This window comes from Pongo abelii, chromosome 1 (assembly GCF_028885655.2).
Source record: "Pongo abelii isolate AG06213 chromosome 1, NHGRI_mPonAbe1-v2.0_pri, whole genome shotgun sequence".
Classification (NCBI taxonomy): Eukaryota; Metazoa; Chordata; class Mammalia; order Primates; family Hominidae; genus Pongo; species Pongo abelii.
This window is the reverse complement of record NC_071985.2, coordinates 34,774,243-34,846,331: the sequence shown is the minus strand read 5'-3', so window position 1 is coordinate 34,846,331 and position 72,089 is coordinate 34,774,243. Positions and strand designations below refer to the sequence as shown.

The following is a 72,089-nucleotide window of genomic DNA, read 5'->3' as shown; positions in this document are numbered from 1 at the left end:
GGAGACAACTGGGGGAGGTGGAAGTGGGGGCAGTAGAGAAGTTAGGAAAGTGATCATGCAAGGATATGCCTTAGGTGGACCCATTGACATATCCTCACCTCAGATCTCACGATTCTATCCCATCCATATCAAGGCCCATAGCAAGGAAAACTCTGCCATGAGACCACCCAGAAGGCTGTTGAGTAATAAAGGCAAGAATTGACAGTAGTCAGGACAAGGTACTGGGCAGTGAGAATGGAGAGCATGGGACAGACGCGGAATATTCGTGGGAGATATAATTGATAGGAGTAGGCGGTGATTCTAAAGTTTCAAACTTAGTTAACTAAGTGAATGGGGATATTATTTACGGAGATGGGGAAGTAGTAAAAAGAGCAGGTGTCGAGGAATTTCTTTTTTTTTTTTTTTTTGAAGACAGTCTTACTCTGTCGCCCAGGCTGGAGTGCAGTGGTGTGATCCCAGCTTACTGCAGCTTTGACCTCCTAGGCTCAGGTAATCCTCCCACCTGGCGACTGTCCAGTGAATTTTTAATTCGGCCATCGTATGTTTCATCTTTAACAATTTTGCTTCTCTTTTATATTTTTTCACCTCTCTTCTCAAAATGTCATGTTTTCTGTTAAATTTTCAGCATGTTGAATAGTATTTATAAAAGCTGTTTTAAGATCTGTGTCTGCTAAATTCATCATTACTCTCATTTCACTGGACAGGATTAATAGCAGATTAGATATTACAGAAGAGAGAATCAGTAAACTTGAAGACGAAGCAATAGGTTCAATCCAAAATGAAATACAGAGAGAAAAAAGGCTGGGAAAATGGCCTCTAAACCCACATTAAATCATCTTAAGGCCGGGCGTGGTGGCTCACGCCTGTAATCTCAGCACTTTGGAAGGCCGAGGCTGGTGGATCACCTGAGGTCAGGAGTTCGAGACCAGCCTAGCCAACACGGTGAAACCCCGTCTCTACTAAAAACACAAAAATTAGCTGGGTGTGGTGGCGCATGCCTATAATCCCAGCTAATAGGGAGGCTGAGGCAGGAGAATCGCTTGAACCCTGGAGGCAAAGTTTGCAGTGAGTCAAGATTGTGCCATTGCACTCCAGCCTGGGTGACAGAGCAAGACTGTCTTAAAAAAAAAAAATCTTTTAAAAAAACATGTAATTGAGTACCAGAAGCAGAAGAGAGTGTAGGAGACAACAAATATGTGAACAAATAATGTTAAAAATTTTTACAAATTTGACAAAAACTAAAAATGTATAGCTTCAAGGAGCTCAACTAACTTCAAGCAGAATAAATACAAATAAAATCATATCAAGTCATAACACTAGAAAACCAAAAGGATGAAGAGAAAATCTTATTGTAGCCACAGTAAAAGGATATGTAGGGAAGAATAAAAATAAGGAAAATACGGACCTCTTATCAGGAACTACACAAACCAGAAGACAATGGATGACTCCTGGAAAGCACTTTAAGAACAGAACAGGCTGGACACAGTGGCTCACATCTGTAATACCAGCACTTAGGGAGACCGAGGTGGATGGATCACTTGAGGTCAGGAATTTGAGACCTGCCTGGCCATCATGGTGAAACCCTGTCTCTACTAAAACTACAAAAATTAGCTGGGCATGGTGGCGTGTGCCTGTAATCCCAGCTACTCGAGGTGGAGGCAGGAAAATCGCTTGAACCCGGGAGGCGGAGGTTGCAGTGAAGATTGTGTCACTGTACTTCAGCCTTGGTGACAGAGCGAGAGTCAAAAAAAAAAAAGAAAAAAAAAACTGAACAAAACAAACCACCCAACAACAAAGAATTCCTAGCAAAAATATCTTCCAAAAATAAGGATAAATCAAAAATGTTCAGACACGTAAAAGCTGAGGAAATTTACTGCCACAAAAAAAGAATTTCTTCAGGCAAAAGGAAAATGATAATAGAAACTTGGAACGAAGTTCATCAGAAATTATAAATAGTTGGGTTAATATAACAGTAATTTCCTGTAGTTTTAAAGGTTTCTTTATAAGATAATTAATGGTTTAAATAAAAAATAATAATATGATAGGATTTACAATATATGAAGTAAAATGTATAACAACAATAGTCTAAAAGTTGAGAAGGGGAAAATAAAACATATGGTAACATTATATATAAAGTGGTATAATTTTATTTGAAGGTAGACTCTGATAAGTTAAGGATATATATGATCAACCTTAGAGCTACCACTGCAAATAAAAACAAAACCAAAAAGCTATAGCTATAAGCCAATATTGTAGAGAAAAATAAATCATAAAAATTCTCATTACTGTATTCCATAAGAAATGTAGAAAAAAACCTTGAGACCAGCCTGGTGAAAAGGGTGAAACCCTGCCTCTACTAAAAATACAAAAATTAGCTGGGCATGGTGGCACACGCCTGTAATCCCAGCTACTTGGGAGGCTGAGGCAGGAGAATCACTTGAATCTGGGAGGTGGAGGTTGCAGTGAGTCGAGATGGTGCCATTGCACTCCAGCCTGGGTGACAGAGCAAGACTCTGTCTCAAAAAAAAAAGAAAAAGAAAAAGAAACCTAGAAAAAACCCCAAATAATAGGTAGGAAAACAAAAACAAATAGCACGATTTAAAAGAACCATATCAAACATTGCTTTAAATATAAATATTCTAAACAGCTCAACTAATATAGCAGAGATCACAAGACTAAATAAAAAAGAACTCAACTATGCTGCCTACAAAAACCATACTTCAAATATAGACACAATGGGTGGCCTCTTCATCTTTGATAAAGCACTGACATCTCCATCCTAGTAAGCAGCACTTGAGTTCTAAAAACAAATAAGTATATAAATAAAAGTAAAGGGATGAAATAAGATACATTATATAAACAATAAACAAAAGAAAGCTGGAGTAGCTATGTCAGTATCAGAGAAAGTAAATTTCACAACAAGGAATATACCTAGAGATCAAAAGGGTATTGCATAATAATAAAAGTATAATTCAGTAAGAATAACAATTTGTGTACACTTCTAATAACAGCTCCAAATTATATGAAGCAAAATCTGAATTGGCAGGAATAAATAGATAAACTCACAATTATAGTTGGAAATTTCAATACTCCTCTTTCAGTAATTGATAGAGTAAGTAGATGGAAAATCTTAATGATAGAGAATACAAGATTGACGTAATTGATATTTATAGAACACTTCATACACAAAATGTAAAATACACATTTTCCCAAGGGCATCGGGAATACCCAGTAAGCTTGACAACATACTGAGACTTGGTTAGGTCTCATTAAATTTAAAATGACTGGGACCATGCAGAGTATGTTCTCTAATTGCAACAGAATTAAATTAAGATTTACAATAGAAAAATGTCTAGAAAATTTACAAATATTTGGTAATTAAGCATTATACTTTTAAACAGGTCAAATAAGAAATCATAAGAGAAGACAGAAAATATTTAAAAAGGAATACAAATGAAAATACAGGGGAGTTGTGGCTGACGCCTATAATCCCAGCACTTTTGGGAGGTTGAGGCATGATGCCAGCTTGAGGCCTAGAGTTTGAGACCTGCCTGAGCAACACAGTGAGATCCCATCTCAACAAAAAGCAAAAATCTTAGCTGTGCATGGTGGCATGTGCCTGTAGTCCTAGCTACTCAGGAGGCTGAGGTGGAAGGATTGCTTGTGCCAAGAGTTCGAGGCTGTCATGAGCTATGATCACATCACTACCCAGCGAGACCCTGTTTCTAAGGGGGGAAAAGGGGAAAAGACAACAAACAAATTTTGGGGGTCAGGTAAAGCTAAAATATTTATATTAGAAAAAAAAGAAAGGTCTAAAATCAATTATTTAAGCTTCCAGTTTAAGTAGCTAGTAAAAAAAGAAAAACTTAAAGTATTAAGATGAGCACAGAAATCAATACAATAGAAAATGGACAATCTTATATGCATAAATCAATAAAATTAAAAGTTGGTTCTTTGAAAAGATCAATAAAGTTGGTAAAATTTTAGCTGAATGATGAGAGGGAAGTGGGTGGAGAGAACACAAATTACCAGCGTCAGGGATGAAACAGAGAACATTACATATTACAAGGCCATTAAAAGGATGATAGAATAATCTAAAAAACAATGTACCAATAATTTTGACAACATAGATAAAATAGAAAAAATCTTCGAAGGACAGAACCTACTAAAACCATGTAAAATAAAATAGAACATTCAAAAAACCCTTTTTCAATGACAAAATTTAATTTATCTGCCTTTCTTTTTGAGACAGGATCTTTCGCTGTTGCCCCAGCTGGAGTGTTGTGGCATGACCACAGCTCACTGCAGCCTTCACCTCTTGGGCCCAAGTGATCATCCTGCCTCAGCCTCCCAAGTAGCTGCATTTGCCACCATGCCCATTTAAGTGATTTTGATTTTGTAGAGATGGGGTCTTGCTATGTTGCACAGGCTGGTCTTAAACTCCTGGTCCTAAGCTATCCTCATGCCTCGGCCTCCTAAAGTATTGGCATTACAGGCATGAGCCACTGTTCCTAGCAAAAAGTTTAATTTCCAATTAAGACCCCCCACAGAGAAAATTCTAGGCTCAAGCACTAAAGAATAAATGATACCAATTCTATACAAACTCTTTCAGAAAAGGCATGAGGAGGAAACACTTCTCAACTAATTTTATGAGATCAGATTATACACGAGGCTGGGTGTGGTGGCTCATGCCTGTAATCCCAGTACTTTGGGAGGTCAAGGCAGGTGGACCATTTGAGGTCAGGAGTTTGAGACCAGCCTGGCCAAAATAGTGAAACCCTGTCTCTACTAAAAATACAAAAATTAGCCAGGCGCACACCTGTAATCCTGGCTACTCGGGAGGCTGAGGCAGGAGAATCGCTTGATCCTGGGAGGCAGAGGTTGCAGTGAGCCAAGATGGTGCCACTGCACTCCAGCCTGGGTGACAGAGCCAGACTCCATCTCAAAAAAAAAAAAAAAAAAAAAAAAAAATATATATATATATATATATATATATATATCTGATACCTAAACCAGAGCAGTTTGTAATTATGCTTGATGACATAATTAGAAGGAAAAATATGAACCAATATCTTACCTGTACATAGTTACAAAAATCATCAGCAAATATTACCAAATCAAATCCGTCAATACATAAGAAGGATAATATACTATGACCAAGTCAGACATATGACAGAAATACAAGGTTATTTTAACGTTTGAAAATCAAACAATGAAATCTTCATATTAATCAAATAAAAAAGAACTTCTCTATGATTATCTAAATAGATGCAGAAAAGTCATTTGATAAAATCCAACATCTAATCATGATAAGAATTCAACAAACTGGAATAGAAGGAAACTTCCACAGTCTGATAAAGGGCATCTACAAAAACCTACAGCTATTAGTGCTGAAAGACCAAATGCTTTTCTTTAATATCAGGAGGACAAAAAAGATGGGGACTCTCATGACATTTATTCAACATTGTGCTTGAGGTCCTACCCTGTGAAAATAGGGAAGAAAAATAAATAGGAAGCACACAGGTTGGAAAGAAAGAAGTAAAACTGTGTTGATTCACAGATAACATGTAGAAAATACTAATCAATCTACAAAAAAGCTACTAGAACTATAAAGAGATGTTACAGGTTCAGTTGTGCTCCCTCCATTCCCCTAATGTATATATTGAACTCCTAGTCCCTAGTATTTCAGAATGTGACTTTATTTGGGGATAGGGTCTTTACAGAGTTAAAATGAGGTCACTAGGTTGGGCCCTAATCCACTATTTCTGGAGTCCTTATAAAAAGGGGACATTATGAAATAGACATGCATACAGGGAGAATGCCATGTGAATGTGAAGATGGCCATCTGCAAGTCAGGGAGAGAGGCCTAGAGCAGATCTTTCCCTCATAGCCCTGATAGGGAACCAGTCCTCCCAAAACCTAGATTCTTCCCCTCCCCCCGCCCCGGAGATGAAGTCTCACTGTTAGCCAGGCTGGAGTGCGGCGGCATGATCTCGGCTCACTGCAACCTCCACCTCCTGGGTTCAAGTGATTCTCATGCCTCAGCCTCCTGAGTAGCTGGGATTACAGGTGCCTGCCACCACAACTGGCTGATTTTTGTATTTTTAATATAGATGGGGTTTCACCATGTTGGCCAGGCTGGTCTCGAACTCCTGACCTCAGGTGATCTGCCTGCCTTGGCCTCCCAAAGTGCTGGGATTACAGGAGTGAGCCATTGTGCCCAGCCTCAGAACCTAGATTCTGCACTTTTAGTCTCCAGAACTGTGAGACAAGACATTTCTGTTGTTTATACAACAACCCTATCAATGAATACAAGAGAGTTTGGCAAGCTTAAAAGATACAAGGTCATTTTACAAAAATAGATTTCTATTTAAAAGCCACAAAATGCTGAAAAGTGAAATTAGAAAACCCACTTACAATGGCAAGCAAAAACATGAAATACTTAGGGATAAATATAACAAAATATATACGTACACTGAAAATTACAAAACAATGCTAAGAGAAGTGTTATTCAGAAGACTTAAATAATGGAAGAGATGTATGATGTCTGGGTCAGAAGGCACAATATTCTCAGGTTCTCCAAATTGATCCATAGATTCAAAGTAATCCCTGTCAAAATCCCAGGAGGCTTTTGGGAAAATTAATATTCTCATTTTATTCCGAATTTTTATGAAAAGTAAGGGCTCTAGAATAGACAATACAATTTTGAAAAAGATCATCATTGGAAAGACTTACATTACCCAATTTCTTGACTTATCATTAAGCTACAGTGATGAACACAGTGTGATACAGATGTAAAGATGTGACATATAGATCAGTGGAACAGAATACAAAGGCAAAGTAGATCTATATTTATGTGGTCAATTAATTTTCAACAAAGATGCTAAGGTAATTCAGTGGGGAAAGGATAATTTTTGTAATAAATGGTGTCAGAACAACTAGATCTCTGTATGGGAAAATATATAAACTTTACCTCTTATTTCACACCATACACAACAATTTACTCAAATAGATCATAGACTTAAATGTAAAAGTTCAAGTTATAAAACTTCTGGGAGAAAATACGAGAGACAGTCTTTCCAAACTAGGTAAAAGTGAAGATTCGTTTCTTAGATAAGACACACAAAAAGCATGACGCATGACAGAGAAAAGTGAATCATTAGAGTCCATCAGAATTAAGTTTGTGTTTTATGAAAGACATCACTGAGAAATTGAAAAGACAAGCAATAGACTGGGAGAAAATTTTTATAAAACATATATGTGATATAGGCCTTGTATCCAGATATATGAGAAATCATAGAAGATAACAACTCAGTAAAAATATAGGAAAAGATTTTAAGACACTTTACAAAAGAAAATCTATAACCAGCCAATAAGCACATCAGAAGATGTTCAACATCATTAGTCATCAGACAAATAAAACTAAGTTCACTGTGAGATAACATTCACATCAATTAGATTGGCATAAATTGAAAAGACAGACACATCATGTGTTGGCGGGGATGTGGATCAGCTAGAACACTCATACATCATGGGAATGTAAGATATTGAAAAGGATTTTGGACATTTCTTAAAAAGTTAAATATCCACTTACTATTTGTTTTTTTTTTTGTTTTGTTTTGTTTTTGAGATGGAGTCTCATTCTTTTTTGCACAGGCTGGGGTGCAGTGGCGCAATCTTGGCTCACTGCAACCTCCGCCTACCAGGTTCAAGCGATTCTCCTGCCTCAGACTACGGAGTAGCTGGGATTACAGGTGTGCCCTACCATGCAGGGCTAATATTTGTATTTTTAGTAGAGACGGGGTTTCACCATGTTGGCCAGGCTGGTCTTGAACTCCTGACCTCAAGTGATCTGCCCGCCTCGGCCTCCCAAAGTGTTGGGATTACATGTGTGAGCCACCACACCTGGCCCCCACTTACTTATTTGACTCAGCAATTTCACTTTATGTGTTTCCCAGGATAAATGAAACCTATGTCAATGCAAAGACTTGTACATAGAAGTCCATAGAAGCTTTATTCATAAAAGCTTCAAGCTGGAAACAACATGAATACAAATCAACAGGTAAACGGATAAACCAATTGTATATCCATGCAAAGAAATACTACTAAGAAATTAAAAAAACATAGTTATGTGCAACAACAAGGATGTGTCTCTAAAACATTATGCTGAATAAAAGAAACAGACATAAGGCCAGGCGTGGTGGCTCACGCCTGTAATTCCAGCACTTTGGGAGGCCGAGGCGGGTGGATCACGAGGTCAGGAGATGGAGACCATCCTGGCTAACACGGTGAAACCCCGTCTCTACTAAAAATACAAAAAAATTAGCCAGGCGTGGTGGCGGGCGCCTGTAGTCCCAGCTACTAGGGAGGCCGAGGCAGGAGAATGGCGTGAACCCAGGAGGCGGAGCTTGCAGGGAGCCTAGATCGCACCACTGCACTCCAGCCTGGGCACCAGAGCAAGACTCTGTCTCAAAAAAAAAGAAAAAAAGAAACAGACACAAAAGAGTACACACTGTAATTCCACTTCTATGAAACTCTAGGAAAATATGAATTTAATGTATTAGTGACAGAAAATAGATCAATGGTTGCTTGTGTCTGGGAGTTTTTGGGGTGCATAACTGGGAAGGGGTATAAAGATACTTGCAATGTCAAGAAATGTTTATATTCTTACTTTGGTGGTATTAATAGAGGTGAATATATTTGTCAAAATGTATTGCACTGTACACTTAAAATGAGTGTATTTTATTTTATGTAACATCTATCTTTTTAAAGTTTTTTTTTTTTTTTGAGACTAGTCTCGCTCTGTTGCCCAAGCTGGAGTGCAGTGGTGCTATCTTGGCTCACTGCAACCTCCGCCTCCCAGGTTCAAGCGATTCTCCTATCTCGCCCTCCCGAGCAGCTGGGACTACAGGCGCGTGCCACCACACCAGGCTGATTTTTTTTATTTTTAGTAGAGACGGGGTTTCACCATGTTAGCCAGGATGGTCTCGATCTCCTGACCTCGTGATCCGCCCGCCTCGGCCTCCCAAAGTGCTGGGATTACAGGCGTGAGCCACCGCGCCCGGCCCTAAAGTTTTTTGTTTTTTTTTTTTTAAAAAGATACAGATTTTCGACCAGGTGCGGTGGCTCACATCTGTAATCTCAGCACTTTGAGAGGCCGAGGCCGGCAGATCATGAAGTCAAGAGATCGAGACGATCCTGGCCAACACGGTGAAACCCTGTCTCTACTAAAAATACAAAAATTAGCTGGGCGTGGTGGTGTGCGCCTGAAGTCCCGGCTACTCAGGAGGCTGAGGCAGGAGAATCGCTTGAACCCGGGAGGTGGAGGTTGCAGTGAGCCGAGATTTGCCACTGCACTCCAGCCTGGCGACAGAGCAAGACTCTGTCTCAAAAAAAAAAAAAAAAAAAAAGGATACAGATTTTCAGGCCAGGCACAGTGGCTCACACCTGTAATCCCAGCACTTTGGGGGCTGAGGCAGGTGGATCACTTGAGGTGAGGAGTTCCAGACCAGCCTGACCAACATGGTGAAACCTCGTTTCTACCAAAAATACAAAAATTAGCTGGGCGTGGTGGTGCGTGCCTGTAATCTCAGCTACTGGGGTGGCTGAGGCAGGAGAATCGCTTGAACCGGGGAGACAGAGGTTGCAGTGAGCCGAGATTGCACACCAGCCTGGCTGACAGAGCCAGACTCCATCTCAAGAAAAAAAAAGAAAATTTCAGAATAGATAAAAAAAAAAATCATGTAATTATAAAATATTTACAGTTCTAATAAGATGAAAAATAATATGAAATGAAAAGTAAACTGCTGCTTAAAATAATAGATTATGTTGTCTTCATGATGTAGCTCTCATTTATTGAAAGTACTCGCGGGGTTTTTTTGGAGAAAAATAATTGATGAAAAGTAGTATCGCAACTTATTTAATCAAATCTGAAAAGGAAATGGAATGTGAGGAGAGATACGATAATTCCTTCAGGGGATCATGAGATTGAGAAAATATTTTTTTAAAGAGAAATATTTGAGCAGTTTAAATGCTACTAGGAAGACTTAGGAAGGTAGAAGCAGTTAAAGATTCTTGTTTACAAGTGCATAACTGGGAGAGTGAAGTTCCTGAGAAGCAAGTTGCCTCAAAACACAGTACGATTGTTCAGTTTTAGGAGTAGTCAGAAAGACATTTCCCACGGTTGTAACAGGAAGAAAGGAGGTAAGAATGGGTGTAGATTTTAGCACATTTGTAGATTTGGGTCTCAGAAAGTTGAAGGTGTTCCTGTCAGAAATCTTACGTTTTCTGTGAACTAGAAAATAAAGTCATCTTCTGAGAGTAAGAATGGAGATGGTTGTTGCAGGAGATTAGAGAAATCCTGAAACTGGGAGAAAGGGCTATGGAGCAGCATTGAGGTCCAGTTAGACGTCCTACATTTGAAGTATTTGCACAGCGCTGGGATTTTTTTCCAGCCCCATTCTGCAGCAATAGTACACCAAGGGATGATATGGACATTTGCACACATACAAGTTTGGGAGACAGAACAAGAGGCAAGGGAGTTGAGGACACTGGGAAAAGAGTGATTTCAGTGATGAACCTGCAGTCTAATCTGTAGAAAAGATGGGAAGACTCAAAGACACTGGTCCACAGGCAGAATATCGAGGTAGTGGATGAACAGTCCAGAGAGAGTAGACTGGCTAACTGAGGGAAGGGACTTAAAAAGAGAAGAGCAGAGAGCCAAAAATGGACTCTTAGAGAACATCTGTGTTTGGCTGGACGGGATCCTCCCCCTACAAAACAAAAAGCGAACCGGGGGAAAAATAAAGGGAGGGGACGGGAAGCATAAAATTAAAGTCAGAGAAATATCACAGGAGTTACTAGAATGGTATCCATCCTACTTCCCTTGTTCAAGAAGTGAATGTATTTCTTTATTGTTCATTGTAGAAAAACGAAGCACAAGGCTTGACTATACAGTGGCCACTCAATAGGTATCTGCTGAAGAATGAATGAATGAATAGTAAATGCAAATTTCTTATTAAAACCTTAAAAAATCCTCTATTATCTGTCTTTCTAGCTGTTTATTTTTCCTTAAGCAGCCTATACATAGTTGAATAATTACTCTGGGAAGCAATGGAATTGTAATTTGTGTTGAAGCCAGACACAATTTGGTTCAAATTCTAAAACTACCAGACACTAGACTGATCATGGCAATGTCTGACAAAAGTTTTCCTCCCCTACCTGCTCTCTCCCCTCCCTTTGGGGATTCGAAGGTAGAAGGTAGTAAGAACAAGGCCTTTCCCCAAATAGCAGTTTTATCTCCCAAGATGATCTGGATTTTAAATTACTATGTGCAAAGTTACTAGGGATGCAAAAATGAATTAAAACAGATTTTACCATAAAGGAATTTTTGAGTCTGATGGGGGAGTCAGACGTAGACATAAATACAAGACAAGACATGGCGAAAATCCTAAACATGAAGTTTGCAAGTTCTAGGAAAGGTCTAGGAAATAATTATCTGTAAGGAGTGGGTGGGATTAGGGAGGTTTTATTAAAAAAGTGACACTTGAATTGGGTACTGCAGGAACAGTCTAATGAAAGGTAAAGGCAGGGGGCTGGAAAGTTTGGTACCTATTGCGGAAGACAACAGCATTAGAGATCTATTCCTTTAACAATTAATTGTTTTGCTTCTGCCTTTAGAAGCTTATTTATAGTTTAATAGGGAAATAAAACGAGTATATAACATACATAGAAAACTAGTTGGCTTCACGAAAAGCATTACACCCCATTTTGAAGATTCTTCTGAATTTTAAATTCTGATGCAGTGCCCTCCCCCCACACCTTAATCCCGGAAAATAAGTGTTCAGAATCACCTCTTAGAAATATGATCCATAGAGGACAGCATTTAAGAGCGACATCCTGCATTGCCTAGATTCAATTTCAAATTACTATACTTAGCTTCTATAAGCCTGTTAACTTTTTAATAAAATGAGGATAATACTTTCCTCAAAGAATTGTTAAGAACGACACCGGATAAAGAATGCATGACAAACACAGCACCTAGTATCTATGTCCTAAATTTACGTTTAATAAATAAATAGATTGGTACGTGCAGCTTAAAAGAGGTTTCACCAGGCAGCACAGTTCCCCTGGCTGTAGGCGACAGACCACGCCTTCCTAATCGGCGGGCGCATTCCCTGACTTTTGGGGAAATAGCGGTCCAAAACCGCGTCTGGCATTAGCAAAAGCACGTGGTCTCCGTCTCCCCGCCACAACAAAAAAGAACAGTAACTCCGGCGCAGGCACCTCCAGTAGAGGGTTTGTTTTTAAAATCCATCCGAAAGGGCCAATCAGAGGCGGCAGTCTGAGTGCGCAGGCGCGGATTGGTCCGCAGCTACTTACAGTGACCAATAGGCGTGGAGGTAAGTTTGGTTGAGACCAGAAGCGGGCGAATTGGGCACCGGTGGCGGCTGCGGGCAGTTTGAAATAGACTCTGGGCTCCAGCCCGCGGAAGCCGCGCCAGAACTGTACTCTCGGAGAGGTTGTTTTCCCGTCCCCGATAGCAAGGTGAGCGTCCTGACTGGGTCCGGATCCTGGCCCTGGCGGCGGGCGGTAGGCGGCGGGCGGCGTGAGGGTGCCGCTGGCTTTTTGCCGGCGGGTACTGGGCGGGGAGGCCTCTGGGATCACTCTCCGGGCCCTGTAGGTGCCGGGGACCGCCCCCTCCCACCCGACGGAACTGGAGAATCGGCCCCGGGATATGGTTCGTAGGGGTGTCGGCGCCCCTCTGCTCGGGTTCAAACTGGTCTCGGATTAGTGTCCCAGACCCTACTCTGTCACGGACTCACACTTTAGGGGATCATTTTCTTCCTCCGTAAAAGAATTGGAGATGAGTAGGTATTTCCAAGCCGCCTTCCCAGTCCCGTAACCAACCTTATTGAAATTCGGGCCCTGGTCCTTTGTTTTATTGAGTAGATGTAAGCTTGGGTTTTGATCTGGTTGGCGACGTGGGGTGCCTATGGTTAGTTACGCGAGCATTTCTCTTTCCCCTCTTCTTCCTCCCGTCCACATTTTTTTTTTTTTTTAAATAGAGATAGGCCTCCCTATGTTGCCTAGGCTGGTCTGGAACCCCTGGGCTCAAGGGATCCTCCCGCCTTGGCCTCTGTAAGTGCCAGGATTACAAGCGTGAGCCACTACTCCCGGCCCTCCCTTCCACATTTATTTGGACGCGCTTGTGTGACCAGCTCTGCTGTGTAATGAGGACCCAGAAATAAAAGGCATAGGTCGTGTCCTTGAGGAGCCTGATCTAGAGGAGAAGGCAGGGTTATCATTCTCAGACCCAGCCTTGATACAGTGCACGGGGACTCTGGCTTTTTCGAGGAGGTTGGGAATTCTGACAACGGGAAAGCGGTGGTGGAGGTGGGGCAGGAGGAGGTCATACAAGAGCTTCCTTGGGGACTAAGGGACTGGGTAGTTTGGGCATGAAGAGTGCCCTCCACGTATTTAAGATAGAAAGATACAGCATTTTCTGGAAAGGACAATAGTCCTGCAAGTCCTCCACGCAGGAACCTTCATCCAGGGCTTTTCTTCACTCCCCACCTCGATTCCCTGTTCCTCAAAAGTAAACTTCTGAGGTTTATTTTTTTGTTGTTCTTTTGCCCCAATGGCCCAATACAGGTGGCTGATAGCTGATGCCTTAATGGGCCAAAATCTGCTCTAATCACAGTTAGCTTGGTCTACCTCTATATTGTTCTCTATCTTAGACTTTGGAATGGAAAAGCATTCAGCTTGCCAGTCTTCTTTTTGTTTATTCCCCTCATTTTCTAATCATCTTTCTGAATTGCTCCTTTTTATATTCTGTTGGCTATAGCATCTTTATGTAATGATTTCAGTGGCTGACTGAATTGTTTAGGGCAATTACAGTTGTGTGTCTCTGGGTACAGTTCTCTGACTCCTGACAAACTAGATTGGAATGGAGGATATTGAGACAGGGTCAGTTGTCCTTTGTTGGCTGAGAGGCATGTGACTCCTTTCAGTAGTTTTGGGATAAATGGGAGTGGAATACAAGATGCTGTGTTCCAAGAACTGAGAGCTAGAAAAAAAAAACAAAACTGGTAGCAAAACACAGCTTTCCAAGGCTTTGATATCCAACTTATATGTTGTCCAAGACCTTTGCTTCTCCCTCTTAATTTTTTTGATCTTAGTATTTTCATCAACTGCTTATTGTTTTGAAAAAAGTTTCATTGATAAAATCGTTTGGAAAAAAACCATTAAAATGGCCGTTAACTTTATTTAGTAAAAAAACAAATTCTCAAATTCTTGCCTAGGTAACTGGAAAATGAATGATTTTTCTTTTATTTATGTTCTGAAGGCTAAAATAAAGGACAGTTGCCGTACTTTTCTTCCAGCTGATTTCTATTTTCTAAGATGTGGCTGGGAAGGAGGTAGGCCACTTCACCCTTTGTACCATAGGCTGAAATATACAAGTGAAAAAGTGTTTTTAAAAAGTACGTAATAGCTAACATATATGGAAAGCTTACCAGGAGATACTGTTTCTAAGGCCTTAGGAAGTCACCATCATTATCCTTATTTTGGAAACAAGGCATAGAGCAGCTAGATAACTTGCCCAAGGTCATACATCTTGTAAGTGGCTAAGCTGGAATTGAATCCGCTTTGAATCACTAAGGTTGTACTGTATATGTCTTTCCTGGTCAGTGTCTGTCTGGAGCATGACTTTACCACCTTTTGCAATGATTCTAGTACTAATATGGCATTCACTCTTCATGCATGCATTCATTATTAAAAAATGATAACTGCTTGGAAGGAGATGGGCTACCTGTGCTGTGAGTAACTATGATGGGAAACTATGGTCGGGTCAGGAATCTCAGAAAAGTTTCCCAGAGGAAGAGGAACAAAGTGTGAGTGGTAATTAACGATGTGAAGAGGGAAAGAGGAGCATTTGCAGAATATCTTGTCATGCATTTTCTTTGTTTATAGGACCTATTTCACCTGAAAACCTTATGGCAAAATATTATTTTTTTCTTAGCTTTTATTTTTGGTTCAGGGGTACACATGCAGGTTTGTTATCTTTTGAAATGTGGTCTTGAAACTTGATTCTTAGGGGTGGTTAGATAGATTCATTAATTTGAGACTTTGTTTCCTTTTACTATGGTAAGACCAACAGTCTGGTTATTCTTTTCAGTTTATTTACAAATGTTGGAGTAATAAAGAAGGCAGAACAAAATGAGCTGGGCTTTGGAAGAATGGAAAGAAGGCCTGCCTACAAGAGCTCTTCAGAAAATTCAAGAGCTTGAAGGACAGCTTGACAAACTGAAGAAGGAAAAGCAGCAAAGGCAGTTTCAGCTTGACAGTCTCGAGGCTGCACTGCAGAAGCAAAAACAGAAGGTACCCCTGAAGCTGTGGTATTTGTAGCTGTTCACTCATTATTGCCACAGAAATGCTGGTATTTAAAACTGTGCACTCATTTTTGGATTAATTATTTCATCTTCTTTACATTTAGAGAAAAATGATTTTGCTATCTTAAGGAGTAATTCCTCTCCCCTCCCCCACCCCCACCCCAGGCCCCAATCCCCTTCTTTTTTTTTTGAGTCATTTTTATTTTAATTGCTTTTAATTTTCTCCATTTCTCTCCTCATTTCTGCTTACCTGCTAATATTTAGGGCTACTGAGTTCCATTTCAGCTTCCGTGTGGGACCATGAATTGGGGATTGCTTTTGCACTGCATAGCAACAAGGCAAAAGGTGTCTGCTCCTAATCTGGGGACAGTATTAGAGCATTTTGCGGTTAAATGGATGTGGCTTTCTTAGACTGGGCTTTTAAACTTGGTATTCCTCAACCTTTTCAGGTCTAGTAAATGAAAACTAAACAGTACTTTTTAAAAATTACCTCTCTAATTAGCCAACTAAATAGTGATACAGTCATTGCTTCTAAAAGGATTTTGCTTGTGGGAGAATTTTCTGGTTTCTAACACTAACTGGTTTTAGCAGCCAAACTTGAAAATGAATTGTTAAGGGAGATTTATAGGATTTATTTCCTTTTTTTTAATTTTTGAAAGGAGAGTAAAGACTCCCTTTCTAGGATGGGTATGTCTGGCCAAAGATGATATACTACATGGCTTCAAAGAAGTTTCCTATCTATTGGCTTTGAAGTGTGATCATCTAAAATTTCTGTGTTCATATGGCTTATTGCAGCTGTATCTCAGGAATTTAGTAGTCAATGTTAGACTCAGGTTTACCAATAATACTTGGTAAATTCACGAAATAAGGGAGTTATTGTCTTCTGAACAATTCTCATTAGGTTGAAAATGAAAAAACTGAGGGTACAAACCTGAAAAGGGAGAATCAAAGATTGATGGAAATATGTGAAAGTCTGGAGAAAACTAAGCAGAAGATTTCTCACGAACTTCAAGTCAAGGAGTCACAAGTGAATTTCCAGGAAGGACAACTGAATTCAGGCAAAAAACAAATAGAAAAACTGGAACAGGAACTTAAAAGGTAATATTTTGGGATGGTATTTATAGGGATGATGTTTGTATGTATTAATCAGATGCATTTGTCTTTTCCTTTAACAATATAATTATTATACTTTGCAATTTTTTTTCCCGGTGGAATAAGTAATGATTCGGTCTCTGTACCGTAACTTGAAAGAGTGGAAGATTAAAAACAAACAAACAGTGATTTGGTTTTATCATTGCATAGCTCAGTACGATATAAATTTATCAAATATTTGCTCTGTTTTCATTCAGTATATGTTTATTAAGCTGTACCATGATTCAGACACTGTTGGTCACTGGGTAATACAATAATAAATAGTACTATCATACTATCAAATTATTTGATAGTATGATAATACTAGTTACATAGCATTATTTGATAGTATGATAGTACTTGTTAAAATAAAACTATCGACAGTTGTTACTGAAAAGATGAAAATTAATTGAAGCATACTGATGGCTCGTGTTTTCTCTGGGTGGAAAAGCTGCTGTAGAGAATGAGAGGGAGAATAGGGAATTATAAAAGGATGGAATAGCATGGAGGGCTCAGTTGAGATTGGAGACAGAATATAAGCAGGCCCAATCTGCAAGGTTGTGTGATAATTTAAAAAATGTTTCCTTTTGGCTGGGCGAGGTGGCTCATATCTGTAATCCCAGCACTTTAGGAGGCCGAGGCAAGTGGATTACCTGAGGTCAGGAGTTTGAGACCAGCATGGCCAACATGGTGAAACCCCCTCTCTACTAAAAATACAAAAATTAGCCAGGTGTAGTGGCGGGCGCCTCTAATCTCAGCTACTCAGGAGGTTGAGGCAGGAGAATCGCTTGAACCTGGGAGGTGGAAGTTGCAGTGAGCCAAGTTCGTGCCATATCCTCATAGCACATTTGGTTTTAAAATATTCTTATTATCTAATAGACTACAAAAACTATTGAATATGTTTTTAAAATGTTCACTGCTAACTTTCAAATGCATTGCAGAAACTTATTTTTTCCATTAGTTGCCACTGATTAGGTTTCTGGAAGGTCTCCAACAAGTGAGGTTGAACCATTTGGAATGTTTGTTAAAACTGTAGAGATTTGCAGTCTCATATAGTTCAACCTAGTAGAAAATGCTTTTAGCTTTGTAGTGCTTTTTTGGTGATGGTGTTTGTGTTTTTCTTCTTAGGGGGAAGGAGAAAAAATGGTTTATGAAAATAATAGCAGGGTATACTTTTGTTTAAGTAATAAATAACTTTGTTTAAAATGAAAGGATAGGGAAAAGAGAATAAGATACGAATTTAAAGTGGAAAAGAAACACTGGTTTTGCAAGATTCTTCAAAATTCATCTCGAATCAGCAGATTTGTGACACCTTTGCTAATCTGTAGACCTGCAATGTCCAATATGGTACTCACTGGCTACATGTGGCAATTATGACGTACTTGAAATGTGTCTGGTGCAGATTGAGATGAGCTGTAAGTATACGATGGATGCCAAATTCTGAAAATTTAGTATGAAAAAATGTAAAATATTTTATTAGTAACTTTACTATTAATTACAAGTTGAAATGAGGGTATCTTGAATATAGCAAGTTAAATTAAATATTAATTTTACTTATTTCTTGGTGCTTTTTAAATACTAATGGCACATTTCCATTGGACCTTGCTGTTTCCTACTGTAAGCTCAGATGTGGTGGTTTGATTTGCTGAGAAGTCATTTTTAGCTCATACATTCATTGCCTTTTCTCAGATTGAATTTGGAGCTAGATGGAGCTAAGGGCTGGCTGGCTGGCTGGCTGGCTGGCTTGCTTGCTTGCTTCCTTCCTTCCTTCCTTCCTTCCTTCCTTCCTTTCTCTGTCTGCCTTCCTTCCTTCCTTCCTTTCTTTCTTTTCTTTCTTTTCTTTCCTTTTTCTTTTTCTTTTTTGCTTTTTGACAAAGTCTTGCTCTGTTGCCCAGGCTGGAGTGCAGTGCTGTGGTACAATTTCAGCTCACTGCGACTTCCGCCTCCTGGGTTCAAGCGATTCTCCTGCCTCAGACTCCCAAGTAGCTGGGACTACAGGTGCACACCACCATGCCTGGCTAATTTTTGTATTTTTAGTAGAGAGGGGTTTTCGCCAAGTTGGCCAGGCTGATCTCGAATTCCTGACCTCAGGTTATCTGCCCGCCTTGGTCTCCCAAAGTGCTGGGATTACAGGCATGAGCCACTGGGCCTGGCATTACTTTCTTTACTTCCTTTTTTAAGTAATATGTCATGGCAAAGAGACTGGTGCACACCATTAGCCATTCTAAAAGAGTGTTCATTTTATTTTTTATGTTAAACTAAAGTCAGAGGCATTTGAGAGTTGGAAGAATTGAGCCTTCTTTTAATGTGGGTTTTTTGGTTTTGAAAGGTGTTCAGAGCTTACTTGCATGATAGTTCTGAATACCTTTATACAGAGCATACATATATACAATATATAACTTATGTTTCCCATTTCTTCTATTTCCAGCCATATCTTTTCTAGACGCATTATATTGATTTAATTTTTATATCTGTGTTTTAAAAATGTCATATATAATATGTGATCTGTGTTTTTGAAATAACTGACTATCCTAAGTAATGTCATCTGTTCTCATGATTTGAGCCCATGCTTCAATGACACCACTTTCTTCCCGTGTTTCTGAAGTTCTAGATTCTTTTATGTCCCTGTCTTTGGCTTAGAATATGAAATTTGCTTGGAATATATTCCAATCCTACAACTCTTTTTTGCTGTCTGTATTAGTCTGTTCTCACACTGCTATAAAGAACTGCCTGAGACTGGGTAAATTATAAAGGAAAGAGGTTTAATTGACTCACAGTTCCACAGGGCTTTTCTTTTCCGCTGGGAAACTTACAATCATAGCGGAAGGGGAAGCAAACACACCCTTCTTCACATGGTGGCAGGAAGGAGAAGAATGAGAACCAAGCACAGGAGGAAGCCCCTTATAAAACCATCAGATCTTGTGAGAACTCGCTATCACGAGAATAGCATGGGAAAACTGCCCCCATGATTCAATCACCTCTCACCGGGTCCCCGCCGCCCCACCACACATGGGGATTATGGGAACTATAATTCAAGATGAGATTTCGGTGGAAACACAGCCAAACCATATCACTATCATAGTGTTTATTATAGATCTTCCTTATAGCCTTTATAAAGTTGTACTTATTGGTTTATATTTCTGTTTCTTTTACTAGACTGAGTTCCTTTGAAGACACAGGACTGTGTTTATGTCTGGCACATAAGTTAGACCTTATTAAATGCCTGTTGGATAAATGAAATGGTTAAGAATTCTTAGTGGATGGGTTTCTTTGTAAGTTTATTACTCTCTGGGAATGTAAGGCATTGGTATTCTGTAGCCTTTGCTCTAACTGATTTGTCTGCCTCTTGGGTCCTTTTCAAACAGGTGTAAATCTGAGCTTGAAAGAAGCCAACAAGCTGCACAGTCTGCAGATGTCTCTCTGAATCCATGCAATACACCACAAAAAATTTTTACAACTCCACTAACACCAAGTCAATATTATAGTGGTAATGCATTTTTTTCCTTGGTATAGACAGCTTTTTGTTTAGCTCGAGATTTTAATTCTGCAAAATAAATGAATTAATTCAACTTTGAATTAAACTTTTAATGTATATATTTAAAAACTGCAGCCACTTGTTACATACCCATTTACATATCTGTTGAATTATGTTGAGCTACTGGATTGAGCTTTTAAGCTTTTTACTTTATCCTTCTGTGGTATATTTTCAAAGAAATTCAATTTCAGAATATTTAAAGCACTTATGTTTTTATGTGTTTTGATATTTGAGTAATTTGATCAATAGTTTGATGTATTTCCCTAACCAAAATGTTGTTTCTACTAAGATACTCATTTCTAGACTATCAAAATCATTGTTGATCTGTGAATTCCTTCATGGAATCAATGATTGAAAGAAAACTGTATTTGATTGTCTGTTTCTAGGTTCCAAGTATGAAGATCTAAAAGAAAAATATAATAAAGAGGTTGAAGAACGAAAAAGATTAGAGGCAGAGGTTAAAGCCTTGCAGGCTAAAGTAAGTTAATTATGGGCCCTATAATAGAACAAGGTTAGAGAAAAATCTGTTTTACATAGAGTTGGTCTTTTTTTTTTGTGTGTGCTGAGAAAAGGTTTTGGGCTCAGTGGAGGTGATTATTTTTTAGTTTTAAAAATAGGGTGGAGTGAGTAAAATATAGTGGGGAGATTAGTTTATCCCTAAATATTAAATGTTCATGTAATGTCCACTTAATTATTTCCCTATTAAGACCTAGTGATCAGGGCTATTCTTGGAGACAGTGGGGCCCGAGAATTAGTCGTGATGCTCCCTGCCTGGCTTTATCATCTAGAGGCAATTGCTTCCTATATAGTCCTTTTGATCTATTGAATTTTGCCTCTACCATTTTTGTTCACATGTTATTTGCTGAAAACAATTTCCAGTTTGGCACTTACTGGTGGCTTTCCACTAAACATAAGGACTTGACGAGATGGCACAATTCAGCAAGCCCTTTAATAAAGGCTGAATTTATAAGTAGGTACCTTAAATACTGAGAATGCAGAAGTACCTCTGGCTTAGAGCTTTAACAGTTTTTATTCTTTTCATGACTTTAACCCTCATTTTGATGTCATTAGGATTCTAATATGTAGCAAAGGCATTGCTTATCAAGATGAATAAAAATTAAGTACTCATTCTCTAGTTTGTCCTAGAAATATCATGTGCTTTGTCATCCAGTTCAGTCATTTGTAGCAATTCTTCCCTTGACATTGATTCCTAGAGATATTTTATGGAAAAATTGAGTCTCTAGTAAACATTAACCCTCTTCCTATGGCAAAAAAAGTGCTTGCTGTATTAAAAATCTAATGCTGCATTCACCTCCATGTCTTGATATTTGTCAGAATGGAGGCAGAGAGAAGCATAGAAAGAACAATGCAAAGCGGTAGATCATCCACAAATGTATATTATATAACATTAAACACTCGATGTGACTTTTTTGGGATAGTAATATGGTGGAATGTGAGATTTTTGAAAGAGTTCTTTAGTCTGATGTTTAACTTTCATTCTCTTGGGCAAAGCTATAGGGGGAGGTAACCAAGGACAGGCAAAGAAAAGCCAGTTTTGGAATTCAGAATGAAAGTGAATACTCACATATGTTTAATGGGTTCTAAGAAGGATGCGGAATAAATACTAAGACTTAGCCTAGTTTGAATAGGTTGGGCATAAGATGGTAGTAGCTTATTCCTTCAATGCTAAGAAGTCGAGCATTAGAACATTCCATCACTGGGTATTAGACTTATGGTTTACTTGACTTGAATGTTCTTTCTTGGTATGCAGTGCAACTGTTAACTTCTTGGGATTATGGCTTTATATTCTATCTGAAAATAAATAGCCTTGAGTATATAAGATCTTTAAAGGGCTCTAAAGAGATTCTGTTTCTACAGAAAGCAAGCCAGACTCTTCCACAAACCACCATGAATCACCGCGACATTGCCCGGCATCAGGCTTCATCATCTGTGTTCTCATGGCAGCAAGAGAAGACCCCAAGTCATCTTTCATCTAATTCTCAAAAAACTCCAGTTAGGAGAGATTTCTCTGCATCTTACTTTTCTGGGGAACAAGAGGTGACTCCAAGTCGATCAACTTTGCAAATAGGGAAAAGAGATGCTAATAGCAGTTTCTTTGACAATTCTAGCAGTCCTCATCTTTTGGATCAATTAAAAGCGCAGAATCAAGGTAACGTTGAGCTAAATTAAGTTTAAATTCACTTTGCTTGAGGTAATTTCACAGGTGATTCCAGATATTTTCAATCCCATAAAGTGCTTATGTGTTTTGTTAGGCACGTCGGTGTTCAGCATCCTAGACTGTTTTTGTGAAATATACTGTCTTTTCAATAATGATAAAAGGCATCATAGTGTTGGAATGTACTTTTATTTGTATTGAAACGCTGGTGCCTGGAAGCCTCTAAAGTAGGTTGAGAGGCTTTGACTTATCTTTCCAGAAGCAGGGCGAGTGGGTTGGTTACAGTTTATACTCCCCACGCTTCTCATCTGGCTCCTTTTGTGACCCACAGAACCAGGCTGTGGTCTGACCAGCTTTGGCCAGAGGTTGTGTGTGTGTCTGCAGAACAGCTTTGCTGTGCCCTGCCAGGTTGTCCATATGGGAGCAAACCTGTAACCTTGGCTGCTGTGCCACGCTGCAGCTGACAGCCAAGGGTACCAGGTGGTGTTTTGGAATCTACTCTGTAGAAGGTGATAATTTCCAGTGCTGTGATATATTGAAAATCACTGTCAGTGTTCACTGGTGACAGCTGTCACCTAGCCAATGCCATTGGAACCAATGTTGTGCGTATGTGGGAAAAAAGTGGAAAAAAAAATCATTGTTAATTTTGGCAGTATGGGAGGTTCATACTGTCTTGATGTTTACTGGAGGTAGAACTACCAGAGAATATAGGAGGGTGAACTTTTCACTGCTTAGCACTGATTTGCATTGATATGGGCACAAAACAAATATAGTTTGCTGTTGTGTAAAACCAAATGGTAGTTTTAACAAAGGGTGTCATATGTGGTGTACTTTTCACAGTCTCAGTAAGAAGATAGCGTTCCTGATTTTAGAAAAGCATTCCCCCCACCAAGTGTCTTTGTTAAAATGTAAGAAAATCTGTTTCTCCTGCCTTCTATAGAGTATTTGAATGCAAATGACAATAGAAACTAACTATTGAAATTAAATCCAATTAAAGTAGCTTCTATGTTTAGTGTAAATATTTGTTTCGTCAAAGATTTTAGAAAAGAATAAAACAAATGATAAGTTATGAACATTTTGGGAAAGATATATATGAATTGGAGTGTGATTTTTGTTTGTGGTTTAAGAGCTAAGAAACAAGATTAATGAGTTGGAACTACGCCTGCAAGGACAAGAAAAAGAAATGAAAGGCCAAGTGAATAAGTTTCAAGAACTCCAACTCCAACTGGAGAAAGCAAAAGTGGAGTTAATTGAAAAAGAGAAAGTTTTGAACAAATGTAGGGATGAACTAGTGAGAACAACAGCACAATACGACCAGGCGTCAACCAAGGTACTTGACTTTTCGTGAATTACTGGAGAAATCTTCATCTTTTCATATAATTATTTAGAAAGAGTATTTTATACATAAGTTTATGAAATGTCATTAATGTTCTTTGTTAATATATATTAGGTACTCTTGATGCAATTGAACTAGAAAGCTGTTTTAAGTTGGGCAGATCCAGGATCAAGCCTGGTGCTGCACTTTCCCAGCTGAGTGACGTTGGGCTAGTCACTGATCTCTTTTATGTTGCAGGGGGTAATAGAGAATAAAGAAAATGTATATACAGCATCTAGCGTGATGTGTGCCACGTTAGAATAGGCACTTAATGGCACTTTAAAGGAGTTTTAGGACATTTGATAGGATTTAATCTGCTCTTGGGATCATATATATAGTTGGTCCATTGTACCCGTGAGTTCTGCATTCATGGATTCAACCAACTATGGATCGTAAGTATTTAGGGGGAAAAAAAAAAGGCCAGGCACCCATGGTTTATACCCAAATCCCCGCACTTTGGGAGGTTGAGACACGCGGATTACTTGAGGCTAGGAAATCAAGACCAGCTAGCCCACATGACAAAACCTTGTCTCTACTACAAATACAAAAATTAGCCAGATGTGGTGGTGCGCACCTGTAATCCCAGCTACTCGGGAGTCTGAGGCACAAGAATTGTTTGAACCTGGGAGGCAAAGGTTGCAGTGAGCAGAGATTGTGCCACTGCACTCCAGCCTGGGTGACAGGGTGAGATTCTTTCTCAAAGAATGGCTTTGTCCGTACTGATCATATACAGACCTTCTTTTCCTTGTCATTATTTCCTAAACAAATACATTATTACAAATATTTTACATAGCATATACATAGTATTAGGTATTATAAGTAATCTAGAGATGATTGAAAGTGTGTGGGAGGATGTGCATAGATTATATGCAAACACTATACCATTTTATATCAGGGACTTGAGCATCCTCAGATTTTGGTATCTGCAGGGAGTCCTGGAACCAGTCCTTCATGGATACTGAGGGATGACTGTACACCCACCATTGAATCTTAAGACTCCAACGGAGGCCAAGCTACTTAGCCTGTTATTTTGTTGTTGTTGTTGTTCTTGTTGTTGCTTTGGTCCCAGCCTACCTCTCTAGCCAGTCTTTTCTTCTCTTTTTTCTATTACTCATTCATTTACTGACTCATTTCACAAGCATGTATTGATATTTGTGCCTGCTATATATTAGGCACTGTTCCAGACCTGGGGCTGGAACAGTGATAAATAGACAAAGTCTCCAGACCTGGGGCTGGAACAGTGATAAATCAACAAAAATCATTGCCTTGTGGAGCTTCATCTTAATAGAGGGAGGCAGAAAATAACAAAAATAAAGTAACATAGACAGTATGGTATGTGGTAATAAGTATTGTAGAGAAAAATGAATTATTTGACTTTTAATAAACTCTTTAGATATTTCTGAGGCTTTAGGTAAAAACCATTGTAGTAGACATACTTTTATTATTTGCTTTCTTGGGGCAGGTTCTTTCATTTGTTTACTTAAAACTTTTATTTTGAGATAATTGTAGATTCATATGCAGTTGTACAAAATAGTAGCTTGTTAATGTGGTGGGTTGCACTGATTTTCACACATTTGAATGAGCCTTGCATATTTGGAATAAACCCTAATTTCTTACTGTGTATAATTTAAAAACTATATTTCTGAATTTTTTTTTGCTAATAACTTATTAAGGATTTTTTGTGTCTGTATTCATAAAGGATATTGGTTGGCTTTCTTTTTTTCCCCTGCCATCTTTGTTTGATATTTGTATCAGGGTATCCTAGTTTCAGAAATTAGAGAGTGTTCCTTCCTCTTCAGTTGTCTGAAAGAGATTGTGTAGGATTTTTTTTTCTTTCTTTATATATTCAGTAGAATTCTCTAGTGAAATCATTTGAATCTGGAGATTTCTTTTCTGGGAGTTTTAAAATTACAAATTCAGTTTTTAAAATAGTTATAGAACTATTAAAATTATCCATTTCATATTGGGGGAATTAGAATAGTTTGTATTTTCATCTAAGTTGTCAACTTTATGTATATAGAGTTATTCCCTGTATTCTCTTATTTTGATATTTGTAGTGATATTCCTTGTTCATTTCTGATGTTGGTAATTTGTGCCTTCTCTCTATCTCTGTGTCAGTCTTGCTAGAGATTTGTCAGTTTCGTTGACCTTTACTGATCTTTCCAAATAATCAGCCCATTGGTTCATTGATTTTTTTTTTCTCTGTTTTCAGTTTCATTGATTGCTGCTTGCTTTAGGTTTATATTGCTTAAAAAATGTCATTAGAACCTGTTGGTTGATGATGTTGAGTTTGTTAATATACTTGCTGATTTTCTGTTTAGTTGTTAAATTCATTGTTGAGAGAAGATGTTGAAGTCCCCACCCATAACTGTGATTTGTCTGTTTCTCCTTTGATTTCTTCCAGTTTTTGCTTCACATATTTTGCAGCTCTGTTGGTGAATGCATATACATTTGGGATTGCTATGTCTTGATGGATTGACCCTTTATCACTATTTAGTGTCCCTGGTAATTTTCTTTATTCTGAAGTTTACTTTGTCTGTTATTAATATAGCCACTCCAGCTTTCCTTTGATTGTTAGCATGATGTATTTCTTCCTCTTTATTTTCAACCTATTTTGTTATATTGAAGTGACTTTCATGTAGACAACACATAATTGGGCCATGTTTTTCAATATACTCTTTCACTGTCTGTCTTTTTTTTTTTTTGAGACGGTGTCTGGCTCTGTCACCCAGGCTGGGGTGCAGAGGCGTGATCTCAGCTCACTGCAATCTCTGCCTCCCAGGTTCAAGTGATTCTCCTGCCTCAGCCTCCTGAGTAGGAGTAGCTGGGACTACAGGCACCCACCACCACGCCCGGCTAATTTTTGTATTTTTACTAGAGACGGAGTTTCACCGTGTTGGCCAGGCTGGTCTTGAACTCCTGACCTCAGGTGATCCACCAGCCTTGGCATCCCAAAGTGTTGGGATTACAGGCGTGAGCCACTGCACCCGTCCTCCACTGTCTATCTTTTAATGGGTATATTTAGGCCATTTATACTTAATGTGATTATTCATATATTATGACCCAAGTCTGCCATTTTATTTTTTGTTTTCCATTTCTTTCTGCTTTTTCATTTGTTTTCCTTTTTTTCCCCTGCCTTTGTGGGTTGCTTGAACATTTTTTAAAAATCCGTTTTGATTTGTCTATATATTTTGCAGTGAATCTCTTTGTAGAGCTTATAGTGATTGTTCTAGATATTACATTATTTATACACATTTTATCACAGTCTGTTGGTATCTTCATTTCACTAGTTCTAGTGAATTTTACAGACTGTTTTCTCCCTTTTCGTCCTTTTACCCTCCCTCATTTATGATAGAATTGTCTTAAATGTTTTCTGTACATACATTTAGAACTACATTTTGCTTCAACTCTTTAACATATTTTAAAAAGCTGAGGAAGAGAAGGAAAGTCTATTATATTTGTGTGTGTGTGTGTGTGTGTATATATATATGTGTGTGTATATATATATAAAATCATTGCTAAGCTTGTTCTTCCTTCCCTGCTAGATTTCCTTCCAGTTTCCTTTATTTCCTTTCTGTTTAGAGAACTTCCTTTAGCCCTTCTTTTAGGGTAAGTCTGTTGGCCACAAATCCTTAGTTTTCCTTTATTTGAGAATGTCTTGATTTTCTTTTCATTCCTGAAGGATATTCTGTTGGGTATAGGATTCTGTGTTGACAGTCCTTTTTTCCCAGTGCCATAGTGTTTTTCTTCAGGTCCTGAGCTCCTTAGTCAGTCTGCCTTCTTCTCTCCACCTTTCAAACTTGTTTGTTTTACTGTAATGTCCAGGTTTTTTATTTGTTCTAGTTAGGAGGAATAGGGAAAAGTGTGATTATTCCATCTTCCTGGAAGTAAAAATCAGGTTCATTTTTATATATTCTCCTAGTGCAGTGCCTTATACAGAGAAATTCTGGAAAAAGATTGATTAGATATATAAAGGAACAATGGCGCTTCAGTGGAACTATGACCTCCTTTGATCCATATCTTTAATACCTTCCTACAGTCTCACTATGTAATAGTAATTTGGTCTTTTAAGTTAGAAGGACTTGGATTTGAACCTGGCTCTGCCACATCTCAGTTTTATTGCTTTTTGAGTTATTTAATGAACTTCTGAGCCCCAGTTGTCTAATCAATAAAATTGTATTAATAATTCCTGTGTCATAGGGTTGTTGTAAAGATTGAGATAATTTTTGTAAAGGCTTTAGCATAGTACCTGGCACATGGTGAACTTATAATAATATTAGCTGTTATTATCATGGCTTATTTTCAAGTTCCTAGTTAATGAAGCCAATTTTCAGTTTCATTTCTGCCAAGCTAGGCCTTCCTGTGTGTAAGAATTACATTTCTCCTTTTACACTTTACTTCTTTGGTTTTGGAGTGACAAGTTCACCAAATTCTTGTTCTGTCTGACACATATAATGAAGTTTCTTTGCATAAAATCATGAATTAATATTTTTGACTAGGATAGTGCTGAGAATACAGCTCTGGCTTTCTATTAGAATCTTCCCTCCAGGTTCTTGTTTTTGTTTTGAGACAGGGTCTCACTCGGTCATCCAGGCTGGAGTGCAGTGGTGTGATCCTGGCTCACTGCAACCTCCGCTTCTGGGCTCCTTCCACCTCAGCCTCCCTAGTAGCTGGGGCTATAGGCGCCTGCCACCACACCTGGCTAATTTTTGTATTTTTAGTAGAGATGGGCTTCACCATGTTGCCCAAGTTGGTATTGAACTCCTGGGCTCGAGCAATTTGCCCCCTTCAGCCTCCCAAAATGCTGGGATTACAGGTGTGAGACATCGCACCCAACCCCCTCAGGCTCTTTTTTTTTTTTTTTTTTTGAGATGGAGTTTCGCTCTTGTTGCCCAGGCTGGAGTGCAATGGTGGGATCTCGGCTCACTGCAACCTCTGCCTCCTGGGTTCAAGTGATTCTCCTGTCTCAGCCTCCTGGGTAGCTGGGATTACAGGCGCATGCCACCACGCCCAGCTAATTTTTTTGTATTTTTAGTAGAAACAGGGTTTCACCATGTTGGCCAGGCTGGTCTCAAACACCTGACCTCAGGTTATCCGCCCGACTTGGCCTCCCAAAGTGCTGGGATTACAGGTGTGAGCTACTGCGCCCGGCCCCTCCAGGTTCTTAATACTTGTTTGTTCTGTGTTTTTGGGTTCCTTTTTTCCATTGAGCTAGAAATCCATTTAACTGAAAATTCAGTCTTACTCTTTTCTGTCTTGTCCCTAAGGATAGTATGTCCTTGTCAAATGTGTAACTGAAATAAAATTATGCTATGTTTATGCTGGTTCCAGATCTAACATTAGACTTATCTATTAAATAAAATGGAATTACTGTAACAAAAATCAATACCGTGTTCTTAAGTGAACATATGCTGTTTGTAGAGTGTCTTTTCCAAGTATTTACAAATTGTGAGATACAAGGCTTGAATTCATGGAGAAACAGAGTGTTGAGCTGGCAGCAGACCTGGAGTTCAGCACCCACAGTTCACAGATAAAAAGGTCCGGAGTGCCCAGGGTCATGTGCTACATATTTTCAAGGACTTGAGCTCTGAACACTGTTTTAGAGTATTATGGAGCATTCATGACACCTAGTGGTCAGATACTCTTATACGAATTCGGTATCACTGATAATAGAATGTTGTTTAAAAATTTTTAAATACAATGTAAGTACCTTCTAAAGACTCTTTTAACCTGCTGTGTTTAGTAGAAAAGGATTCTTGATTCCAGGACCCTTTTAGTGGACTGTATTGCAGTTTGAAGGAGTGCCAGTAGAGGGCGCCACGGGTTCATTTCATTTACTCTGTGGTACAAGGTTGTTTTTTTTTTTCCTGAGATTTGTTAAACTTTGAACCATCATTTGAGCAGTGACTTTTTGTTTTGTTTTGTTTTGAGACAGAATCTTGCTCTAATTGCCCAGGCTGGAGTGCAGTGGCACGATCTTGGCTCACTGCAACCCCCACCTCCTGGGTTTAAGCAATTCTCCTGCCTCAGTCTCCTGAGTAACTGGGATTACAGGCATGCGCCACCACACCCGGCTAATTTTTGTATTTTAGTAGAGACGGGGTTTCACTATGTTGCCTCGGCATTTGGAACATTGTGGAAAGAAGCATTTTAATATTTAAAATTTCCCACAAAATCCATTATGCTTGAAACAGACTATCATGTGAGGGTAATGGGCACTCTCTGATGATTTTACAGCTTTTAAATTACATAGGCTAACACCATTGCATTTTAACATCTCATTTCCATGCAACAAAATGTTAGATGAATCGTTAGACATGCTGATCTTTTTTTTCATGGCACCAATTAGGAAGTATTTATTTAAGTGGGCTAATGCTTTACATCCTTGCTAATAGTTCCTAAACATAAATTGTGTGCTAAAATAATTATAGCAGTTTTTCTAAAACACAAAATATTTGTTCATTTACGTGAGTAATATTTATTTTGTCTTGAACATTTTTATTCATTATTAGTATACTGCATTGGAACAAAAACTGAAAAAATTGACGGAAGATTTGAGTTGTCAGCGACAAAATGCAGAAAGTGCCAGATGTTCTCTGGAACAGAAAATCAAGGAAAAAGAAAAGGAGTTTCAAGAGGTAAGGTAAATGGATTCATGAGGTGTTTGTCTGAAAGTCTTTTTATGGGCTTTTCATAGTTTGATCACTTGGAAAGGGGAGTTGTTATCACAATTTGGGAAATTCTTTTAGAGGGGAAATGCTTTGTGAGCTAAAGGTCACCTTATTTTCTTTCACATCTTCACTTTTGTGCTTCTTTTTAATCTTTCAGTTTTTGATTAGAGAAGGGAATTCGTATTCAGAATTCATCCATGTTTTCTGATTTGTTTGAGATTTGATATTCAGTAGGAAAGGATCACTTTCTTCTTTTGGACATTTTCTCTGATGTGAAGGAAATTGTATTATATTTTCCAGTAGGCTTAAAAAAATTTTTTTTCTTTTACTCTATTTCCTTTATAACTCCAGTTTTTTTTGTTTGTTTTTTTTTTTGAGACGGAGTCTCACAGTGTTACCCAGGCTGGAGTGCAATGGCACAATCTTGGCTCCCTGCAACCTCCGCCTCCCGAGTTCCAGCAATTCTCCTGCCTCAGCCTCCCGAGGAGCTGGGATTACAGGCATGCACCATCACACCTGGCTAATTTTTGTATTTTTAGTAGAGACGGGGTTTCGCCATGTTGGCTAGGCTGGTCTTGAACTCTTGACCTCAGGTGATCCACCCACCTCGGCCTCCCAAAGTGCTGGGATTACAGGCGTGAGCCACCATGCCTGGCCAACTCCAGTTGTTTTTAAACCTCTGGGTTGGCAAATAAATTAGGAGGGTAGTTGATGTGGTGGGGAAAGTGGTTGGCAGAAGAGTGAGGGTGGAAGGTGCCCTTCCATAAGTATCTGCCAATTTGGTTCTTTCAGGTGATTTAGCCTGAAAAAGTACCATACGGATTAAGAGTCTATAGATTTTAAATAAGAATGCCTGGAAATGTTAGCTGGTATCTTTCTGTGGTTATTAAAGTTAATGGGTAGCATGTATTTCCTGTCCTTCTACATTTAAGCCCATTTAAAGTGGTATACAGTTTTTTGTGTTTTAAACGCCGTTTTTGAGTATGTTTGGCTTCTTAGTTGAGCTTTGACTGTTGTAGCTCAGTTCTTCTCTCTTGCCCTGATCCTTCAAAGTAGAGGTAATTAATTTAAGACTGAAGATGAGGTGGAAACAGGCTAGTTTCCACGTGGTCAACCGATAGAGTCCTTCCCCTTTCCCTCAGAGACCTGGATTTGATGCCTGGGCCCAGCATGGAGCACCGAGGCTGACTATGTTCATCGTTAAGCAGACAGTTGGCTCAGCTCCCTGCTGTCTCCTGTGCTCTTTGTGCAGTCGCCCGTTAGGATGCTCGTGCCTCACCCTGGAGTCTCCCTAGCGAACCATCATCAGGCTGATGCACCTGCCCTTTGTTTTTCAGGAGCTCTCCCGTCAACAGCGTTCTTTCCAAACACTGGACCAGGAGTGCATCCAGATGAAGGCCAGACTCACCCAGGAGTTACAGCAAGCCAAGAATATGCACAATGTCCTGCAGGCTGAACTGGATAAAGTAGGGGCCGTGTCTTTCTCTCTCTCCTCAATCATCCCCTCTTGTTCCTTGTACCTGTTACTTCTCTACCATAACTGACATATGATACTTTCAAAGAAAAAGCGCTCCACCTTCACTTTCCCTATCAAAGTGGAGAATGTACAGAACCATTCTGGCTCTAGGTTTCCTCATCTAGAGAAACAGTGGGGGTGAGTTAGGATTTCAGATCTGAAAGTCTGTGGAGGTCTCTTATAATCTGTTGGTTCTTGGTTCCATGACCAGGTGGGAGCTGTCCCAAGTCATATAGGCCCCCAAGTAGTTAAAGCACTGAAAGTTATAATCACTTTACTTAAGACTCACTCCCAAAGTGGTCTCATCCAGTTTTGTGGCTTTACATATCATCTATGTGATGATGACTCTGCCCAGCCTGGATGTCTATTCTAGACTCAGATGTGTGGGTGTGTGCTTGACAGTCCACTCGCATGTCTCAAGGCACTTCATAGTAACATGCTAAGAATTGAACTCTAGGTATTTTTCTTTTTCAAAACTGCTCCTCCCTTAGTCTTCTTTACCCTGCTAACTTGCACTTCCATTCCCCACATTGCTGGGACCAAAACCTCCATGTCACTTCTATTCTTCTTTTTCTCTTACACTTGAAACTGCTGACTCTACTGATGGATACTTAGGTTATCAACATTTTCTTGTTCCCTGTGGCACTGTTTGTAATATCACGGGGCAGGTATCTTTGTGTATGTGTGCTGATGTTTCTGTAGGGCAGATTTCTGCATGTGAAATTGATAGCCTAAAGAACATATGCATCCCAATATTTGTGTGTTTTTTTGTTTGTTTGTTTTGTTTTTTGAGACGGAGTCTCCATCTGTCACCCAGGCTGGAGTGCAGTGGCACGATCTCAGCTCACTGCAACCTCATCCTCCTGGGTTTGAGCGATTCTCCTGCCTCAGCCTCCCGAGTGGCTGGGATTACAGGTGCCTGCCACCATGCCTGGCTGATTTTTGTATTTTTAGTAGAGACGAGGTTTCACCAGGTTGGCCAGGCTGGCCCCAAACTCCTAACCTCAGGTGATCTGCCCACCTTGACCTCCCAAAGTGCTGGGGTTACAGGCGTGAGCCGCCCTGCCTGGCCAGCATCCTAACATTTGACAGTTACTGCCAAATTGCCCTCCATAAAAGCTGTAGCAGTTACTCTCCTACCAGGTACAAGAGAAGGCCTGTTTCCTCTCATCCTCGCTAATTGGAGGTAGTCTCGGTTTTTAAAATTTTTGGCAATCAAGGAGTGAAAAATACTGTCATATCATTGTTTTAGTTCATACTTCCTTGATTACCATTGAAGCTATCTGTTCCAATAGCCATTTGTATTTTTTGTATAAAGTTTTCTGTTTCTACCCGTTGCCCTTTTGTTCAATCATAGAGCGCTGTATATGTTGTATGACAGATATACTGTCTTTTATTGTGTTATATATATTGAAAGTATGTTCTCTTAGCCTGTTTCTTATCTCAACTTTTTTTCCTTTTGGTTATTTATTAATACCTAGCTGTTTTATTTTTTGTGGTTAAATCTTTTTCCTTTGTGGTCTCCTTGCCACACCCAGCCTCTTTCATCTCCTATATGCTGGTGCTGAGTGACGTTGCAAGGTCACATGATGGTATTTTAAGACATATTTAGCTGTGACGTATACTGTATCTCAGCCAAAATAGATGGCATCCATTTTTATATTCCATGACCATTTTATTGTTTAAGAATACATGATTAATGAAAAAGTAAAGAATATAAAAATGAAACTTGGTCTCTTTTTCTTTTTGTAGGTCACATCAGTAAAGCAACAGCTAGAAAAAAATTTGGAAGAGTTTAAGCAGAAGTTGTGCAGAGCTGAACAGGCGTTCGAGGCGAGTCAGATCAAGGAGAATGAGCTGAGGAGAAGCATGGAGGTAAGGGAGGAGGATGCCGAATTTTCTCCACTTGTGTACAGGACCAAGTGCAAGGAGAAAATAACATTCCTATTCCGTTTGTCAGTTGCTTGTCATGACTATGTGCCTTTTTCTTTTCAATTCACCAGAAGTAAGTATTACAGAATGTTCTGTATATAACCCATGACAGAATATGATTGCTTATTTTTCTACTCTCTCTTCTGTATATAATTACTAAAATGCATCTAGCAATTATAGCATATCCAGCAATATGTGTCTACAACATGACTTGTATTAAGAATATGTACTCGTTCCTTAAAGATTGTTTTAGACCCCCGGGGAGGTGGAAAGATGGGAAAGGAAGGAAGGGATTTTTTAAATGGAAAGAAACAAAATTGGAAGTATCATCTAAATCCCTTTTCTAAGTGTTGGCATTTGTGTCTTTCAATATTAAAAACACCTGGAAAATCATAGATTTAAATAAACAAAAGTGGTGACAGATAAAGAGTTTCTAGATTAAAAATTCTTACAAAAACATCAAGCAAATTGTCAATTATATGACTCTGGCTTCAAAAGTGGACACTGACCTTAATGTTGAGCCTGTGCATGGCCTGGTTGACGGTGTCTTTGGAGACTTTGTTTCGTCCACAAAGTGGTGGATGAGGGTTCCTGAATGGCATGGATACCCTGATGGGATTTTATGCATACGTACTTCAATTTGGCTTCTCTCTGAATTCATTTAGTGGCCTGGATTTTATTTTAAAGGGCTTAATTAAGAACCATTCAGTAACAGTTCATAGACTGAAACAGTTTGAAGACGGCCATAAATCAACATTGTAATTTTAAGAAGAGGAACAACACAAGAATCGTAGAAATTTCTTCTCCATCAAACCCCACAGGAAAGAATGTTTTTCTGTTTATTCTTTAAATGTTCTATGATCACTTTTCAGTCTGTAAAGATTAACAAAACTTTCTCCATAAAGAACAGGTATTTGTTCAGGTGAGGAAAGTCTAAATGTATTTATCCCCACCACTTTGCAGAGTGTATCATGACGGTAAAATCAGAACATCTGTCAGTAGCAGACAGGCGATTGTTAAATCAGCTAACCCCAAAGGGGCAATACTGCTGGAGATAGGGGGCTGCAGCTCCAGCCACCAAAGTGGAAGAAAACTTCAAATCAGATGATAGTTTCATCAGCAAACATTTTCAAATGGAAGTGTTTGTTTCAGCAAAACAAATGTTTGCCTTTTGGCCAGTGGGGACCAACCAACAGATGCTTCTGCTAACATTTCCACAGGCAGACTGGCATCGAACTCTTCCCTCTGTGAGCTTCCCTTTCAGCCAGGAACTCTCCCGCGACTCCACTGGCTGCCTGGTGGAAACATTTTGTAAAAGCAATCATCTGGTTAAGAGAGTCCAAACACTTTAAAAACTGCTTGCTTGGCCAAGTCACAGTAGTGGGCTGGACATTGTCTTGCAGGTGTTTCTGAAGACTCGTTCATCCCCACAAGGTCTGGTCTGGTCTGTGAGCTGTAGCGCTGTCCTCAGTTAACCCTAGCCTGTATTGAGGTGCGTGCATCATATTTCACTGGTATTTCATTGATGTCTGTGTCAAATGAGGGCATCTATGTGCAAGTGTCTAGCACAGGGCCTGGGGATGAAGTTAATATTTGTCTTAATTTATGGTTATGTTTATGTATGTGTCATCTTTTGAGGGTGATAGCAAGATTTCAAAGAGTTTGGCTGGCTCTTGTGTTTTGCATTGGGATTGGGACCAGATAACTGATGAACCCAGTTAGAGTGGTGGTGTAACTTACTGGGAAAATGGTAGTGGCTTTAGAGTGAGCGAGATCTGAAATTGCGTTGCTTTTCTGCGACCTACCGCGATGTGACCTTGAGACAATGGCTTACCCTTTCTCAGTCTGACTTTCCTCATCTGCATATAGGGACAAATCATTCTCCTCCCTTTTCAAGGCTGTATTCTTGGTTAAGTTAAATACTATATGTAAAGTGCTTAGCCCAGTGCCCAGCACATAAGTGCTCAGTCAGTTATTGCAGTCCACCACCTGCCCATTGCCTTGGTCTTCATCACTGCCATGACCTTTTGATGTTAGCATTGTTTGCTGTCACCTACAGGCACAGAAAGTGTGATCAGAGGACAGTGCACTTGAGATTTCTCATATTTATAATTTTGCCTGTTCTATTATTGTGTCACTCTGGGTATCTTTCTGTGTCTAATTATAAGTAAGCACTAACAAATTTAGGATGCTTATAGGTTTTGGATGCCGAAATAATGTGACAGTTGTACTGAAATTTTCCTTGTCCATGTTTCGTAAACATGCTGCTCACAATGAGAAATTATCAGTACTGGAAATGTGATTTAATGGCCCAATCAAGGGTAAAGTTAGCATTTAGTATCAAAGTGAATGGAGGGTTTAGATAAGCTGCTCATCCACTATCCAGTGCCAGCCCCATAGCATTGGGGTTAGGCAATAAAATACCATCGTTTGACAGTCAAGATGAGGGAACACTTGCCTGGGGACCTTTCCAAGCATAGGGATCTGTATTACACTAGGTCCTCTAAGGAGCTGGCTCTGGCAAGCAAGAGAGATGAGGAGGAAAGGGAAAAACACATTCTTTGCATCCATCCCTTATCCAAGTATATAGGCTTCGCCCAGCAGGGGACGTATTAAGCTATATTCATGGATGGGATCATGAAATGCCACACAGTAGCTGAAATTTGTTTTGTCTGGTCCTAGGAAATGATGCCTCCCTTGCTGCTCCTAAAGCGAAGTTGATCTGGGTGGAATTGCTTGCTAAGCTCTAATGCTGGCTTGTGGTTATAGGGATTTTCGTTGTGTTTTCCAGCATAGTACCCAATTTTGCAAATCATGTGAGGATGCAAGAGATGCCTAGGAAAATATATCTTTGTATGCTTAACTCATTGTTGATAATGAGATACCCAATCAAGTCTTAAGTGGCTGTAGCCTCGTGGAAAACTAATTGCTGATGGATGGCAGTTTGCACATCCATTTTCAGATGTTCATTTTTTAAATTCTGGCCTTTTAAAATTCTTGGGTTGGTCATACCCATAGCATTATAAGCCTGCTGGGTCCCAGGATTGGCTGAACATTTCTTCGTTAGAAACAAATATTTACGGAGCTAGTGCCAGAATAGAGAAAGTCATGTTAATCTTTCCATTGAGCTTACTATTCATTTAAATGTCTCCAGTTATGGAAAGACATGGATCGAGACCAACAAACACATAAACATAAAATTCCCCCTCTTTCCCTGGTGCCCTCTCTCTCTTCTTTTTTCCTTCCTTCCTATTGGGACGCACCTAGTTTTGCACAGTGTCTTTCCAGCTTTCTTGTCAAGCCTCCAGATGCAGGTGTCATTTGATTTGATTAAAAAAATTTTTTTTAGAGTAAGAAAATATTTTTTCATTTGCAAAATAAAAATGCTAAGTCGACCCAGGTAATTACATTCTAGTTCCTCTTCTATGTTGACTTTATTCAGCTGATCCTAGCATTGATTACAGAGATCTGGCTACTGTTAAATTTTGGGAAGAAATACTACTAATAATGCTACATTGCCCCTGTCAAAGTGCTTTAAGATGTTTGTCCTTTCACATCTGTGAGCTCATTTGAGGGGTGATTATTCTGAGTCTGAAGAACAAACCAGTCATTATAGGTTCCACAGTTTAATGATGCTAATTTAAATCAATAACATTGTTGCACCTTAATGATCGTGCTTTGCAAAATTTAACACTGACTAGTGTGAATGTTAGCCTGTCAATCTTGAGATCGGTTGGAGCTGCCCTTTAGTTCTGATTGATATCTTAATTCGATAGAGTGTCAGTTTAGCGGCAGGGAAGCAGGATCAGGACACGGTAGATGGGAGTATAATAACTACAACAGGTTCTGTCTTATTTTAATGATGAAATGAACGCAAATACATGAACAGAGCAGCTGCCAGCAAGTTTTCAAGTACTTTCTACTAGCCAGATTCTCCCTCTTCTTGAATTTGGCTTTGCTACGTCGGTACCCATCTGCTGGTAGTAACCAGAATGATAATTGAAGGCAGCCTTCCAACACAGTATTGCCACGGCCATCTGTTTTCTAACAGTGCAGTAGGGTTTTGGAGGATGGGTCTTAATTGTTTCTTTAAGATTCAGAATTTTTCCTCTACTTCACAAAGGGGTAATTTTAGTAGGTTTGAAATGCAGTTTAGAAAAAAGTTAGCTTTATATGACTTTTCCCTGCGTAAGGATGTGAGGTGCTTGGTTCTCTCAGTTTGTAATGATGTATGCCAATTCCCTGTGGTCCAAAGGGTGGCATACAGTATAGGTTGAGATACTTGTTTGTTATGTGAGTCTTACGTGGTTAATAAGCAATAAAGTTTTTCTTTGGCACGTAAATACTGCTTGCTTTTAAGATTCAGAACATATAGGCCTCCCTAGGTAGTAGAATGGAACTACACATGTACCTATGTTACTTTATTGCATGCTGTTGCGTGGATATATCTTCAATCAGATGCCCAAAGAACCTGTTTTCACTGTGAAAGCTCAGAAGCTAGAATTAATTCTTCCTGTGTGTTCCAGCCCTCTGATTTCCCATAGCACACTCAATGTCTCTTTAGTATTTAGCACATCCTATTGTGTATTAAATGATTAGTATCACATCTTCCCCCACTGGAGGATGTCTGCCCCAAGGGCAGAGACTCTGTCTTATTTATATTTGCATTTTTTGTAATTCACATTCCAGCATCTTGAATATTGTTGGTTTTCTTGATAAGCATTTATTGAAGGTAATTTTTCCCACAAAATCATTCCTGTAACAGCAAACCTTAAGATGGTTTTGCAATGAAAAGTAAACATATGTGCTGAGATTTTTTTTTTTTTTTTTTTTTTTTTTGGTTTATTAACAAATCAAATGTTTGCAAAGGTATATTTGGCCATTCAGGTGTGATAGGAACTTGGAGGTTTTGTCTTGAGGATCTTGTAGATAGGATTTTCCTTTTGAGCTTACTCTTTAATAGGCATATGAACAATGAGAAAGTTCAATGAAACTTCTTGAAAGAAAAAATTGTCTTCAGATTTGGGTTTGATGCTGTCGTCTTCTGTTCATAACATTATTTAAGTAAGAATGTCTGACTTCATTAGATACTCAAACGGGGAAATTGTGATTCTTTCCCTAGTGAGATACACAAACAATTCTGTTAGGGACCTTTATTAAGGCAGAAGTCATAACTTACTTGAGCATTCGTTTTGGCTATAACCAATTAAATGTGTGTTTTAGGAAATGAAGAAGGAAAACAACCTCCTTAAGAGTCAGTCTGAGCAAAAGGCCAGAGAAGTCTGCCACCTGGAGGCAGAACTCAAGAACATCAAACAGTGTTTAAATCAGAGCCAGAATTTTGCAGAAGAAATGAAAGGTAAGTAAACTTAGTGTTTTAGAGTTAACTTTCTAAGCTACTATTCCCGTGAGAGGGGATGGATGGCATTAACATATTAGAGAAACTCTTTGGATTTTTTTTTCATATAGTCCCTCAAAAAGATGTGTGCGGTTGATGTGGAAGAGTTTTCCCTCTTCTAGTTTTTAGTTTCCAGAGTGAGAGTGGGACTTTTTTTAATTGGAACATATTGAGTCCCAAATGCCTGATGCTCAGCACTTTGAAACCAGAAGGGTAAATATTTTCCACACAAAGCTAAATTGTCAGTGCTGTCTCTCACCCCCGAGTGCTATTCTCTGTGTCTCAAGTGTGCTTGTTAGTTACATCCAGACAGCTCATCTCCTGACTCATTACCATTTCCCTTATAATGGAGAAACCCTATATTAAATGCGTGTTTTCCAAGCTCCTAATGACCATTGTTTTTTGATGACTTACTTGACTGAATGATTTTATTTTCTTATTTTAAAGCCAAAGAATTCTGCTCTACATATCAAATGAATCCACTCTTGGTTTCATATTTGTATGTTTGTGCCGGATGTCTTCTACATACCCTTATTTTCTCACCTGGGGTGTTTGCATATCTAGGATTTCTTTGAACTCTGTCCTGTGGAATGTGTGTCACACTTCTCTATGACTATTTTCTTTTTAAAACCCCAATCTTGGTGTGGTGGCGGGCGCCTGTAGTCCCAGCTACTCGGGAGGCCGAGGCAGGAGAATGGCATGAACCCAGGAGGCGGAGATTGTGCCACTGCACTCCAGCTGGGGCGACAGAGCGAGACTCCGTCTCAAAAAAACAAAACAAAACAAAAACCCAATCTCCCCAAGACAGCTTTTAGTTTTTCCAAAGCAGCAGGTAGAAATTTCAGTCTTCAGCTTTCTTGAAGGGAAACTGTAAGAAAAGGAACAGTTGGGGCATTTTTCAATGTTGATCACCCAGGTGATTGTTTGAGTTGCTCACAGCAAAGTGGGATGAAGCCCTTGTGGTGCTGTCTACCTAATCCCTCAACTATAAGTAGGTAGATTGAGATTGGCAGCTTAGAAGTTCTTACTGCTTTCCACTTGATATGATGTCTGAGATTGTAATACATGTTACCTTTATCATCTACTGTGGAGGTTCTCAACTTTCAATCTCCCCCAACATACTTGAGCAACATGAAGCCTTCTCATCACTGTTTAATGAAAACATCGTGGTTATTCCCAACCAGGAGGGGCCAGTATGTATAGATGAGTCATTGGGCAGAAGACAGGGGGGTAACAGAGTTTGAAGAAGCTTCCAAATGACTGTCACATTCATAGACACTGCCACCCTTACTCTGAGGGGCTGGGATGGGGGTGATAATGTTCCTCAGGAATATTCACATATAGGCCTTGAGAATTACTGATATATGGCATCATTTACTCTTTTCTACTTAAGTCTAATCCTGTGGATGTTTTAGCTAAAATGGTGGAGTACTTATTTACTTTTCTGAGTCATCAGAATTACTCTACAATAAAGTGAGATGTTCCCATTTCAGTGCTGTTCTTGTCCCAGTTTTCTCTCTTGGAATAAATATTTGAAAAGATGGTAAAAATATACACATATATAAACACATACAAAGAAAAGAAACAGTGCTTAGGAAAATCATCCCTTGGTATTTTATTCAATAACATGTTCTTAAGCTGCTAGAAAGAAGATGAACAAATGTGTTACTCTCCTTAAGATGACCATTTTTCTCGTTTTTATATAAGATAATTACCAAGTGATCCACTTTCTAAGAGGTACCCAGGCAATAATGCCAGTTTTTCCAGGGCTTGAGTAGTTGTTAGTTTGTTTGGATTTTGCCGGGGGCGGGGGGAGGGGTTAGCATTTCTGTAGAATAAACATTTATTACAAAAATTGACAACTTTTATTTATTTTTAAATAGCGAAGAATACCTCTCAGGAAACCACGTTAAGAGATCTTCAAGAAAAAATAAATCAGCAAGAAAACTCCTTGACTTTAGAGAAACTGAAGCTTGCTGTGGCTGATCTGGAAAAGCAGCGAGATTGTTCTCAAGACCTTTTGAAGAAAAGAGAACATCACATTGAACAACTTAATGATAAGTTAAGCAAGACAGAGAAAGAGTCCAAAGCCTTGCTGAGTGCTTTGGAGTTAAAAAAGAAAGAATATGAAGAATTGAAAGAGGAGAAAACTCTGTTTTCTTGTTGGAAAAGTGAAAACGAAAAACTTTTAACTCAGATGGAATCAGAAAAGGAAAACTTGCAGAGTAAAATTAATCACTTGGAAACTTGTCTGAAGACACAGCAAATAAAAAGTCATGAATACAACGAGAGAGTAAGAACGCTGGAGATGGACAGAGAAAACCTAAGTGTTGAGATCAGAAACCTTCACAACGTGTTAGACAGTAAGTCAGTGGAGGTAGAGACCCAGAAACTAGCTTATGTGGAGCTACAGCAGAAAGCTGAGTTCTCAGATCAGAAACATCAGAAGGAAATAGAAAATATGTGTTTGAAGACTTCTAAGCTTACTGGGCAAGTTGAAGATCTAGAACACAAGCTTCAGTTACTGTCAAATGAAATAGTGGACAAAGACCGGTGTTACCAAGACTTGCATGCCGAATATGAGAGCCTCAGGGATCTGCTAAAATCCAAAGATGCTTCTCTGGTGACAAATGAAGATCATCAGAGAAGTCTTTTGGCTTTTGATCAGCAGCCTGCCATGCATAATTCCTTTGCAAATATAATTGGAGAACAAGGAAGCATGCCTCCAGAGAGGAGTGAATGTCATTTAGAAGCAGACCAAAGTCCAAAAAATTCTGCCATCCTACAAAATAGAGTTGATTCACTTGAATTTTCATTAGAGTCTCAAAAACAGATGAACTCAGACCTGCAAAAGCAGTGTGAAGAGTTGGTGCAAATCAAAGGAGAAATAGAAGTAAATCTCATGAAAGCAGAACAGATGCATCAAAGTTTTGTGGCTGAAACAAGTCAGCGCATTAGTAAGTTACAGGAAGACACTTCTGCTCACCAGAATGTTGTTGCTGAAACCTTAAGTGCCCTTGAGAACAAGGAAAAAGAGCTGCAACTTTTAAATGATAAGTTAGAAACTGAGCAGGCAGAGATTCAAGAATTAAAAAAGAGCAACCATCTACTTGAAGACTCTCTAAAGGAGCTACAACTTTTATCTGAAACCCTAAGCTTGGAGAAGAAAGAAATGAGTTCCATCATTTCTCTAAATAAAAGAGAAATTGAAGAGCTGACCCAAGAGAATGGGACTCTTAAGGAAATTAATGCATCCTTAAATCAAGAGAAGATGAGCTTAATCCAGAAAAGTGAGAGTTTTGCAAACTATATAGATGAAAGGGAGAAAAGCATTTCAGAGTTATCTGATCAGTACAAGCAAGAAAAACTTATTTTACTACAAAGATGTGAAGAAACCGGAAATGCATATGAGGATCTTAGTCAAAAATACAAAGCAGCACAAGAAAAGAATTCTAAATTAGAATGCTTGCTAAATGAATGCACTAGTCTTTGTGAAAATAGAAAAAATGAGTTGGAACAGCTAAAGGAAGCATTTGCAAAGGAACACCAAGAATTCTTAACAAAATTAGCATTTGCTGAAGAAAGAAATCAGAATCTGCTGCTAGAGTTGGAGACAGTGCAGCAAGCTCTGAGATCTGAGATGACAGATAACCAAAACAATTCTAAGAGTGAGGCTGATGGTTTAAAGCAAGAAATCATGACTTTAAAGGAAGAACAAAACAAAATGCAAAAGGAAGTTAATGACTTATTACAAGAGAATGAACAGCTGATGAAGTTAATGAAGACGAAACATGAATGTCAAAATCTAGAATCGGAACCAATTAGGAACTCTGTGAAAGAAAGAGAGAGTGAGAGAAATCAATGTAATTTTAAACCTCAGATGGATCTTGAAGTTAAAGAAATTTCTCTAGATAGTTATAATGCGCAGTTGGTGCAATTAGAAGCTATGCTAAGAAATAAGGAATTAAAACTTCAGGAAAGTGAGAAGGAGAAGGAGTGCCTGCAGCATGAATTACAGACAATTAGAGGAGATCTTGAAACCAGCAATTTGCAAGACATGCAGTCACAAGAAATTAGTGGCCTTAAAGACTGTGAAATAGATGCAGAAGAAAAGTATATTTCAGTGCTTCATGAGTTGTCAACAAGTCAAAACGACAATGCACCCCTTCAGTGCTCTCTGCAAACAGCGATGAACAAGCTGAATGAGCTAGAGAAAATATGTGAAATACTGCAGGCTGAAAAGTATGAACTAGTAACTGAGCTGAATGATTCAAGGTCAGAATGTATCACAGCAACTAGGAAAATGGCGGAAGAGGTAGGGAAACTAGTAAATGAAGTTAAAATATTAAATGATGACAGTGGTCTTCTCCATGGTGAGTTAGTGGAAGACATACCAGGAGGTGAATTTGAACAACCAAATGAACAGCACCCTGTGTCTTTGGCTCCATTGGACGAGAGTAATTCCTACGAGCGCTTGACATTGTCAAACAAAGAAGTTCAAATGCACTTTGCCGAATTGCAAGAGAAATTCTCATCTTTACAAAGTGAACACAAAATTTTACATGATCAGCATTGTCAGATGAACTCTAAAATGTCAGAGCTGCAGACCTACGTTGACTCATTAAAGGCCGAAAATTTGGTCTTGTCAACAAATCTGAGAAACTTTCAAGGTGACTTGGTGAAGGAGATGCAGCTGGGCTTGGAGGAGGGGCTCGTTCCATCCCTGTCATCCTCTTGTGTGCCTGACAGCTCTAGTCTTAGCAGTTTGGGAGACTCCTCCTTTTACAGAGCTCTTTTAGAACAGACAGGAGATATGTCTCTTTTGAGTAATTTAGAAGGGACTGTTTCAGCAAACCAGTGCAGTGTAGATGAAGTATTTTGCAGCAGTCTGCAGGAGGAGAATCTGACCAGGAAAGAAACCCCTTCAGCCCCAGCGAAGGGTGTTGAAGAGCTTGAGTGCCTCTGTGAGGTGTACCGGCAGTCCCTCGAGAAGCTAGAAGAGAAAATGGAAAGTCAAGGGATTATGAAAAATAAGGAAATTCAAGAGCTCGAGCAGTTATTAAGTTCTGAAAGGCAAGAGCTTGACTGCCTTAGGAAGCAGTATTTGTCAGAAAATGAACAGTGGCAACAGAAGCTGACAAGCGTGACTCTGGAGATGGAGTCCAAGCTGGCGGCAGAAAAGAAACAGACGGAACAACTGTCACTTGAGCTGGAAGTAGCACGACTCCAGCTACAAGGTCTGGACTTAAGTTCTCGGTCTTTGCTTGGCATCGACGCAGAAGATGTAAGTACCTGGGATTTAAATGCCATTTCTCGGTTTACATGACTAGTAGACGCTCAGTAAATGTTTGTCTAATTGAAATGTACATTAAACCTAAGTTAAAATATTTTTAGGGTTCAAGGAATTAAAATACACCAAAATGTTTTCAAAACAAACCAGAACTTGAGGAAAATGAGTAAACTTTATTTGAGGAATAAATTTCTATAGGGATTAGATTTACATAGCATTATATAGAATATTACTAAAGATGTTTTTAAAGTCTGGAGAAAATTATATTATGGAGTCAGAAAGTCTTTAGAGTGTGTTTTTCCACCCTTTGTACATTAATAAAGTATACTTAAATAATTAAGAACTTACAAATGGTAATATGATGTAAATTTTTAATCTCTCGCACTTTTCAGACTATTTTTGATGTTATGGCATTATCGTCATGAAACTAAATACAGGAGATTCTTTATGTATTACTAAACAGTTTTCTCTCTAACAATTTACTGTGGTACAAAAATATGATTTGGTATAAGTCATTTAAAAGGACTTTTAAAAAATTGAATACATATTTCTTTAATTGCTTGTAACTTTGTCCTTTCTAGCCTGCTAGCTTAATTAATAATGCTATATGGTGTATACATGTCACTTGATTTCCTCTGTCTATCTCTGTGAGGTAGAGAAGGCAGGTCATGGTGAGGTGATGGCAGGTGTAGGCGCAACAGCAGATCCCCAGTTTACAGATGAGAGGAAAGTGAGGCTCAAATATGTAATTTATCCAATAATGTACAGTAAGTGCTGGATTGGGGATTAAGTCCTTGGACTGGGAATCTGGTTATGAAACTTTACTGCCTTATTAAAGAATATCATAAATGCTGAAGGTGGATGCTGAGCATTTTGTTAGCCTCTTATTTAATAATTACAAAGAGATTTCATATTTAGGCTACCTGAATATTCTTAGCAAGGAAAAAATATGAAATTTAAATACATTACAAATTGTAATTGAGCTGAAGGGTTTGTCTTCAAGATAAATGCCTAACCCCAGTGTCTTGCCCACAGGGGCCACTTACTGAATGTATAATTATGTTGAACATTTGAATGTAGTGGGAAATACACCACTTTAAGAGATGTGTTTAGCAGAGGCCACGCATCAGTTTCTAAAAAGTAATAACTAAGTCTATTCTATTTTGATTCTTTTTGAAAAATAAAATGCATGCTTGTTATGTATTATAATTACAGGCTATTCAAGGCCGAAATGGGAGCTGTGACATATCAAAAGAACATACTTCAGAAACTACAGAAAGAACACCAAAGCATGATGTTTATCAGATTTGTGATAAAGATGCTCAGCAGGACCTCAATCTAGACATTGAGAAAATAACTGAGACTGGTGTAGTGAAACTCACAGGAGAGTGCTCTGGGGAACAGTCCCCAGACACCAATTATGAGCCTCCAGGGGAAGACAAAACCCAGGGCTCTTCAGAATGCATTTCTGAATTGTCATTTTCTGGTCCTAATGCTTCGGTACCTATGGATTTCCTGGGGAATCAGGAAAATATCCAAAATCTTCAACTGCGGGTAAAAGAGACATCAAATGAGAATTTGAGATTACTTCATGTGATAGAGGACCGTGACAGAAAAGTTGAAAGTTTGCTAAATGAAATGAAAGAATTAGACTCAAAACTCCATTTACAGGAGGTACAACTAATGACCAAAATTGAAGCATGCATAGAATTGGAAAAAATAGTTGGGGAACTTAAGAAAGAAAACTCAGATTTAAGTGAAAAATTGGAATATTTTTCTTGTGATAACCAGGAGTTACTCCAGAGAGTAGAAACTTCTGAAGGCCTCAATTCTAATTTAGAAATGCATGCAGAGAAATCATCACGTGAAGATATTGAAGATAATGTAGCCAAGGTGAATGACAGCTGGAAAGAGAGATTTCTTGATGTGGAAAATGAGCTGAGTAGGATCAGATCTGAGAAAGCTAACATTGAGCATCAAGCCCTCTCCCTGGAGGCTGACTTAGAGGTAGTTCAAACAGAGAAGCTATGTTTAGAAAAAGACAGTGAAAATAAGCAGAAGGTTATTGTCTGCCTTGAAGAAGAACTCTCAGTGGTCACAAGTGAGAGAAACCAGCTTCGTGGACAATTAGATACTATGTCAAAAAAAACCATGGAACTGGATCAGTTGTCTGAAAAAATGAAGGAGAAGACACAAGAGCTTGAGTCTCATCAAAGTGAGTGTCTCCATTGCATTCAGGTGGCGGAGGCAGAGGTGAAGGAAAAGACAGAGCTCCTTCAGACTTTGTCCTCTGATGTGAGTGAGCTGTTGAAAGATAAAACTCATCTCCAGGAAAAGCTGCAGAGTTTGGAAAAGGACTCACAGGCACTGTCTTTGACAAAATGTGAGCTGGAAAACCAAATTGCACAACTGAATAAAGAGAAAGAATTGCTTGTCAAGGAATCTGAAAGCCTGCAGGCCAGACTGAGTGAATCAGATTATGAAAAGCTGAATGTCTCCAAGGCCTTGGAGGCCGCACTGGTGGAGAAAGGTGAGTTCGCATTGAGGCTGAGCTCAACACAGGAGGAAGTGCATCAGCTGAGAAGAGGCATCGAGAAACTGAGAGTTCGCATTGAGGCCGATGAAAAGAAGCAGCTGCATGTCGCAGAGAAACTGAAAGAACGCGAGCGGGAGAATGATTCACTTAAGGATAAAGTTGAGAACCTTGAAAGGGAATTGCAGATGTCAGAAGAAAACCAGGAGCTAGTGATTCTTGATGCCGAGAATTCCAAAGCAGAAGTAGAGACTCTAAAAACACAAATAGAAGAGATGGCCAGAAGCCTGAAAGTTTTCGAATTAGACCTTGTCACGTTAAGGTCTGAAAAAGAAAATCTGACAAAACAAATACAAGAAAAACAAGGTCAGGTGTCAGAACTAGACAAGTTACTCTCTTCATTTAAAAGTCTGTTAGAAGAAAAGGAGCAAGCAGAGATACAGATCAAAGAAGAATCTAAAACTGCAGTGGAGATGCTTCAGAATCAGTTAAAGGAGCTAAATGAGGCGGTAGCAGCCTTGTGTGGTGACCAAGAAATTATGAATGCCACAGAACAGAGTCTAGACCCACCAATAGAGGAAGAGCATCAGCTGAGAAATAGCATTGAAAAGCTGAGAGCCCGCTTAGAAGCTGATGAAAAGAAGCAGCTCTGTGTCTTAGAACAACTGAAGGAAAGTGAGCATCATGCAGATTTACTTAAGGGTAGAGTGGAGAACCTTGAAAGAGAGCTAGAGATAGCCAGGACAAACCAAGAGCATGCAGCTCTTGAGGCAGAGAGTTCCAAAGGAGAGGTAGACACCCTAAAAGCAAAAATAGAAGGGATGACCCAAAGTCTGAGAGATCTGGAATTAGATCTTGTTACTATAAGGTCAGAAAAAGAAAATCTGACAAATGAATTACAAAAAGAGCAAGAGCGAATATCTGAATTAGAAATAATAAATTCGTCATTTGAAAATATTTTGCAAGAAAAAGAGCAAGAGAAAGTACAGATGAAAGAAAAGTCAAGCACTGTCATGGAGATGCTTCAAACACAATTAAAAGAGCTCAATGAGAGAGTGGCAGCCCTGCATAATGACCAAGAGGCCTGTAAGGCCAAAGAGCAGAATCTTAGTAGTCAAGTAGAGTGTCTTGAACTTGAGAAGGCTCAGTTGCTACAAGGCCTTGATGAGGCCAAAAATAATTATATTGTTTTGCAATCTTCAGTGAATGGCCTCATTCAAGAAGTAGAAGATGGCAAGCAGAAACTGGAGAAGAAGGATGAAGAAATCAGTAGACTAAAAAATCAAATTCAAGACCAAGAGCACCTCGTCTCTAAACTGTCCCAGATGGAAGGAGAGCACCAACTTTGGAAGGAGCAAAACTTAGAACTGAGAAATCTGACAGTGGAATTGGAGCAGAAGATCCAAGTGCTACAATCCAAAAATGCCTCTTTGCAGGACACATTAGAAGTGCTGCAGAGTTCTTACAAGAATCTAGAGAATAAGCTTGAATTGACAAAAATGGACAAAATGTCCTTTGTTGAAAAAGTAAGTGGCTATATCTGTTTATGTTTGAGTATGTAGTCATGAGGCAGGAAACCATATTTTCTTCTAGACACTGTGAATTATATTTACTTCTAGACAGTGTCTGCTATATTGGACCAAACTTTGTAAAGGCTTTATGTTTACTGGGTCTTGAATTGCAGAAACACTGAGTTGGCTCTGGCAGTAGTGACTATACTGGCTGATTCTTTGGGACATGTTCATGGATTGGACCAGGTTTTTAATGTGGCACCTACATATGGGCAAAGCTTTGGTTTATGCACAGTTCCTTGTTCTAATTATATTTCCTTTTCTTAGAGTACATCAAAATAGTGGCCTACCCATATCCAGTTGAGACTCACTGCTATAGAGAGTATAACAGACATTATCTAGGATCAGAAAGGATCTGCTTGCCTTACTGTGTCTTTTTTGCCTTTAGGACAAAGCACTTTTAAAGATACTGATAGATTTGTAACCAACAGAGCACTCACGGCTTCTAGGGTGTGTTTTGGGGATTTTGTGCTTTCAGTCCCTCTTTTATACCTTCTCTTTGTGTAGTCTTCTATTGTATTAGTTGATGATTAAAGGGAAGATCTGCCATCAAGAGGCTCAATTATTAAAGAAAAATTAAGTTTTGGCCCAGTGAGCTTACTTAGTGATCTAGGAAAGTGATTTTGTCACACTTAATTTTTGCTGAACAAATATTAAAGAAAAAAAGGAGTATCCACAAAATGCAATTCATCTCCACCCTGTATTTCCTAAGAATTTTGGGGTTTTGTATACCTTGCAAGAGATGGCAGTCAGTATAGAGATGATGAGACAAACCATACCAAGCTGTTTCACTTCAAGGGGCAAATGCAAACAATAGCTTTTTTAACTGTTTTTCGCTAATCATAAGCATGTTTATTGCAGATTAGTATGGCACTGGGGGATTAGTAGAGATCCAAGAACCGATAAGATACTGCCTGATATGATAATCTCTGATGTTTAAGTTTAATTCAAATTAATACCTTTGTGAAAGATTTTAAGACTTAGGGATATTATCTTTCCTTGTCATTCCTTCCCTTATTGCTATTCTTCTATTAAATCTTTTCTGGGAAGAAAAGGTAAGCTTACTGGTAGGTTTTGAGAATGTTGAGTTGAGTGGATTAGTAAAGGGGAGATTAGCCAGCTTCCGTTTTATGATTGAAGACTAAAATAAATGGCATGAATATGTTGTATCAGAGTGATCAATCTGATCAAAACAGACCACCAAAAAGCAGATTCTAATGAAAGATGAAATTTCAGGTAAACACAATGACTGCAAAGGAAACTGAGCTGCAGAGGGAAATGCATGAGATGGCACAGAAAACAGCAGAGCTGCAAGAAGAACTCAGTGGAGAGAAAAATAGGCTAACTGGAGAGTTACAGTTACTGTTGGAAGAAATAAAGAGCAGCAAAGTAAGTTTCTTTGTGACAAATGTTATTATGATGTGTTAATTCATTGTGCACATTCTCCTTATTGGTTTCTGTAAGACCTTCTGTTGTTTACCTAACTTATTTTTAGCTCTTGAAAAAAATAACCCTGTGCTTATGTCATAATCAGATTTATAGTAATCTCTACCATCCAGCACTATCACGAGCCCACAAGGAGTCGTGAGAAGCCTCTGAACACATGAAAATATCTGTCTCAGAGCCCAAATATGTTTTCATAGAAGAGGACCCTTGTACCACATTAACGCACAACAGAAGTAGATCTTATGCCGCTTTCAACAAGTTTATCTGCCTTCCTAGCTTGCCATAGATTGCAGGCTGGAATGTTGCTAGAAACACATTCATTGATCTGCTAAGAACTAACAAAGTAACAGAACTAAAGTCATAGTTTTAGGCAGGGTTAATGTGGCACATCTATAGCACTTGGGCTGCCACTGCCCACTGCCATTTCCATAGTAGATATTACTAATTCACACCCTCCCTTTTTCCTGAGTCTCCTAACACTGTGTTCTGCGTAGCTGCTACCATGCAGAGAGAGCTGGCAGATGAAATGAAACCTGTTTGTCATACCTGATTAAATTATAAACATCCCTATAGCTGTTTAGTCCTCATGCAACTTCATCCCTGAGTAGTATTTAAAGCACAGCAAAATAAGATAGTCATGATTGCGACCCTGAATAATCACAGAAATTTGAAATGATACGTGTAATATTCTGTATAAAGAGTTGGAGAGATATGTTCTTTTCTTTAAATATAGTATTTAATCTATGAAAATGGAAAGGTTTTGGCATTGAATCTCAGGAATGGACTTAGACCATATTCTGGCCATACTGCATGGAAGGAGTTCTCTGAATGATATTTGTGTATTGTGTCTGCTGAAATCTCTTTTGGTGTTGAGTAGCTTGGGAGTGTCCCAGGTGCATCATTATTGTATTTTATATATAGGCACTACTGAGAGGAGTAGTTTGGCCTCAGCCCCATACATATGAGTGTGTTAGTTTGCATTGGCTTTATTCATTCATTTATTCATTCTCTAAATAATAAGTGCTAGTAAGGTCAGGGGATGGACTATTGAACCATACCTATCCTGTGTTTCCTGTACTCATGCAGCTTACAGTCTAGACACATAATAAATCATGAAATAGGCAACATGTAACAAATAAGCGGATAAATACTATAAAGGAAACAAATAAGATTCTTTGCTGTGGAATAATTGGGATGTGGGGATATCAGGGTAGGAAACAACCTAATTTAGATAGGGTGGTCAGCAGATTTAGATAGGGTGGTCAGCAGATGTCACCTGCAAGATGACGAGTCAGCTATGCAACAACCAGGCAGTGCGGGGGAGCCTTCTAGGTCTAGAGAGCAGTGTGGTCAAAGCTCTGGGACTAGAAAGATCTTTGTATTTTTTTAGAAATTGAAAGGAAGCCATTGTGGCTGGAGCCAGATGGAAAATGACATGCACAAAGATTGGAGGGGTAGGAAGGCTATGGATGGGGTGGGAAAGGTTTGGGGTGGAAATATTCACTTGGCTAGTTCAACATATAGGGAGTGTTTAGAAATTATGGGAATGGTATAAAATGATGGAGAAGAGAAGGCGTCTCAGGGCCTAGCCTGGAGGAACTCTGGCATACAAGGTGAGATGGAGGAAGAAGAGCCAGCAAAGAAAACAGAGAGAAGGCTTGATGAGGCAAACACCCAGGGGGGTCTCATGTTCTGGAAATCAAGAGGAAGGAATGTCTCAAGAAGGAGGGAGTGGCTGGGTATAGTGGCTCATGCCTGTAATCCCAGCATTTTGGGAGGCCGAGGTAGGCTGATAACTTGAGTCCAGAAGTTCAAGACCAGCCTGGGCAACATGGCAAAACTCTGTTTCTACAACAAAACAATAAAATTAGCCAGACGTGGTGGCACATACTTGGGAGGCTGAGGCGGGGGATCACCTGAGCCCTGGAGATTGAGCTGCAGTGAGCCATGATTGTGCCACTGCACTCCAGCCTGGGCAACATAACGAGAACCTGTCTTAAGAAAACTAAGCCAAACCAACCAACCAACCAAACAACAACAACAACAACAATAATAACAAAAAAAAAAAAAAAGAAGGAAGGAGTGGTCAGCAGCCCCAGATACTACTTAGAGGTCGATTGAGATGAGCTCGGAAGAGTATGCCTTTAATTTGCAGCATGGAGGTTGATGATGCCTAAAAACCTCTTTTTTAGGAAGAGCTGGGATGAATTGATTGGAGCAGGTTAAAGAATTGAAGATGACGAAGTAGACACCACACATACAGAAACACATACAGAGACAGCTACTCAGGGTCAGGCATGGAGAAGACAAATGCTTCCAGGGTTGGAGTTTGGCCAGTTCTTCATAGTGAAGGGACGGGGCAAAAGATTGGAGGGCATTTGGAAGGAAATTCTTATAGTGACAGAACTGGAGTCTAAGCTGGTCAAGGAAGAAAATGCAAGTCCGGAGGGGATTTGGTGTGAAGATGGTAGTGGTTCTGTTGATGAGGTCAGGAATTGTTGCAATGGAAGTACTTTAATAAACAAGGTTGGAAGCATAGGAAGGTGTGGTCCCAGAGTGGTTTAGTTGAATTCAAGGTTTCAGAGTTTCTGTGGTCTCTGGATATGACCTTGTGAGGTGGTTGGGCTGGAGCAGAGGAAAGTGTCATTGGAGGTGAAGTCACAATTAAAAGTGAATACATTGCTAAGGATTATAGCACTATTCTGTACAGATTTTATCTTGCCCATAAACAATTTTTTTCCACACAGTACACATTATTTCCTAAAAATATTTCCAGGTTCTTAATTATGAGGAAGTGCTATTATGATTTTATTATTTTTCTGTTTAGGATCAATTGAAGGAGCTCACACTAGAAAATAGTGAATTGAAGAAGAGCCTAGATTGCATGCACAGAGACCAGGTGGAAAAGGAAGGGAAAGTGAGAGAGGAAATAGCTGAATATCAGCTACGGCTTCATGAAGCTGAAAAGAAACACCAGGCTTTGCTTTTGGACACAAACAAACAGGTGAAATGTGGGGTTTGGTTACTGGGGGAGCTGGAGAGTGTATTTTGATCATGGTAAGGCTTTTCTTCTTTTTTCCAAAAAAAATCAATATTCTGGGTTATTACTATGCTATATAATCTTATAAAAGGTCTCACATTAACTTCACGATCTTTTCCTCAGGTCCCTCTCTTATTTTATCAGTTTATTTTTTATTTTTTATTTTTTTTTTTGAGACGGGGTCTCTCTCTGTCGCCCAGGCTGGAGTGCAGTGGCGTGATCTCAGCTCACTACAAGCTCCGTCTCCCGGGTTTGCACCATTCTCCTACCTCAGCCTCCCGAGTAGCTGGGACTACAGGTGCCCGCCACCACGCCCAGCTAATTTTTTGTATTTTTAGTAGTGATGGGGTTTCACTGTGTTAGCCAGGATGGTCTCGATCTCCTGACCTTGTGATCTGCCCACCTCGGCCTCCCAAAGTGCTGGGATTACAGGTGTGAGCCACTGCGCCTGGCCCAGCTGATTTTTTAAAAAGGTATATTTCCATTTTGGAGTAGAATAATAGGAGAGTTGCAAAGTCGAAATAGTCCTTGGAAAGGCAGAGTTTTTTTTTTTTTTTTTTTTTGAGACTGAGTCTCACTCTGTCACCCAGGCTAGAGTGCAGTGGCACGATCTTGGCTCACTGCAGCCTCCGCCTCCTGGGTTCAAGCAATTCTCCTGTCTCAGCCTCCCGAGTAGCTGGGATTATAGGCGCCTGCCACCACGCCCAGCTAATTTTTGTATTTTTTAGTAGAGACGGGGTTTCACCATGTTGGCCAGGATGGTCTTGAACTCCTGACCTCGTGATCTGCCCACCTCGGCCTCCCAAAGTGCTGGGATTACAGGTGTGAGCCACTGCGCCCAGCTGTTTTTTGTTTTTCTTACAATTTTTTTTTAGCTGTGCCTCCTGGCTAAAGTAACATTTTGGTTTTTTTTTGTTTGTTTGTTTTGCTCTAGTATGAAGTAGAAATCCAGACATACCGAGATAAATTGAATTCTAAAGAAGAATGTCTCAGTTCACAGAAGTTGGAGATGGACCTTTTAAAGTCTAGTAGAGAAGAGCTCAATAATTCATTGAAAGCTACTACTCAGATTTTGGAAGAATTGAAGAAAACCAAGGTATGTTCACTTTAATTTGCTTCATGATTTCGAATGGTTTATACAGGTGGTAGTGATTTTAATGGTATAGCATTAAATGTTTTCATTTTCATTTTATGAAAATTTTTGGTAGTCAAAAATGATGTCATTCATCAGTTCTCTGCTGAGTTATCTTTAAAAAAAATCAGTGGGTCATCTACAGTCTCATAGCTTGAATAAGCTATCCATTGCCTCATGCATCCTCTCAAACTAGAAGATGTTAAAGACTTCTTGAGATAGATTTGAAGATCCAGCCACACAGCAGACGAGGGCAGACCTCTTAAGCTATAGGAAACAGTCTGATGGGCAATTCCAAAATCTTGAATGAGCTGTCTCCAACTTCACTGTCACCATACTCACTCTCCTGTGGCGTATGGGGAGATCAAAGTGTGGCAGAGCACCTTGGTCAGGCAGACATGTGTGGATATTTTCCTCTCTTCCTCTTCACGCAAGGATCATAGAACTTTTTTTTTTTTTTAAGGAACAATGAAGGTGAACCCTAGTGTCAGGATTGCTAGTCTCAAGATGGTACCACTGTAATTCTACTTGGAAAAGGAGGTGTTTTCATTCCTACAGACATTTTTCATAAGATAAATACCCACAGTGTATAATAATGAACCTGGATAATAAATATCTTCCAGCAAATATTTTACTTAGAAGATGATTATATTTTTTAAATTTTGAGATTAATTGAATATATACAAATAGAAAACTAGGTATAAATTTATTATGTTTATTGCTCTTACACAACTATCAAGGTAAAGGAAATTTACCAATTAAATACAAAGTAGTAAAATTCCAAATCACAATAATTAATAATGTTCTGCTACTACAAAATGAGATGTTGGGTTTAATAATAGAAAGAAGTAGCACTGTTGAAATAGAATTAAATGGGTCTTGGATTCATTTGTGATTGGAATCAGAAGTAGCGAGTTCTGAAAGGGTAAGGTTTACTGCAACATTGCCAATAATTTCAAGATGAAATATACAATGATGAGATCCAAGCTCTAACATTTACTTGCAACATGAATATGGTACTGGGTTCTTCTCCGTCCCCCATCCTCATTCCCCCTCCTCCTCCTGCTGCTGTTTGGTCTTCCTTTGGAAATTCATGATGCCATATCAGATGGCTTTAGAATTCTGCATTTTAATAATATAATGCATATGCCATATATAATATCCCAGTGGGATCTGCTATAATATTGCATAATCAAATTCATATTTCTGCAGCAAAATGTGTGGATATTCTCACAAGACAGGATAAAGAGAGACTATACATACTGGGCCAGGTGTGGTGACTTATGCCTAGAATCCCAGCACTTTGGGAGGCCAGGGCAGGAGGATCACTTGAGGCCAGGAATTTGAGACCAGCTTGGGCAACATAGTGAGACCTCATCTCTTAAAAAAAAAGAAATAGTTGGTTGTGATGGCACATGCCTATAGTCCCAGCTATGCGGGAGGCTGAAGTGGGAGGATTGCTTGAGCCCAGGAGGTTACACAGTGAGCCATGATGGTGCCACTGCATTCCAGCCTGGGTGACAGAGGAAGATCCTGTCTTAAAAATAAATAAATAAATTAATTAATAAAGACATAAACACCTTTTTATCTATTCAGGTTGAGTTTTGCCTCTAAATCATTTTCATAGCTCTTTTTTTTTGATTTGGGAATTGTGAATAAGAATGTGAACTTGTACCACTGAGAAGCGTATGAGGACACAATTCTCCCATCATTCTATTGTCTTTCTACTCGAGCCACATTGAAATTTAAATTTGTATAGTGAGCTGTAATATCATTTGGCCTTCACTTGGTATGGCTAAAACAAATACCAAGGCAGGTATTGAAACTGTAACAGTGTGATTACAAATGGGAACACAATTCTGTCATTGAGAATTTTGGACTCACCAAGAATATGTTCCTTGTCTCCCTGTCCAGTAATCCAGTGCGATTCCCACTGGATAAATACAGACATAGTGGGCACTTAGTAGACATCTCAGGAACCATAGTTTATACTTGTGATACTAAGAAAGAGAATGGCAAAACCACATTGTCAACTGGGGGGACTTAGGAAACTGAGTAGAGAAGGTGAATGGTTTTGTGCATCTTTAGATGTTTTGTATTGAATCTAATAATTCTTAAATTTACAATATATGAATCTTATATCTCATAATTATTTTTCCATATGCTTATAAAAAGAAATTCAAGGTTTTAAATGGAATTACTTTTATTTTGTAGATGGACAATCTAAAATATGTAAATCAGTTGAAGAAGGAAAATGAACGTGCCCAGGGGAAAATGAAGTTGTTGATCAAATCCTGTAAACAGCTGGAAGAGGAAAAGGAGATACTGCAGAAAGAACTCTCCCAACTTCAAGCTGCACAGGAGCAGCAGAAAACAGGTGGGTGTTAACTGGGGCACATCAACTAGCCAGAACTCTTTTCCAGTAGTGAAATAACACATGGTGTGCGTGCATAGGAACTATTTTTAGTGCTGTGTTCTATTACTGAGTGCTGATTTTTTACCATTAGTCCATTTTCCAATTTCTGAATTTTTTGCTTATCTTGGGATCATTATAAGACTCAGAATGAAGGCTTTTTTGTTTTGTTTTTGAGACAGGGTCTTGCTGTGTCACCCAGGTTGGAGTGCAGTAGTGCCATTATGGCTCATTGCAGCCTCGACCTCCAAGCAATCCTCCCACCTCAGCCTCCTGAGTAGCTGGAACAATAGGCAGGCACCACCACAGCTGACTAATTTTTGTATTTTTTGTAGAGACAAGGTTTTGCCGTGTTGCCCGGGCTGGTCTTGAATTTCTGAGCTCAAGCAATCTGCCCACCTCGGCCTCCCAAAGTGCTGGGATTATAGGCAGGAGCCACCATGCCTGGCCTGAATGAAGCCATTTTCAAATAGAATTATCGCATCTTCTGTTCTATAAAACATGGAAAAAACTGGTGGTACTTTTTGCTAATGAGCCATTCTAAGAAGAGTTTTTTATGTTGATGTCCAGTTACGTGGTTTCTTTGTCAATAGATTGGCGTCAGAATTGGCTTTGGTAGTTTATAAATAGCTGATTCTGGTTATCCTCAGTCCATTCCTATGGGTCAACTAGAGGGAACGGGTGAGGGTGGGAGGCAGAGTTTTAGTTGTGCAGGCAAAATAGAAAAGGAAAGAAATGATAACTCTCCTTGTCACTTTTATCCACTTATGCCCCTGGAGTGGCATGTGCTTACTGTGTGGATAGATGATGACAAGCATAATCTGACTGGCCTCTCTGGTCTGTGGTATAGCAGGGTGTGGGTCAACAGTCTTCCCTGTTGGAAACAGTGCTCAGGGTAGATTGGGGCTTCAGGGGATTTTTCTAATGGATTTAATACACCCATGGCAGCTACAAGTTGACAAAGATTCCCATCTTTATAGTATTCCCCCAAACCCTTGTTCATCAGACCCTCCATTGCCTTCAAATGCTTTCAGAGTGTTTTTTTTTGGATTTGCCTGGTCATCTGTTAGAATCTTGTCTCCCAAAGCCATACAACAGAAGCTTCATAATCTTTACTGACTTCTGTTCATCCACTTATGGTAGACAGAATGGACTGGGGAAAATAAGGATGTAAAAAATGAATTTATTTGATTGCATATAACTGACGCTACAAGAACGTTTAATGAGTTGGCTGAAATGCGAGTTTGAGACTTTGGTGGATTTTATTTAAGCTGTCCCAGTGAATGTCACAGGACTAGAATATCTGCCTTGATATGATATACCTCCCAAACAAGAGTTGTTTGAACTATAAGAACATATACAGATATATCTCCCCAACCTCTTCAAAAAAATCAAAGAAACAACACGTCTAAGATTATCTGCTTCACGATGCCCATTGTTAACTAGAGAAGCATCAAGTTGCACATGATGTGTTGCTTTACTTTGGACAGGTACTGTTATGGATACCAAGGTCGATGAATTAACGACTGAGATCAAAGAACTGAAAGAAACTCTTGAAGAAAAAACCAAGGAGGCAGATGAATACTTGGATAAGTACTGTTCCTTGCTTATAAGCCATGAAAAGTTAGAGAAAGCTAAAGAGATGTTAGAGACACAAGTGGCCCATCTGTGTTCACAGCAATCTAAACAAGATTCCCGAGGGTCTCCTTTGCTAGATCCAGTTGTTCCAGGACCATCTCCAATCCCTTCTGTTACTGAAAAGAGGTTATCATCTGGCCAACATAAAGCTTCAGGCAAGAGGCAAAGATCCAGTGGAATATGGGAGAATGGTAGAGGACCAACACCTTCTACCCCAGAGAGCTTTTCTAAAAAAAGCAAGAAAGCAGTCATGAATGGTATTCACCCTGCAGAAGACACGGAAGGTACTGAGTTTGAGCCAGAGGGACTTCCAGAAGTTGTAAAGAAAGGTAGGCCTAATTTAAAAACAAAATTATTTGTGTTCTTTTGAAATTCCATATAATGGTTCACATATAAAAGGACAAAAGTATTTGCTTTTTTACATTATTGTGCAATAATCTCACTGACGTTCATAAACAATAGTCTGCTTTTAAATGGATGAGGCATATATTTTCCTCTAGGATCTAATTACTTGTGTCACGTTAACAAAAGAGCTGGTAGATTGGAAAAATGACTCTCTAAAATCTGTTTGGAATTTGTTATTTGAATGCTGAAAAAAATCATTAAATCAAGGATGCCCGTCACGGTTTCCTACCCTTTGTTCACGTCTGACCTAGCTAGCAGGTGAGCTGGAGGGTGCACCCTGTGATGCTGGCCCCCTGGCTGGAGCCACTGACTACACTTTGTTTTGTTGTTTTAAACTTGGTTTTCCCCCAAGTCTGGCCCAAGGACTGGAGCCATTCTAGGAACTGTTTGTTATTGGTTCCTGACTGAAACAATGTATTGTAATTAAGTAGGAATTTAGAAATTTTCATAGCAACTTGATATTTTTGTAACATCCAAGCACATATCATGTTTTCTATTGATTTGTTCTCATTATATTACACAAAAATATTATTCCACAGCAGATTGGAAATTCTTCGACCCCCCCTCCGCCCCCAAATATCAAAACTGATTCTTTGCCATAGATGGTTTGAAAAGCATTGTTCTGAGTAACTCTAGCCCAAAAATAGTTATCTGTCTCTCACTGGTAGTTTTTATATGTAGTTAAAGTGTGAAAAACAAAAACAAATGCTGCTTTAGTTAGCCCTGAATGCAATTCTGGAGTGTGTGTTGATACACTAACTAACTCTTAGTATCCCTGGGATTGGCTTTCTTTCCTGGGTCATCAAAAGTCATGCCACTTCCTTCTGTGGAAAGAGACAACGTGAGTGAGTGTGAAATCACCTTTAGAAAGGTCAGCTTCTCTCCTCCTACCTACACGAGAGTGCTGGCCTGAAGTAGCTGTTACCATTTTACATTTTCCCCCTTTCCCTTTCTTTTTTTTTTTTATCTTTTATTTTTCCATTATACCCTCCTTTTTTCCCCAACCCAATTTTACAATAAGGCCTGCTGGCATTCTTTAAATCTTAGAAAAATGCAAAATAAAACATCTACGTAGAAGATAGAAGCAGAAAAAATTTTTTCTGTGTAGTGTTATTTTCCCCTTCTTCTCCCATTGTTGTTTTCTATGTTTCTAATAAGAGAAAACCTGTTAGTTATTTGATTCAATTTGGTGACTCCCAGGGCAACTGTGAAGTGTAAATCCATTGACCACAGTGGCTAGGACAAAGTAGTTTTTGGAGTTTGCATTATCCTTGTTAAAACCACCTAATGAATATCTTTTCCACTGTAGATAGAATTGGACCTAGCAGTGCTGACAGTTATTTTTTTTTTGCCCTTAGGGTTTGCTGACATCCCGACAGGAAAGACTAGCCCATATATCCTGCGAAGAACAACCATGGCAACTCGGACCAGCCCCCGCCTGGCTGCACAGAAGTTGGCGCTATCCCCACTGAGTCTCGGCAAAGAAAATCTTGCAGAGTCCTCCAAACCAACAGCTGGTGGCAGCAGATCACAAAAGGTAAACTACTGTCAACATCCATCTACTGTTTGAGATCCAGAAAATTGCAGTATTACCTGGGTGAGGATCGGACACTGCACCCCCTGATTCAGGAGCCCTTTCAAAAAGTCTGACCTTCTTGGTGTGGTGTTAAGTCAGTCAGTAGTGAGCAAGTGACCGGGTGAGCATTACAGTATCACGGTACGTGATCTCATCCGTGAGTCAACAGGCCACTTACGTGTAGTTTGATGGAAAATGGCATTGTTACATCAAAACTCAGTGGATTTCTAAGAAAGTTTCAGGCATTACTGATGAAGGATTTGAAGAGGTAATTTTCCTTTTCGCCGCTGGTATTAGTCATTGTTTGTTTCAAACTTTACTCTCACTTATGTGCCCCCAGCTGCTAATTCTTCATTGTTTTTATTAATCCTTTACTTTCTTTTTTTTTTAAAAAAAGCACATATTTTAATAGATATCTAAGGAAAGGAACTCTGTTTATGGATTTCTCTATTTTGATTGTTGAGGATACAACAGGATCTTAGTGACCTCTGTGTACCCTACAACATCCCAGAAAATGTTATGTAGAGCATAGAGAATATTTGCTTAACAGATCTTTATTCCTGTTACTATGATCCATACCAGCAGCTACCATTTAAGTATGCAAAGTATATGCATTTTATTTATCTTTCTCATTTTATTGAACTCTCACAGTAAGTGGTATTATAAAAGAGTGAAGAACGTAAGACTCATAAAGATTTAACCTCCCAGTGTGAACCTCTACTTCCTCTCAACTCCACAGTCTTGATCTTTCTACAATACCAGTGTTTCTCAGACTGGGGACTAGGGGGATATTTTTGGAAGTTGCTGGAATAGCTTCAAAGAGTTTGAACAGTCTGTGATTTTACCTTGATTGCTCACTTGTCAGAGTTTGATCAAGTATGCGAGCTGATAACCTTGAACCAGAAAACAAAGCTTTGAAAGTGTAATAACCCCTATTTGTGTAATGTGATAATTCATAAGTGAGCAAGCACGTTCTTAGGATTTGGGATACCAAATATGAACACATTGGTGGTTACATGTGGGCGATCTAAAGAGTACAATATATTTCGATTTCTTAATCTAAACATCACAACAACAGATTTGCAAATTTGGTTTTGTTGATGTATAAGAACTATAAGCATTGAGGAGTTATACTTAGTAATAAATTCGTTCATAATATACATTATAATAAAATTTTTATTCAAGTATGAAGAAGAATGCTCTGAGATTTTCTTTCACTAAAGTGGACCCATCTGTTACTCTTATTGGAAATATTCTACCGTTTTGTGCAAGTTTTTCTCCCCTCCCACCAAATTCTCTCTCTCACTCACATTTGGATTTACCTTTTGCATACTGCCAACAACAAAATACTGAGGTATATACTGGAGAATATATATCTAATATGCCGAATATACTGACTTTCCAATGAACATGAGAACAGCTTCTCTTTTAAGCAACTAGTGCCCCTAAACAGTGGAGCTACCAAGCTTGTCCAAAGCTGTCAACTACAAGATATCCACTGGATACTGAATACAGGAGGAGCCGGGTTTAGGGTCCTGATATGGGCCATACCATTTTCTTAGAAGGGTGACTGGGAGCCACCCTTTCCCAAACCTCAGTAAAAAGTAACATCCATTCCTGTTTGTCTCACGCTTATGGAGATCAAATGAAGTATTTGTCTGACTCTCTTAGAACAGAAAACCATGACATATAGCTGGTACTCTATGCCTCCACTGTCTTTAGGCAGCTCACTTTATTGTAATCTCTTGTTTAAATATCTGTCTTCTGATTTGCAATCTGAGTTCTGTGAGGTTACTGATTACATCTATAGTTTATGTCTAATGCGGTGTCTGACATTCAACAAATATTCACTGAATGAATGGAACTGTGAATGTCCTGAAGTGATTACATTAATAGATGTTTATAAAGGCATGCTAGGAAATGGCCTTATGAAATCATCACGAGTCGTTTTTTTTCTGTTGCGAAGAACTGATGGTAAAAGCAGTTTGCATGTGGCGTTCAGACTTACTATCTAGGAAAAAGAGCGTTGCACGCTAGGGGGCCTTCTCTCCTCACTGCTGTTAAATCTGCTGAGTAGGGAGTAGTAACCATGGTTTCTGCAGATTTTGTTCAGTGCATTAGCTACATGCTGTTCAGTAGGCACCAGCAGTTATGAATTGCTAAGCAATTTTGTGCACTTGCAAATGAGGAGGGGGACCTTTTGAGGGCAGTTATGGAATTCATGATTAGATTCAAACTCTTCAAAACCTAGCCCAGTAATTTTTAATTTAATTCAGCATTTTCTGAGTTGCCCTGTAAAATGCTTGCTGCCTCATCTGTTAAACGTATTACATCACTTAGTTTTAAAAATCTAGAACGAGGTATTATTTCCCAAAGCAGTTGCTTAGAAACTCAGGGTTGTGAGTTCTCCTTTGAGGTGACTGGCTAGGTTATGAGAGACAGTTTCCTAGGTCATTCATTTAGCAAGACCTTTAGTAACATCTGACAAGTTCAAAGGGGAAAAAACGGGCAAAATGCACATTAGGTAAGGATCATTCTCTATTATGTCACTGGGATGGATAAGCTCAGGAACCCCTCGTTTGTTGGGAACAAGGGAGACAGCGCTTGTAGACCTGATCTCCTGAACCTGGGCTTTGTGATCAGTTCCAGAGGACCGGCCAGTAAGCTGTAGAGCCCGTCGTGGATGGTGCTGTTAGTTTTGTGGGGGTCTTGCATTTTTTCCTACTTGTGAGGGTCATTTTCGCTGAACTATCTGCATATTTGCCCTCTCCCTATTGCTACTGCAGAATCATTTATAAGACAATTAGGGTATGCATGCACTATTTTTTTTTTCCTCCCCTGTGTTATTCTAGGAGGATGTACTATCTTAATAAATACTTGGTGAATTTGACTTTGTCTGGTTATAGACCATTCTGAAGCTAACTAACCAACAGGCGGGTCAAATCCATAGTTTAAATTCTGATCACAACTACAGTGTCCTCAATTCAGTATCAGAAATTGAGTCTAGAGGGGAGAAGCCAAAGAGTGGACGTTAGCCATTTGATTGGGATAAAGAGTCTTACAGGCTCAAACTTTCTATTTCCTATGGGCTGTCTGTCTCTTTCTTTCTTTTTAAATGGCAAACCTAAAGATTTGTTTCTTGTACATCTGGTGGGTTCCAGGGAAACCTTGTCTTTGGAATCACTATTTATCTTTAAAAAAAAAAAAAAAAAGTACCAGCAAAACTCTGTTTTATTTTTTTCCTTCAACTTTCCATGGATGGTAATTTTCCATTAAGTCCTGACCTTCCAAGGCTGCGTCTTTTCAGTGTCCTGGACACACTCTGAGGGAGAAGTGAGCTTTCCTGGGATTTGATCTGTTGGCCAGATTTACTGTGTTTCATGTAATGAAAAGTATTTAACTGCTGTTTTCAAACCACATGCTTCCTATGGAAAGAATATAAATGAGAAAATAATTTCCATTCCCTTTTCTTCTTGCATCAGAAGAAGATCCCTGGAAGTCAGTTGCTCAGGGAGTGTCTGTCACGTAGTTACTTCCCAGCGTCTGTGCTGGACACAGATCCTTGTGTCCATTATGCAAGAGGCCCTTCTCCTTTCTCTTTGAAAGCTCTTCCTACTTGAGTCTTCCACTCTTGCCTTTAACTTTGGTTAGGTGAAGCTTTCCTATACTTCATTTTTCTTGCTCTTTTTTCTCTTTTTTGACCGTGTATCTTTTTTCACTACTATATAAATTTCAATTTTTTTTTTTTTTTTTTAAATCTTGCTCTGTTCCCCAGGCTGGAGTGCAGTGGACTATCACGGCTCACTGCAGCCTCAAACTCCTGGGCTCAAGCGATACTCCTGCCTCAGCCTCCTGAGTAGCTGGGACTATAGATGTGAGCTGCTAAGCCTGACCCAATTTCAAAAAATCTTCACTCACCAGTTACCTCACTCCCTCATCTACTGAAAGTCTCAAATTTTCTGAGATATCTCTTTCCTTTAAAAGGCAGGATGTTTGAGAGGGGATTTATTCTTTCCGGACTTTATTGTTAGATAGCTGCCCTTCTGCTCTAGTCCAGATTCAATATGGAAACAGCCAGCCATAAAGGGAGAATGATTAAAATACCCTGAACAGGTCCTCGGTCATTTTAAAATTTTCCACCCTGTGGAGGTAGTATTACTCATTTGGGTTATACTCGTTTTAAACAACAGGAATGGCTAGTTAGGACAACAGAGGCAGGTTTTCCACTTAGGAATTCACTGGATGTGTACCATGTGGTCAAGCATGTTGTGGGCACTAGGGATACATAGGTAAATAGGGCACAGTCTGCCATCAGAGGTGCCAAGGGACATCTGATGACTGGTTAGAGGTTGTACCTGGTATCCTCCTAAGTTCTCTGTTAGATGGGGCCTGTTCTCAGGGAAGAGGAAATACTACAGTTATATATAACTCCTAGAGAAGAAGAACTTAATTTAAAACTTAGTGACATAGTGCTTTATTTTTCTCATGTTGTGGAAATGTGAATGTGATTGAACCTCTAACAGAGATGTTTGTGTTGCAGGTCAAAGTTGCTCAGCAGAGCCCAGTAGATTCAGGCAGCATCCTCCGAGAACCCACCAGGAAATCTCTCCCAGTCAATAATCTTCCTGAGAGAAGTCCGACTGACAGCCCCAGAGAGGGCCTGAGGGTCAAGCGAGGCCGACTTGCCCCCAGCCCCAAAGCTGGACTGGAGCCCAAGGGCAGTGAGAACTGTAAGGTCCAGTGAAGGCACTTTGTGTGTCCCTACCCCTGGGAGGTGCCAGTCACTGAATAGATAAGGCTCTGCCTACAGGACTTCTCTTTAGTCAGGGCGTGCTTTATCGGTGAGGAGAAAACAATTCCTTAGAAGTCTTAAATATATTGTACTGTTTAGATCTCCCATGTGTAAGTACTGAAAAAGTTTGGAAGCACTGATCACCTATTAGCATTGACATTCCTCTACTGTAATGTAAATAGTATAAAGCTATGTATATAAAGCTTTTTGGTAATATGTTACAATTAAAATGACAAGCACTGTATAACAATCTCTGTTTGTATGTGGATTTTACACTAAAAAAATGCAAAACGCATTTTATACTTCTAATTAGCAGCTCCTAGGAAGATGTAGACTTTTGCTTTATGATATTCTTCTATCTGTAGTATTAGGCATGGAACAGTTTTGGATCACGAATTTCTCAGAGCTGAGTAAAATGAAGGAAAAGCATGTTATGTGTTTTTAAGGAAAACATGCACACATATACATGTAGGAGTGTTTATCTTTCTCTTGCAATCTGTTTTAGACATCTTTGCTTATGTAACCTGTACATATGTGTGTGTGGGTATGTGTTTATTTCCAGTTAGGGCTGCAGGCTTCCTAGAGGTGTGCTATACCATGTGTCTGTCATTGTGCTTTTTTCTGTTTTTAGACCAATTTTTTACAGTTCTTTGGTAAGCATTGTCGTATGTGGTGATGTATTAACATGTAGCCTTTGTTTTCTAATAAAATAGTCACCTTCGTTTTCTGTAAGAATGATTCCTAAGTGTAAAAGTATTCGAATATTGGTACTATTTCTTGCTAATTACAACAGCCTCTTATACAAGTAAAAATGTTTGAACAAATGATACAGATCTTTAAACAAATGATCCTAGCATATTTAGTTGTATTAAAAGACACAATTTGGAATATGGGTCATAAGGAATATATGGGAATATAAGACGTCCAGCCCAGTGCCTCCTACATTCTGTGTCCCCATTAAACCACATCATCAAGGATACAAGTGTGTGGTATTTCCCAGCTCACTTGTTGATGATAATATAGTTTTGAAAGCATGCAGGCATTATGAGCCATGTCAGATCCAAAAACATTTGAAAAAGTTCTTACATCCTTGAATCAGGGTAAAAAAGTTTCCCAGGGCATGCGCTAGTAAAAGATCATTTGTTCTTGGCTTTCAGTCCAAATTGATGCACAAATTCCGATAAGCACCATCATTTATATTTAAAAGTTGTCCTTTGGAAGGTGGCCTCTGTTGTTGGATAATGCTTCAGTAATATTAAGCTACTTAGTATTCATCAGCTGAAAGTGATATCCTGACTTTCCTCTTGTTTCTTCAGTTGCTTGGGATTGAGGTCTGGTGCAATATCCTTACCATAAATCATCCCAGGGCCGCCATGTGCTCAAGGGCATGACCCCGAGCAGACATTGTTGGAATCAGGCCATCAGCTTTATTGGCTGTCTCCAGCGATTGGAAGATTCCACTCAGTAGGCTTTGCTGGGTAGCGTCGTGGGTCCTTGAAAGCATCTCTTTGTATTTTCCTAGGTATGCCATAGCTGCTGCTCTTATTACTTAGATACTTGGGTTTTTTTGTTTGTTTTTTGTGTTTTTTTTTGAGACAGAGTCTTGCTCTGTCGTCCAGGCTGGAGTGCAGTGGCATGATCTCAGCTTACTGCAACCTCCGCTTCCCAGGTTCAAGCCATTCTCCTGCCTCAGCCTCCCAGGTAGCTGGGACTACAGGCATGTGCCACTGTGCCTGGCAATTTTTTTTGTATTTTTAGTAGAGATGGGGTTTCACCATGCTGGCCAGGCTGGTCTCGATCATTTTTATAATTGTAGAGAATTGTTCAAAATCTTGTAAGTGGACAGCCAGGACATTATTCTTTTCCTCAAGCTAACAATACTTGTTCTGCTATGAGCTGAGCTGCATATGGGATAAAAGTAAACATGCTACCGTTCCAACTTTTAAGTACTTTTTAAACCAGTTGAGTCATGAGTAAGATCCCCGCTGACAAATCATATGGGAAAATGAATCAGGTTCAGAGATCTGGGAATCAGATTGTTATCTGTACAAGGAGGAGCTTGGTTGAGATGATTCTTTTACCATAAATATTGTATAAGAGCTGAAAAGGACCTTTGTGTTATTGGGAGTTGCTGGCAGTCTAAGGGGACTGCATCTTCAATAAGAAAGAAATAAGAACCAAAATTTAAATGTAGCCTGATTTCTATTTCTTGAGACACTCCTCCCCACACCCTCTCACTTGCCTCCTGAGATTTATTTGTGATTTTTCTCATTTGATCCCAGTTTATTTATTTTGTTGGAACTACTAAATTTTCACAGATGTGTTTGCACCTGGGAAGAAGTCAGGGCACTTCTTCCTGGGGGCCCCTAACTCAAGGAGGGGAGACCTCTTCTACTTTCCAACTGGTTTGAGTCTGCAAAAGTTTCTAACTTCTCTTAGCATGGCTCAACACCAATTGTTATTTTAGAATTTCCAAGTTCTTCCAAAATCCTTCAGGCTATGGGCAGTATGTCATGAAGGAAATTTAAATAGTAAATAAAGTGATGAGTTCTTGTAAGCCATAGGTTTATTGCACCACGGTCGGAAGTTGCACTGATCATTAGCATGTTTTTCATATTTCTTTTCTGTAGTTAAGGAGGGGGATACAATTATTTTTGAAGAGGACAGTAGTAAGTACCTAAAATTAACTACCACTTGGTAGTTGAGAGTTACGTCCTCTCCTGCTTCTGTTCATGTAAGCTGACTTCTCTTTGAAGGGAAAGGGGTTGTAGCTAATTCACTGACTGAGGAGGGAACAGAGCCTTGAGTGCTTCAGAAGAGCCTGGCTATTCTCATTTGAAAATACTGGGTATATACCCAAAGGACGATAAATCATGCTGCTATAAAGACACATGCACACGTATGTTTATCGCAGCATTATTCACAATAGCAAAGACTTGGAACCAACCCAAATGTCCAACAATGATAGACTGGATTAAGAAAATGTGGCACATATACACCATGGAATACTATGCAGCCATAAAAAATGATGAGTTCATGTCCTTTGTAGGGACATGGATGAAATTGGAAATCATCATTCTCAGTAAACTATCACAAGAACAAAAAACCAAACACCGCATATTCTCACTCATAGGTGGGAACTGAACAATGAAAACACATGGACACAGGAAGGGGAACATCAGACTTCAGGGGCTGTTGTGGGGTGGGGGGAGGGGGGAGGGATAGCATTGGGAGATATACCTAATGCTAGATGACGAGTTGGTGGGTGCAGCGCACCAGCATGGCACATGTATACATATGTAACTTACCTGCACGTTGCGCACATGTACCATAGAGCCTAAAGTATAATAATAATAATAGTAATAATAACAAAAAATAAATAAATAAATAAATTAAAAAAAAAAAAAAAAAAAAAAAAAAAAAAAAAAAAGAAAAGTCTGAGGACCTGAAGCTGCCATCCTACCTGCAAGCCCAGCTATATATCTAATGCTACTACTCACTTTAGCTTTGGCTCAACTACTTAAAATACTGGATGGAAAGTCTTACATTTTACAAGGTATTTTCATGTGTGCTGAAACTTTCACCTTTGTGAGGTAAGAGACAGAGGTCAAACTTCTCACTCATAGGCCTGGGGAGATCTTGCTTAATAATAATTGTGTGTCTCCCCACAACCTTGCAAAATGAAGATTATCCTTATCAAACAGAAGATAAAATAGGCTCAGTGTATTTGGCCTAGGAAGTAGCAGAGTTGAGTTTCGACCTCAGCTTTGCAAATACAAAGCCCATTCTCTTTCTTGTTTGTCCTGTAGCTTCTCTGGAAGCAGGCTTTTCCAGAATAATTCTGATAGTATAGATTTTCAGATGATATTAAGTAGCTTTTCCACTTTCTATGTGCAATGGCAATGAAGATATCTAGACTGTCTGCATCTGATTTGGGTTACCTTATATTTCAAAAATTTAAAATGGGACTAGCTATATACATTTTAACTCCTAAAAGTTGTCTACTAACTAAAAGTAGTCTATTAACTGAATGCATACGCATTATTTATGTAGAGGTTAATCCTTTCAAAGAGTTTTTTTTGCATTTCAACAAAGAAACCTTATTAAAAAGTGGGCATGAACAGATACTTCTCAAAAGAAGACATACAAGTAACCAACAAACATGAAAAATTGCTCAACATCACTAATCAGCAGAGAAATACAAATCAAAACCACAATAAGACACCATCTCACACCAGTCAGAATGGGTATTATTAAAACATCAGAAATTAACATGCTGGCAAGGTTGTGGTGAAAAGGGAATGCCTATACAGTGATGGTGGGAATACAAATTAATTCAGCCACTCAGGAAAGCAGTTTGGAGATTTCTCAAAGAACTTATACAAATAGAACTACCATTCTACCCAGCAATCCCATTACTGGGTATATACCCAAAGGCAAATAAATCAGTCTGCCAAAAAGACACCTGCACTCCTATGTTCATCACAGCACTATTCACAATAGCAAAGATACGGAATCAACCTAGGTGCCCATCAGTAGTGGACTGGATAAAGAAAACGTGCTACATATACCCCATGGAACACTATGATGCCATAAATAAAAATTAAATCATGTACTTTGCAGCAACATGGATACAACTGGAGGCCATTATCCTAAGCAGATTAACTCAGGAGACCAAATACCACAGGTTCTCACTTATAAGTTGGAGCTAAATATTGGGCACATGTGGACATCAAGATGGGAACAATAGACACTGAGGACTACTAGATGGGGGAAGGAGGATGGGGGGACCAAGAGTTGAAAAACTATTGGGTACTATGCTCACTACTTTGATGACGGGATAGATCATACCCCAAACCTCAGCATTATGAGATATACCCATGTAACAAACCTGCACATGTACTGCCTGTATCCAAAAAGTGGAAGTTATGTATTAAAAAAGTTTGGTTTGGAAAACCAAATACAAAATATTTCAAATACAAACGTTTAGTATAATGTGGACATTAAAAGTGAAAGGTGTCAGAATGCCTTGGGGTCCCATTTGACCTTGGACAAATTACTTAATTCTCTGTGCCTCAGTTTCTTTTCTTTTTTTTTTTTTTGAGACAGAGTCTTGCTCTGTTGCCCAGGCTGGAGTGCAGTAGTGTAATCTTGGCTCACTGCAACCTCCACCTCCTGTGTTCAAACGATTCTTCTGCCTCAGCCTCCTGAGTAACTGGGATTATAGGCACCCGCCACCATGCCAGGCTAATTTTTGTATTTTTAGAAGAGACGGGGTTTCACCATGTTGGCCAGGCTGGTCTTGAACTCCTGGCCTCAGCTGATCCCCCTGCCTTGGCCTACCAAACTGCTGGGATTACAGGCATGAGCCACCATGCCCAGCCTCAGTTTCTTTATTGTTAAAATTGGATATAAATAATAATACCTCTTGGAGTTGTCATGATGATTAGTTAATTTGTTAATACTTTACACTTATGATTTTACACTCAATAGAATGCTGGTTATTCTGTATAATTACCCGTAATTTCTTTCAGGTCAAGTTCTGATCTGAAATCTTCACTAATGTCAATACCATAATGCTTATTTTGCAAATGAGTTTAATCATTACAGATTTGCACATATCATTCAATTATTGATCTTGCAAATGAATCATTTACAGGTTTTTAGTTTTTGTTTGCTGGGGTCACTAAAAATATCTAAAGAAAACAATCACTACAATTTTATTTGCAAATGGGTTGTGCTCCTGAAGTACAAATATAAATTAGTTGTTTGGAACTCAGAATACATTTCCTTGTAGAAACAACATTGTAAGTTGTGCCTAAGTTTAAGCCCAGGAAGCCAAGTTAGCTCTTATGATGTTAAAATGACAATTAATTTTATTTCAACCATATGGAACCTTCATTGATAACATTGTTTCTTTGGAAAAGTGTATTTTAAGGATGAAGTTGCCATAAACTCAATTTTTTACTCCTCAACTGTCTTCCCAGTGTATCCCACTCTTCCCTTTCCATTTTGTGGTATTGGACAGGAATGATTTAGCAGTCTCAGGATGGAGAAATCGAGATATAGAGTCCTGTCCACCACATTTCTAGAACAGCAGTTGCTCCCAGGCTGAAAGGGAAAGTGATAGTTTTTATGCTGCAGGCAATGCCAGTTTTATGTAATGTTGGTGTATTTGTGTGTGTAAATTTAAGTGGTTTGTTAAACTACTTAACATTTTTGATGTTTTAGAAAATTACAAGGAAATACATATCCCCAAGCTTCATACACTTTTGTTGACTTGCAAGTTGACTTCCAGCCCCCAAATTTCCACCAGACTCCATCCCCTCAATTCAAAGATGGTGGCAGATGAATAAGATTACTATACTTTGTTATTCCTCCTTTTCTAGGATGCTTTGAGGATGACCAGAGAATAATGTATAAAAATACCCCATTTGCCAAACCAAATGCTTGAAGTTTCAAATGCTTTATCTCATTTGATATTTAATAATGCTGTCAAGTGGATCCTGATTTAAGAAGGGACCCAATGAAGTTGTTAAGTTTGTGTCAAAACAAAACTGAGGGTTCTAGTCTTGGACCACAGCACAAAGTTCTTCATATATGACCGTACAACTTCCCAGTAGACAGTAAAGGGATTTGATCTAGGAAGAAAACTACCAGCCTGGTAGGTTCTTTTCAGAACCCAATTCTGAGCTCAATAGGGGAAGTTTCCTTCTATTAGGGCTTAGGTCAACTCCATGCCAAAGGAAAATTTGCTTCATTTAACCTTTTGATTTGGCATCCAGGTTCCCAGCAAAAATTACACTGTCGTAATAATAAGGAATTTCACTTCTCTTACTTTTGTTTTCTCCAACACTGCTTTTGCAAGAGTGTGGAAAAATGAGCAGCTTTCTATAGTTCCAGACTTTCTAGAGAAACACTGGGATATTTCTGAGTTTTAAATGTGAATAAATCCTCTTGGTGTTGAAATCACAGCTGTGTTATCTAACAGAGCATTTGCTGGCCGGATGCCCACTCCCTCCTGCTAGACCCTGACTCCTTGGGCAGTTCACATGAGGGTGTTATTTGTCCTGGATACCAGCTGTTTGTTGTTTTAACGGTCATCTTCTTGGATTTAGACCAGCAGA

The 72,089-nt window shown here is 39.2% G+C and overlaps 1 protein-coding gene across 2 annotated transcripts; it reads left to right on the top strand.

The window, feature by feature from the left end:
* The first annotated feature begins 12,393 nt into the window (after positions 1–12,393).
* Positions 12,394–65,694, top strand: CENPF (centromere protein F). Of its 2 annotated transcripts, none has more exons than XM_024250618.3 (20): positions 12,394–12,546; positions 15,179–15,381; positions 16,294–16,490; positions 19,889–20,010; positions 20,445–20,536; positions 21,937–22,228; positions 23,362–23,564; positions 30,122–30,247; positions 31,618–31,746; positions 33,549–33,671; positions 38,952–39,087; positions 41,010–44,410; positions 45,632–48,475; positions 49,757–49,909; positions 52,794–52,970; positions 53,941–54,102; positions 56,353–56,515; positions 58,042–58,518; positions 59,953–60,131; positions 64,711–65,694. In XM_024250618.3, exons 2-20 carry the CDS (start codon positions 15,220–15,222, stop codon positions 64,912–64,914), a joined length of 9,342 nt encoding a protein of 3,113 aa, XP_024106386.2. In that variant the 5' UTR covers positions 12,394–12,546; positions 15,179–15,219; the 3' UTR covers positions 64,915–65,694. The 2 variants fall into 2 exon arrangements, with proteins under 2 accessions (XP_024106386.2, XP_063581286.1); XM_063725216.1 differs by having other exon boundaries at positions 12,541–12,869.
* The last annotated feature ends 6,395 nt before the right edge of the window (positions 65,695–72,089 follow it).

What these genes read in the sequence shown, in the direction of transcription:
- CENPF (XM_024250618.3), top strand. Translation starts at nt 15,220, where the DNA reads ATGAGCTGGGCTTTGGAAGAATGGAAAGAAGGCCTGCCTACAAGAGCT. An exon ending in AAGAATTGAAGAAAACCAAG is followed by an intron (nt 54,103 to 56,352) that starts GTATGTTCACTT and finishes TTTATTTTGTAG; the next exon opens with ATGGACAATCTAAAATATGT. An exon ending in GTGGCAGCAGATCACAAAAG is followed by an intron (nt 60,132 to 64,710) that starts GTAAACTACTGT and finishes TTTGTGTTGCAG; the next exon opens with GTCAAAGTTGCTCAGCAGAG.